This window comes from Anolis sagrei, chromosome 5 (assembly GCF_037176765.1).
Source record: "Anolis sagrei isolate rAnoSag1 chromosome 5, rAnoSag1.mat, whole genome shotgun sequence".
NCBI classification, from domain to species: Eukaryota; Metazoa; Chordata; class Lepidosauria; order Squamata; family Dactyloidae; genus Anolis; species Anolis sagrei.
In genome coordinates, this window is record NC_090025.1 from 107,030,576 (window position 1) to 107,102,664 (window position 72,089).

At 40.3% G+C, this 72,089-nt stretch overlaps 1 protein-coding gene across 1 annotated transcript; it reads right to left on the reverse strand.

The window, feature by feature from the left end:
* Window positions 1-3,695: 3,695 nt before the first annotated feature.
* Window positions 3,696-23,762, reverse strand: HS3ST1 (heparan sulfate-glucosamine 3-sulfotransferase 1). Its single transcript, XM_060777970.2, has 2 exons — window positions 23,586-23,762; window positions 3,696-4,964 (listed from the first exon to the last, which is right to left on the reverse strand). Exon 2 carries the CDS (start codon window positions 4,911-4,913, stop codon window positions 3,948-3,950), a length of 966 nt encoding a protein of 321 aa, XP_060633953.2. The 5' UTR covers window positions 4,914-4,964; window positions 23,586-23,762; the 3' UTR covers window positions 3,696-3,947.
* Between the last annotated feature and the right edge of the window lie 48,327 nt (window positions 23,763-72,089).

A 72,089-nucleotide genomic window follows, 5' to 3' on the forward strand; every position in this document is an offset into this window, starting at 1 on the left:
CTGGAGGGTTGCAGGTTGTGCAGGCCTGCTGTAAAGCAATGGACAGTTTCACTGTGACAATTTGTTCTGAATTCCATTTGCTCTCCACTTTCATGGGTTTCATACTTGCAGTTTTGGTTATTTGCTGGTATGAAATGCTGTCATTCTTCAAATTTGGGGTTACAATTGAACTTACATGGAAGCCCTATCCATAGGAAGTGAACGGAGGGGGTGTTTGGGAGACGTGTGTGCCATGTGTCTCTTTCCCTCCTGGCATCTCCCTTTCTTTGCTCAGCTGAATCAGAAGCTCAAGGCACACAGGAAAAATATGAGCCAGCCTTATGCACCACTTCATTTACTCTGCAGAGCTAGCATCTCTTATTTTTTGTATTCTTGCTCAAAAAAGGGAGAGGACTACCAGGTATGAGAGTAGCAGGTGGCTCACACTAAAAGGAAAGTGAATCTACCAGGTAACTAATGGTGCAGCTGTTGACTGGGCTGGTCCTTCCTCTCCGTCCTGTTTCCCACAGATCTTTGTTCTATCAAATATATCCCTTTCCTGGGTGAAAGAAGAGACTCACGGTATGTAGTTAAGAAGAGATTTCATTCTTCCATATTGCATTTTGCTTTGGTTTTGCTTTTGGCAACTCTAAATACACGACTTACATACTATGACAGTTAAAATGAAGGTCTGATTATAGAGGCTGATTAATTGGTTTTTGAATCTACATGAATCTTGTCTTCCATGTGATTTTTGTGTGTGTCAGAAGCAACTTGAGAAACTGCAAGTCGCTTCTGGTGTGTGAGAGAATTGGCCATCTGCATGGACATTGCCCAGGGGATGCCCAGATGTTTTACCATCCTATGGGGTGCTTATATCATGTCCCCGCATGAGAAGCTGGAGCTGACATTTGGGAGCTCACCCTGCCTTACGGACTCACACTGCCGACCTTCAGGTCAACAGTTCAGCCAGCACAACGGTTTCATGCATTGCGCCACCGTGTACCCTTTCCTTGTGATTTCCCAAAGTGATGTCAACTCTGACCTCAGGAGAAAGCGAATTGCAAATACTCATTGTAAGGCATGCAAGGCTGGGGGAAAAAAAAGAGCTATACATAGCTTTAAAAATAAATCTTCTGATTCTTTACTTTGGGATGGCAGCATCCATGAGATAAAGGTATGAAGCAAAATTCATTTCTAATGTGGACCACTCTCCGAAATGTTTTCCAAGAATACAAGAATTAATAATCTCTAATCTACTTGATATTAGAATGCATGTGACACCATCACTGATTAATCTCATCATTGTATATGTAAAAGGCCAGTCCAAATACTACATAGGGCCAAACATCCAAGGTGCAATTTCTTTTCCAGTACATAAATCAAGAAAATATATATATACAAATGCTCCAGTCATTATTTCCTCGTGTCCTTTTTTGTGATCACATTGATATTTTCATAGAACAAAAACAAATGTGAGAATTGGCTTAAATCTAAAGCATAATACAGAAGCTAGATTGCCAGAAAAAACATCACACTTGTCAACACATGTCCCTCTCTCTTTAAGCAAAGCAGCAGCATCCCAAAATAAACTACAGCAGGGAACCCACACAATGGCCATGTTAAGCTTATCCTACTTCTGGAGCATAGAAAATCTGTATTTCTCTAACGAATAGATTACTTATGTATGCTCTTCTGGGAAACCATTGACAGTGGTCTGGAGGCTTGTAACACACAAAGGCAGAGAAAGATGGTTAGGAATAAAAGATAAAGATACTTCATGGTTTTTCAAAAATCATATATTATAAATGAAAAATGGGAAAAGGCTCAAAGGATGGTCATCAGTCACAAATGAATATAAGGCAGAAATGTGCTAATGCTAAAAACATAGCTCATGAAATTGCAGTCTCTGTCAATGTAACTATTGGATTGTTGTAGGTTTTTCAGGCTGTATGGCCATGTTCTAGAAATATTCTCTCCTGACGTTTTGCCTGCATCTATGGCAGGCATCCTCAGAAGTTGTGAGGTCTGTTGGAAACTAGGAAAGTTGGGTTTATATATCTGTGGAAAGTCCAGGGTGGGAGAAAAAACTCATGTCTGTTGGATCTAGGTGTGAATATTTCATTTGGCCACCTTGATTAGCATTTGATGGCCTGACAGTTTTTAGGTTGCCCTGTTACTGCCTGGGAGAATCCTTTGCTGAGAGGTGATTAGGTGTTCCTGATTGTTTCTTCTCTGGAGTTCCACTGTGTTGGAGTTTTGTTTTTTATTTACAGTTATAATTTTAGAGATTTTTCAAAACTCTTTCTGGATTTTTTGCCTTGTTTGTAGAGGAGACCAGGTTTAAACCTTCTTAAAGCTCTTTAGAGGAGATGCTGGCACATGGCTTTCTCCCAGGATCAGCAGTATGCCAGGCAGCTTTCCAAGGCATTTTAAGGAGGTCCAGGGAAGGAAGAGTGATGACCTGTAGCTCTGTGGAGCTAACTATCCTCCCCGAACTACCTTAAAAATCCCGTTTTCTCTACTACCTGCAACCAGTTTGTGCTTGGGGTTTTACTTCCTTAGAGTTATTTTTACTTTCTACTCTAAAAGTAGGCTTCTCTTTTTGTTTGTTGGAAGTACTATTATTAATATTAATAGGCCCTGCTCACGATCCCACCTGCGTCGCAAGCACGGTTGGTGGGGACGAGGGACAGGGCCTTCTCTGTGGTAGCCCCCCGACTCTGGAACTCTCTCCCCAAAGACATCAGACAAGCCCCAACGCTGGCAGTCTTCAGGAAGAGCTTGAAGACGTGGCTGTTCCGGTGTGCCTTTCCAGAATAGGAAGCTCCTAGCATCATGTCCCAAATGCACTTTACTAGAGATTTAAGATTGTCTGCACACCGCACCTACCTCTAAAAACCTATACATTTCACCTGTCATGTCCAGCACTTTTAAATTTTATTCATTACATTTGGCCAGGCCTAGTTTCAAATGAGTTGTGGTGTTATTGTTTTTAATGTTTATTGTTATTGCTTTAATTTTTTTGTTTTGCTTTATGAGTTTTATTGTGGTATTTGTTATGCTGTGTTTTATTGAGGGCCTTGGCCTTTTGTAAGCCGCACCGAGTCCTTCGGGAGATGTTAGCAGGGTATAAATAAAGATAATAATAATAATAATAATAATAATAATAATAATAATAATAATTGTCCTTTAGAAATGTGTTCGGAAGGAGAGGAAGGAAAGGAGAAAAAAGAAGCTAAAAGTGTCAGAGTGACTCTCCAAGCCCTCAAATGTACTCACACCCCACCCACCATCACTCAGGTCCCCAACTTCCAGTCAGTTCCACTAAATAAAGAAGAATCAGGAAATTCAAAAATATTCAACTGTGATATCAAATAGGAGCCCTGCCATGTGGTCCTGTTTCAGATGGGAATCCGTAACGGCTTGGCCCTTGCTCTTTTGGGCTCTTGAACAAAACTGATAAGCCAAAAGGCTGAAGAGACTAGCTAAGAATGGATCTTTGCACTAGCCTAGTTTCTACAGCACTGGATTAGAGATGGTTATTTGCTAGTGTGGATGAGTCTCAGGATGATGCTAATTGAGATAATCATCTACAGGGTCATCAAAACCTTACAGCTGATGGAAAGGTAAAACCAAAGTTCCATTTTACTAAGACATGTATTTTGCATACACACATATACATCACATATTTAAAAGCATCAGTATCAAGACACTTTACTTCCATGAAATATTTTTATATAGAGACATAATATAGTATTAACAACTATGAAAAACATTACAAAAAGTTTTTAATTTAACAAATAGAAAAATATGACTAGCTTATATGGCAATTATGACTCTCATATTGTACAGAAGTAATTTGTGGAGTTTACAAATAAATTATCGTCTGAATGCCCTCCTTTTTAAAGTGTCCACTGAAATGTTTTAGTCGCTCAGATGCTTCTCTCCATAACTTGTCACCATCTTCAGTGCCAGTCAAATGTTCTGCCAACAAGTTCAAAGAATTTCTGATTTGGCTCACGAAAGTATCTGTGTAGTTTTTCAAGTAAAATGGGATCTACTATGGGGTGTGCTCTTCCTTTTGATTCATGTAAGCATCGATCCCTACCACTGTCCCTTAGGCAGTAAAAGCCTTTTGTTTTATTGAAGTAAAAGTTTGAAGCATTAATCTGAGGTGTCAGCTTTAAAAACTCTTCTACTTTGACGATTTCTGAGAAGGGATCTTTGATTAGCTTATCTCCATCCACAATGTGAATGTAATCCAGAGGGAAATACTTCAGCCAATTTTGCATGTGAACATAATACAAGCTCCTGTTTATTGCTTTATAATTCACATTGAGTTCACCATCTTTAACCAGGAATTCCTCTATAGAAGGATAGGGCTTGTGTTTTTGCACATGATTGAAGAACACTTGTGTGTAGTCTGACAACACCCTCTCTGTTGGGTCTCGTAAAATAAGGAGTAATCGGGTAAATTTATTCATCTTATAAACCCTTTCAGGCACTTTGGAAGAAGTGAAATATGCTGGTGTTTTTTCCACCGTTATCTGGTGGATGTCGGAGAATGGCATTTGGCTAATGTACCACTGTAAACCCTTGCCGTAATGTTCTTCCCAATCAAAGAAGTGGACTTCGCTTTCGGCTGCTGCTATATCAGGATGGAGGCTTAACATCTCAAGTAAGGCTCGTGTTCCACCTTTCCGAACCCCAATGATGATAGTTTGAGGAAGTTGCTGGAGTGTCTCATTGGGATGAATCCAATCCTTGAAGTCCCTTTTCTTAAATGATTCTTTTTGGGTCGTTGATTCCACCTTCGAGTTGGCAGTTGGTCTAGAAGGCACCACCTGAGGCTGAACAATAAGAAGTGCTGCTCCTAGAAGGAAAACTGCCATGGCAGAGATGCGGTCTTTTCTCAAGATATCAGCATACATTATATGAAGAGACCATCATCAGGAAATGGAAATCCTTACGAGAAATACTCACTGCAGGAAGAAAGAAACAAAATGTAAGAGGTTGGTTAGAACTGCTAGTTCAAAGAACCTGTCTGTACTCAATATAGTATATACTCGAGTATAAGTCTAGTTTTTCACCCCCTTTTTTAGGCTGAAAAAGTCCCCTTCAGCTTATACTTGGGTGAAAGCCCTGGTGGGAAGGCGCGAGGCTGAAAGAAAGGCTTCTTCCAGTCCCATTCCTTCCTGCCAGGACCCTCACCTCTCTGGACAGCAACCCAGCTCTCCTTCCTCTCCTCCTCTCTTGAGCAGTGTGCACTTTTTATTATTATTATTATTATTATTATTATTATTATTATTATTAATAATTATTAAACTTTATTTGTACCCTGCTAGCATCTCCCAAAGGACTCGATGCGGCTTACAAAGGCCAAGGCCTCAACACAACAACAGCAAAACAATAACAATACAATTCAAAGCATATTAAAAATTAAAAACATAAGCAATAACAAACATTACACCATTACACAATAAAACCAGGGCTGGTCCAATGATGGGTACAGGTTAAAAAGTGCTGGGTGTGGCAGGTGGTATGTTGGATTTCTGGGCAAGTGCAATGTGCAGAGAGTCTTAAACTCTAATAAAGTGCTTCTGGGACATAGTGCTGGGGGTTATCCTATTCCGGAAAGGCACATCGGAATAGCCAGGTCTTCAAGTTCTTCCTAAAGACTGCCACCGTGGGTGCTAGTCTAATGTCTTTGGGGAGGGTGTTCCAGAGTCGGGGGGGGGGGCAACTACAGAGAAGGTCCTGTCCCTCGTCCCCACCAAACGCACCTGCGACGCAGGTGGAATCGCGAGCAGGGCCTCTCCGGATGAACAAAGGGAGTGCGTGGGTTCGTAAACGGAGATGCGGTCACCCAGGTAGGCACTTTCCTCTTCTCCTTTCTTGTGCTTCCCATGCCTCCCTCTCTTCTCTCTGTGCAGCATGCGCCTTCCTCTCCTCATCTCTCACAGCTAATCTTTCCCACTTTTCCTTATTTATAGAAGGAGAGGGCTTGTGTTTTTGCACATGATTGAAGAACACTTGTGTGTAGTCTGACAACACCCTCTCTGTTGGGTCTCGTAAAATAAGGAGTAATGGGGTAAATTTATTCATCTTATAAACCCTTTCAGGCACTTTGGAAGATGTAAAATATGCTGGTGTTTTTCCCCCAAAATGTATAGTTAAAATAAATAATTGTGATTATTGGAAGGATATGAAAACACATTGACAATGAAGAAGGTTAGAATAATGATTTAATCTGAGTTGCATAAATTACAGTTTTATGTAAATATTCAAAAACATTTAGCCTACTGATGCCTCAATTAATGTAATTTTATTGGCATCTATTTTTATTTTGAAATTTACCAGTAGTTGCTGCATTTATCACCCTAAATTTTCCCAGTTTTTTTGTGGTAAAATTAGGTGCCTTGGCTTATATTCGGATCGGCTTATACTGGAGTACATACGTTAAGTGCTAAGAAATTTGGTTCTTAACTTTTTAAATATATATGAATATCCAACTACTCCCGCAAGATTTATTAGAATCATAGAATCATAGAGTTGGAAGAGACCTCATGGGCCATCCAGTCCAAACTCCTGCCAAGAAGCAGGAAAAAGTGAATTCAGCCACCCCCAACAGATGGCCATCCAGCCTCTGTTTAAAAGCCTCCAAAGAAGGAGCCACCACCACACTCCGGGGCAGAGAGTCCCACTGCTGAACTGCTCTCACAGTTAGGAAGTTCTTCCTAATGTTCAGGTGAAATCGCCTTTCCTGTTGTTTGAAGGCATTGTTCCATGATGGATGGTTCCATGAGATACAATTCATTTCAATTTTTTCTTGATAGTAAATTTTCCAAATTTCTTTTTGCCTAGCTTAAAAGTCTCCTTTATTCTACCACCCTGTACCCCATTTCCTAACAGATGCAAAGAGAATTAAAAGAAAATAATAGTTTAAAAGTGATAATAAAAGAAGTCATTGAGTCCTTTGTGCTTATAGTGCTAACTAAACATATTCTATATAAATGTCCATGAAATCATGTCAAACTATGGATGACTGCCAAGATCCACTCATGCATTATGGTTTCAAAGTCCTTCTAAAAATATATAGCATTATAGAATGACAGCTCAGCAGAAAAGTGGTTGCCATTGTGAAGGAAATGCAAAGTTGACTATTAAGAGAGGTATTATTGGAAATTGTAGGAAAGAGTTAAGCAAGCTTATTTTTTAGTTTATTATTGTTTCTGTCTTACATTTGTATTCATAAAAAAGCAGTTAGCCTACTATGCATTGCAGGCAGTTCAGTGAGAAACATTTTAAAGTTTTTTTTTTTAAAAAAAGGGATATAGATAGATCTGTTTATTGATTAGTCCACTGGCCATATCAACAATAAAAGACAAAAACACAAATAGACACCAATCACTATGCTAAAACTCCTGCAATAGCTAAAATTAATTAAAACATGATAAAACCTGATCAAATAATAAATCTGGGAAAACGGGATTAAATTAAAAGGATGAAAGCAGAGGGAGTGATGAGTGTAAAGGAGTCAGTCGGAGAACATAGATAAGTTCATTCTCATGATAAGAGATCCCATTTTTGTGAAATAAAGAGATTTCTCAGGTGCGGGATTTTTATGCTAAATTTGGCTACGCAGCAGACTAAGTGTAGATTCTCCCCAGAAAGAAAATAAGACAGTTTGATAATTGAACCCCAGTTAGTTGTTCTGACCAAAAACTGATCTAAATACTGAGATCTCACAATCAAATAAAATATGCACAATGTCCTCTATGGCCATGAAATGTTCTTTCATGGTAAGATATTTTTGAAATCGTCCTGTTCTTATCAAAGAATTAAGTTGCTTGAATCTATTATGGTAAAAGCTATACTCCATCCCTGCATGGGGTTCATCCTAAGGTACTTTTCTGTGCCAAATATTGCTTTGTTTTTGGCTAACTGGTTTAGAGATTTGAAGCCAGCCAGCAAAGCTATATCTGTTTGTGCACTGATATCCAGAACTCTTTGTGGTATATAGAAGAAGAAGGAAACGAGCCAACTGGATATCAGGATGTTTATTTTCTTTGCTCCTTGCTTCTTTAACCAATTCGTCAATAAGAGGATGTATAATCTTATCTTAGGTTTACTCTTGGCTCCTTGATGAAGGACTGTATATGAAAAGCATTATGTGTTTGGATTTGAAAAAGAAAACAATGTTTGATAAGGTCCTTCAATAAATGTTCCAAACTAAATGTGAAAGTTAAGGGATGAGATTAAGGAACATGAAGACCAGCACAGAAGATGATTAAATGAGTAGTTTTTATAAGGGTAACTGTTCTCCATGCAGTCATGCCACATGACCTTGGAGGTGTCTTCAGACAACGCCAGTTTTTTGTGTTAGAAATGGAGATGAGCACCACCCTCCAGTTGGACACGACTAGGGGAAAACTTTACCTTTACTTTTATAAGGGAAGAAGATACAAAGTGGATTATCCCAGGGTTTGTATTGGGATTGTTGCTATTTTATTTGTTTTGTATTCAGAGCTGATTCCCCACTGAGATATGAAGAATTATAGACAGTGCAACATGGAACAATATGGACCTTGTCTTTATTGGTTATATCAATAACATGGAACCCTGAACTGGGCATCAACCAACTTGCTGTTGTTCAATGAACTTGAAGCTTTGGACAACTGTTGGAATCCTTGAAATGAAGAGAACCACATGACCAGAAAGCCTCCTGGTGACAGCCTCCTCGCCACCAAAGGGTGCTGTCAAGGTCCTGACTGACCCCAGTATCAGGAACAGACCTACTGTTGCAACATACATTCAAGTTCCATAAAGAGACCCTCTTACTCAAGGGGCATTACTAATCTATGTCCTAGTTCCAGAATCCATGCTAACCGCCCAAAAGTTGTGACAAAGTAACACATGAGTACAATAACATGACAAACTACAACACAGGTAGGGTGGATAAAATGGTGCTAAGCAAGCAACTGCTGAAAGGTTGTTCGGGCAGTTGCTTATACGCTACAGTACTCAACTGGAGTGAAGATAGCATGGCCACTAGTTGGAGCCTTCCTAGCCAATGAAACTGAACCATTGGCTGCCAGTTTCCGCTTTGTTCTGAGGGAACAGGAAAAAAATATGAGCGACCTAAGAGGAAGATACACATTGGAGGGAAGAGCTGATAGCGGTCAGAATGCTCTAGACTATCCGGTCTTACAATCTTCCCTAACCAGTGAGTCATGTGGGCTTTTTCATAAATCACCTGAGGCTAGAGAAGAGTAAAGAGATGGTACTTGATAACCTGCATTATTTGGGTTTGTGAGCATGCAAACATTTGCTGTGAAGAATAACAGACTCGGAATGAGCAAAACAACTTCTAATCTTTTTACATCACAAGAACTTATTTATATGATTAACTGCAAAATGTAACGGTAACTACAAGCTTATCTACCTGAAGATTAGAAAGACTTCAGGTAGATAAGGTTATGAATGTGCTACGTATTTGGAATCTCCAGGATCATTCATGTCAGTAAATACTATTGACTGAGAAGGTAAGGTAGATAAGAGCTTGTGATCTTCCCAAAGTAGTTGAGATGGTTGGATGGGAAAAGCCTGTTTACTAGAGGTGAGGAAAGTAGGGGGGTGGACTTAATTGACCTTTGGTCTGATCCATCAGGGCTTTTAAGATACAGAAGTTTCCTTTCTCCCCATGAGAATGAACAGCCACCTATATAGAAAAACTGAAGGGGATAAATCAATATAGGGACATTATTATATCATTTCTCATGCTGAGAATGGAGCCCATTTCATGTTTACACAGATCCATCCTCGTCACAATTTTTGACCATGTTACATTGTGATGGAATGAACGCCAAAATTATTTGCTTTTTAAAATTTAAATTTTAAAATGAAGTGCTTGGGTTTAATCCAATGTGCCAATTTCAAAATGAACAGGACAAAATCTACATGTGCAAAAATACATAACTGGGTTATAAATAAACTTGCTCTTGTCAGTAATGCTCATTTAAGTCAGGGGTCTTTTCGATGTTGCTTGTGTCTGGCTCCTATCAGCCTAATACCTGTCCGAACGCATCCCCCCCCCCCCCATGATCCATTGCGGAGATTAAGATCCTCCGGGGAGGCCCTGCTCTCCGTCCCGTCATTGTCACAGGCACGATTGGTAGGGTCGAGAGACAGGGCCTTTTCGGTGATTGCCCCCTGGCTATGGAACTCCCTTCCTGGTGAGATCAGTTCGGCCCCCTCCCTCCTGTCCTTCAGAAGGATGGTAAAAACTTGGCTGTGGGACCAAGCTTTTGGGACAGGGCAATAAAGCAGCAATAGGAAAGAGTACTAGGCCAATTAGATTTGATGCTGATGACCAAGACGGTTTTAAACGGTGTATTTTAATATTTTGATAAATGTTTTTAATATTTATGTATTGTATACTCATATGAATTCTTGTCCCGGCATTGAATGTTTGCTGTATATATGCTGTGCTCCACCCTGAGTCCCCTTCGATGTGAGAAGGGGGGAATATAAATGTTTTAAATAAATAAATAAATAAATAAATAATAGTGAGCAGGGATCATGGAAGCTGTTGTCCAACAACAGGGAGCAAGTTCCTTATTTAATATTTGAGTGCATCTACACTGTCAAATTGATGCAGTTTGACACTACTTTATCTGTTATGGCTAGGTGCCCCCATTGGCACAATGGGTTAAACCCTTGTGCCAGCAGGACTGCTGCCCAAAAGATCAGTGGTTTGAATCTGGGGAGTGGGATAAGCTCCCATCTGTCAGCTCTAGCTTCTCAAGCAGATACATGAGAGAATCCTCCCACAGATGGTAAAATATCTGGATGTCCTCTAGGCAACGTCCTTGCAGATGGCAAATTCTCTCACATCAGAAGCAACTTGGCAGTTTCTCAAATCGCTCCTGACATGAAAAAGAAAAATCTGTCATGGCTCAAAACTATGGAATCATGGGAGACAGCTTTTGGTAAGGTACCATCACCATTGACAGAGAAGTCAAAAGACCTTGTTAAATTATAATATCCACATTTCCATTATGTTCTCAGGTATTTTTCTGGAGCTGGCCCTCCCACTCCTGTCTGCCCATTGCAGCCATTCTTTCACTGAGTTATCAGCTCAGTTCATCAGCTCAGCAAACATGGGTCAGGTGATCCTTAGAATCTCCTTTCCCAAAATTCTCTTCTCCTCCTCCTTTATCTCTCCTCCCTCCCTCATTATTAATTGCCTTTTCCCAAAAACGTTTCTCCCCACTACTCATTTTCCTTAGCAAGCATTGCCATGTCTCGCTCCTTCTCAGAGTTCTATTTGTCTGACTTATTTATCTGATGCCATGCAAGCACATTGGGAACTGATAGATGTGAAGTTAAATTTCATAACTATCACTATAACAGTTTACAGTGATTTGTGTATTAATGTGAGTTTGCAGGAAAAGGAGGGACAGGCAGAATGTCTAATTCAAGTGAATACACATAAGCCCCATGTATATTATACGACACTATAACCTAGTGCTGTGCTAACAAGGATAAATTTCTTTCAAAAATATGTAAAGGACAATAATTCTGTGAACTATATTCTGCTACAGTCCCATTGACACTGCGGTTTCAAATTTCATAGGATTTTCTTTGACAAAGAATACTGAGAAGTAGTTTTGTTTCCTTTAAAATACAGCCTATAGCATTGGCAGTGTCCCGTTCAAGTACTAACCAGAGCTAGCTCTGTTAAGCTTCCAGAATGAGAAGGACTCCAATGCCTTCTGGGCTGTTATCCAAAAACAGAAAAGAATTCAGTTGAAACAATGAAACTTTTCAACTCAATCTGTTTCAGACTGATGAAATTGTGCACGCTACTACCTGATTTTCAATTGCAGCTAAAATGGATCTTTATTATACAATAATGAAAACATTTAAAGAACACTTAGAATAATTGCTATGACTCAGATAGTCCAGAAATACATTTGTATTTCTGGACCATCTGAGTCACATGAAAGGATACAGCCGCTGCCATTTTGCTCAGGGGTTTATTAATTTATTTATTATTAAGGCCTTTGATCTTTGATATTGCTGTTTTTAAATTGTTTTAAATTGTGTTAGATTTTAACCTGTTCTTGTAAGCCGCTCCGAGCCCCAGGGGAGTGGCGGCATATAAGTTTGAATAATAAATAAATAAATAAAATTAATACTAGCTGTACCCACCACACATTGCTGTGGCCAGCCTTCCCCCCTCCTTCTTTCCCTCCTTCCTTCTTCTTTTCCTCCTTTCCTTTTTTCTTTCCTTCTTCCCTTCCTTCCTTTTCTACCTCTTTCCTTCCTTCCCATCCCCTTTTCTTTCTCCCCTTTTTCCTTTTCTACCTTTTTTCCTTCCTTCATTCATTCTCTTTCCTACTCTCCCTTGTTTGGTGTCAATTTGCCCAGTGGTTTTTGAGTTCTGTTAATCCCACAAATGAACATTACATTCATATATATATATATATATATATATGTGTGTGTGTGTGTGTGTGTGTGTGTGCTGACAGTTTTCTATGGTTTCGTAAATTTATAGTTTTATGTTTATTGTTGTTGTTCGTTTGGTAAGTTTCCATGAAAATTTCCCTTTAAAAGCACTTTCTAAATGTTTGTTTTAAATAAACATATTAAACGTTTTATTTATTTCTGCCTTAATGGCAAACCTTTGAAGAAATCCTTCTCTGTTTCTTGGGAGACTGTGGAAATCTTTCTGAGAGTGCATCTGCCCTGTGCAATTAAAGCAGTTTGATGTCCCTTTAACCTCCTTGGCTCATCACAATGAAATCATGAGATTTGTGGTTTATCAGATTTGTGTGAGGCTTGAGCACTCTTATGCACAGAATGCTAAAGACTTGTAAAGCTACTACACTTCCATATTCCACAGCATTGATCCATGGCAGTGAATGTCAAACTGCATTGGTTCTACAGAATAAATGCATCCAAAATCTTGGGAACAAACACTAGTCCAAGTGGACTCTGGGTCTAGTTTTAGGTCATACTGGATCTATACTGCCATATAATGAAGTTTGGAACTGCATTATATGGTCAGTATAGACTCATATAATGCAGTTTCAATGCAGTTAAACTGCATTATGAAGCTGACATGGCAGTATAGATGGGGCCTCAGTATTTTCCAGTTAACTGAATTCTATATGAATAAATGAGCAGCAAAAACAAAGTCTATGTCCAGAACAACTTTCTCAAATGTAGACCTATCAAAAGACCAGTGACTATATAGTCTGATAAAATAATATCCCCACAGTGTTCATTTTCAGAGCAATTCTCTCTGGAAGTGCTTTTTCTGTTGGTTGTACTGCAAGTTCTGTATCTCTGCTTGGCAGGATTCTGAAATCACAAAGCGTCCAATCTGTAAGTGTTCTCTTGAGTGTTTTAAAATTAGCAATTATACAGTACTTTTCTGAATAGAACATTGCACACCAAACAAAACCTGTTTTGATGTTCATTCTATTCTTAGTGGAGGTGATAACTTGCAAAAATCTGTGTTTCTTAATAGGGTAGTGCAGTTTACAAGAACTAGTGGTTAAATAAGAAAATATGAAAGGTAAAGGTAAAGGTTTTCCCCTGACATTAAGTCCAGTTGTGTCCGACTTTGGGGTTGGTGCTTATCTCCATTTCTAAGCCAAAGAGCCAGCATTGTCCATAGACACCTCCAAGATCATGTGGCCAGCATGACTGCATGGAGTGCCATTACCTTCCTGCCGGAGCAGTTCCTATTGATCTACTCACATTTGCATGTTTTCGAACTGCTAGGTTGGCAGAAGCAGGGGCTAACAGCGGGAGCTCACGACGCTTTCCTGATTCGAACCTGCAACCTTTCATTTTAGCAAGTTCAGCAGTTCAGCAGTTTAATCCACTGCGCTACTGGGGGCTCAGTGGTACTGAAAATATGGTACTGTGTTATTATCTGGGCAGTAGCCAAAAGTAGGTGATAGGCAGAGAAGAATAGTCCATTTTAGGGGGAGGGGGTGTTGAAGGAGTAAAACCATTTTCCCCTGTTTTCCTGTCAAGGAGCCGGCGTTGTCTGTAGACACCTCCAAGGTCATGTGGCCAACATGACTGCATGGAGTGCCATTACTTTTCCGCCAGAGCAATACCTATTGATCTACTCACATTTGCATGGTTTTGAACTGCTAGGTTGGCAGAAGCTGGGGCAAACAGCGGGAGTTCATGCTGCTTCCTGGATTCGAACCTGTGATCTTTCCATTTCGCAAGTTCACCATTTCAGCAGTTTAACCCACTGCACCACCGGGGGCTCAGTGGTACTGTTCTATTATCTGGGCAGGGGCCAAAAGGGGGTGATAGACAGAGAATAGTCCATTTTACAGGGGGGGGGGGGGTTGTTGAAGCAGTAAAATCCTTTCCCCTTGTTTTCCTGTTATTCCCTCCACGGGGGAAATGGTTTTCCTTCTTCAATTCCCCCTTCCCATAAAATGGATTATCTTTCTTTGTCTAACGCCTCCCCCACTTTGGCCTTCACCCGGATAATGGAACAGTACCAAAAATATAAATAACCAAATGTTGCTTATGGCTCTATAGCAAAGGTGGAGAACCATTTTCCAGCACAATATGAGCAAGCTCCCGTTTTTCGAGGGAAGTGTCCTAGGACACCTCCACTCTGGTTGTGGATGGGGCCTCCATGGGAAGTCTAGCGATGTCGTGTCCCATCCATTGCTGTACTGGTGGGAAGTGTCCTAGGATGGTCAAAATTCCCCTTGTGATGAAGTGGATCTAAGAGCTGGACACACAAAGCAGCAAGCATTCTCTTGGAGGTCATCTTCATCTTTCTTCCCCAGAGGCAAAACTGTGTTCTACAAAGCTGATTCTTGCCCTTCCCCAGGTACTACGCCTTTGCAGGGAGCAGGAGGTTCATGAAAAGGAAAGACTTCTGAAGCACTGTGCTGGGCAGAATCTTAGCAAATATATTCATTTGTTTCAATCAACAGTCTAGAACAAAAGCACCCAGGAAGTAATAATATTCAGGGTTTTTTTTCTCTCTCTTTCCCACACATTCAGCTTCCTAGAATTCTGACTCAACAGACTCAACATGACATTTTATAATCAATCATTTGTCACTTTATTATTTTAAATGGTAATTTATGCCATCATACGGATATCCATTATATTACATAACATTCTTCCATTATAGCCCTTCTACCCTAACTTCCAAAAACCAGAACAGGACCACCAGTGTTCAGAGTGACAAAAATAATAATATTTGAGAAAGAATTCAGAAAATCTTGTTTGGAGTTATTGAGAACAAAATTACAACAATTCTATGCAGCTGATCCGGGACTTAAAATTCAACTCAGCTGCTAATAAGTACAGCCTGTTATGCTATCGGAACAATTTGTCTGGATAAAATGGTGTGAAAGCTCAACTTGACTTTCCTGAAGTTATCTGATACTTTTTTCTTTCAACCGAGGAATGTTTTGATCTCTTGGAACGTTTGCACTCTAATATCCATTAATGAGTGCTCTGTTTTGAGTACCTAGTTTATTTAATCAGGATTTTAACTTTTAGTGGGCACTTTTGTATGGTTCAGAAAATGACCTAAAGATCAATCTTTCACACTCGTCTGAGATTATAAAAAAAACAGTCTACGATTCTCCAAGGCAGTCTGTTCCACAATCAAACAGCTTTTAGCATCAGGAATGTCTTCATAGTGCCGTGGTTCCCAACCTGTGGTCCATGGACCACCAGTGGTCCGCAAGAACTAAAACATGGTCCGCAGCCTTACCATTACTACACCGTTGCAACAAGAGCGACTGGTCTCGTGAAACCCTCTTATAGTGCCGAGGCTTATTAAATATAGTTTTCTGTGGGTGAGCAGATGGCAACTACTGGATGGCTTATGTTCTATAGCAGAAATTAGAACTGATGTGGTCTATCCAATGCAATTTTCTGAATCAGCACCTCAAATAAGCAAACCGAATCTAAATTTGACCAAAAACTGATTTGTAACCCTTTTGGTACTAATGTCGGAGAGTAGTCCCTTGTCAAGTGGTCCCTGGTCAAAAAAAGATTGGGAACCACTGTCCTAGTGTCTTGGAAACCAATGCCCTCCCTGCGGGATAACATGTAGGTCAAGAATAGGGTTCCACAGTCACCTACGTACCCACCACCAGTACACTGAACTTGAAAGACAATCTTACTTGGTCAACGAGGGATTGCCTAAGTAAGTCTTGGTGGACTTTCTTTCCTTGAAATTTGGATTCATTGGTTCATATTCTAATCTCTGAAGCAGCAGAAAACAAGCTTGCTCCATCTTATATAAGCCATCCCTTCAGATACTTAAAGATAGCTATTAGGTCACCTCCCAAGTCTTCTGCCTTCCAAGCTACACATACCCAGTTCCCTATGTCATAAGAGTAGGTTACCACACTTTTGGTCATCTTGTTTGCTCTTCTCTGGACACTTTCTAGACAGAAAATTAAGAATGCAACCCAAACATAAAACCAAATAAGCTACATAGGATATTTCTCCACTACCTAATAAGAAACTCCTAACTTGTCACAGAGTTGATGTAATAAACAAATGAATACATATTGCATATTTGAAGTTTAGAAGACTAGATTACAAGAGGTCATTTTAATGTTGTATAACAAAGCACAAAATCAAGCCGCCGCCACCATAATCATCATGAGAGTGAGGGTGTTATTTTCTGTGTCAGAAGCAACTTGAGAAAACTGCAAGTCGCTTCTGATGTGAAAGAATTGGCCGTTTGCAAGGACATTGACTAGGGGATGCCTGGATGTTTTACCATCTTGTGGGCGGCTTCTCTCATGTCCCCATATGGGAAGCTGGAGCTGACAGATGGAAGCTCACCCCAACCTTCAGATCAGCAATTCAGCTAGCACAAGGGTTTAACCCATTGCGCCACTATGGATCCATGTGAGAGTAAAGTAACAATTCAAGATAAGTTCTTTATTTTATTGAGATAGAAGGCACACTGTGTATTATTTGTGTGAACTATAAAAGATTTAAGTTCTTTCCTGGGAGCAAGCTACACTGAATCCTGGGGATGTATTCTGGTATTATCTCATGTTTATCTATTTGGAAGCCCATGGCTTTTAGTCCCCGTCTCCTAATAGAACAGAGACATAGAGAAGAAAAAGAGCCATAGAAAGCTGCCTTATACCAAGCTAGAGAATATTCCATCAGTATTGTCTGCACTGCCTTGTAGCAGGGTTTCAGAAACACATACTTCACAGCCTAGCCTAAGGCATGCCCTACCACTGGGATTATGACCCCTCCCATAGAGGCATGCTGTCTTTATGGAAGTGGGTTCAACATAAGGCCACCACATAAAAGAGTTGAGATGCCGGAGTTGAGGATTCTTTTGACTAGTCTGCTGATACCGACTTAACATTTTGCAAGCTTTCATCAATTAGGAGAGCACCTTTCATGTTTGAATAGAGATCAGTGACATTAAAGCATTTTCACGCCAGCTCACTTTTTATAACATCTGTATTTCTTTTAACTCACAAGTTGCTAAGTGTATCTGGAAAGGAAAGTTTTAAAAGAATTATACTTTAAGGCTCTTCTAAGGTAGAAAAATCAGCATATTAATGATGGTGGTGATGATGATAATAATGGGAAAACAATGTTGTAATTTCCCCTTTCTTCATAATGCTAGTTTGTGATATAATAATAATAATAATAATAATAATAATAATAATAATAATGTTTATTTGTAGCCACCCTCTCCCTGAAGGGACTCGGGGCAACTCACAAAAATCACTTCAAAGTGCCGCACATAATTCAAGACACATAAGCAAATAAAACAACAATATAAATCTAAAACAATGAAGACACATCCTCATCTGATAAAATTATAGAATTTCACAAAACACACTAGAACCTGCGAATAAAACTGGCTATCTACAATTAACAAACCAAAGTGCTGGAGTGAAACAATCACTGAGTTCTCAATCTAACCATAATTTATACAAGGTCAAAGGCTTGTCTAAAAAGCCATTTTTTTAAACTAGCCCTAAAGTCTTGAAGAGTGGGAGCCCATGACCAACAGAAGATACTGGAGAGATTTGGGTAGAATTGACAGTGCTTTAGGGGAGATGTAGTTCACCTACATCCAGAGAGCACTGTGAACCCAAACAACTATGGCCCTAGACCAAACTTGGCATGAATACTCAATATACCCAAATTTGAACATTCGTGGAGTTTGGGAAAAATAGACCTCGACATTTGGGAGTTGTAGTTACTGGGATTTATAGTTCATCTATAATCAAAGAGCCCCTTGTACCCAACCAACGATAAAATTGAGCCAAACTTCCCACAAAGAACCCCCATAACCAACAGAAAATACTGGAGGGATTTGGGAGAAATTGACAGTGATTTAGGAGAGATGTAGTTCATCTACATCCGGAGGGCACTGTGAACCCAAACAACAATGGATCTGGATGAAATGTGGCATGAATACTCAGTATACCAAAATGTGAACATTGGTGGAGTTTGGGAAAAATAGACCTCGTCATTTGGGAGTTGTAGGTACTGGGATTTATAGTTCACCTATAATCAAAGAGCCTCTTGTACCCAACCAACGATAGAATTGGGCCAATTCCTACACAGAACCCCCATGACCAACAGAAAATACTGGAGGATTTGGGATGAATTGGCAGTGATTTAGGAGAGATGTAGTTCATCTACACCCGGAGGGCACTGTGAACCCAAACAACAATGGATCTGGATGAAATGTGGCATGAATACTCAGTATACCAAAATGTGAACATTGGTGGAGTTTGGGAAAAATAGACCTCGTCATTTGGGAGTTGTAGGTACTGGGATTTATAGTTCACCTATAATCAAAGAGCCTCTTGTACCCAACCAACGATAGAATTGGGCCAATTCCTACACAGAACCCCCATGACCAACAGAAAATACTGGAGGATTTGGGATGAATTGGCAGTGATTTAGGGGAGATGTAGTTCATCTACATACGGAGGGCACTGTGAACCCAAACAACAATGGATCTTGAACAAACTTGGCACAAATACTCAATATGCCCAAATTTGAACTCTGGTGCCGTTTGGGAAAAATAGACATTGACAATCAGGAGTTGTAGTTGCTGGGATTTATAATTCACCTACAATCAAAGAGCATTCTGAACTACACCAACAATGGAATCGAATCAAACTTGGCACACAGAACTGGAAGGGTGTGATGGGCATTAAATTTGAGTTTTGGAAGAGTCGTTCACCTACATCCAGAGAGCACTGTGAATCCAAACAACGATGGATGTGGACCAAATTTGGCACAAATTCCTGATGCACTGAAATTTGAATACTGGTGATGTAATCCTCCAATTACGAAAAGGTGAAGCTCCCCTCCTGTTGTATTCCTACTAAAAAGATTGTGTTCCTTTATGCAATTCCCAAACTCCTATGTGCTTTGAGTGAAGGTGTAAGCATATAGACTTCCAAGCAAAAAAGAATTATGTTCAAATATATTTATAACAACACTTTGCAAAACAAACCAAGGAAGTGAACGAACCAAATTGGACTCTCAATGTGGAGGTTGGTATGGGGAAACATCTCAAAAATAAAATAAGTGTGGAGTCAGATACTTGTGGTTTAATACCTGACACTTAATTCCTAAATCAGAGCTTTGCACACATTTCATGTTGGTGACAGACTTTGTAGATTCACACCATTTAGCAACACAGTAATTCAGTTTTACTAGTAAATCTGAGATTAAACCAATCCCTTGTAGGAGATACAGAGACATAAATAACTTGCAATCAAAAAATGAATTGGGAATAAAATGAAAACCTTTCATTTACATTTCTAAAAATATATTATTTATTGCATATTTCACACAGAGGTGTGTTGTGTTCGGTTGACACATCAATACACATACAGGTCACATCACAGTTTGGAAAGCTCTCTTTAGTGATTCACAGACATCTCCAAACTTTCCTAGTGGACAACACTCCCTACGTTGAGAAAGCTGGATGTAAATGAGGAAAAGATCAATTTAAGCCAGTGATGAAGAAACAAGGATGAATCAGAACATGTCCACATCATATCACTTAAACTTGTGTGGCTCCATCCTACTGAACTCTGTGATTTGAAGGTAAATACTCACAATTCTATTCTAGAAACTCATACTGTAGTTCAGAGGAAGGTACAAAACCTGGGATGCCACAGGAAACAGCTGTAGCAATCCCAGTGGCATCAAACTGCTATACTTTTTATTTTATTTTTACTTCAAAACATAATACAATCATCTTGTCACATAATGTATTCCCAAATTGATATCCCCCACCCCTCCCATTACTCACAAACTTTTCTAAATACACAGCTCTGACACAATTCTATTACTTCTACTTATTCTAATTCCATCCTTTATATATAAATATTGTAATAGGTTTCTAATTGTTCACCCACAAAATTTCTTGGATGCTTGATGGCTTAAATACGTCATTGCTTTAACATATGAATCATAGAATCATAGAATCAAAGAGTTGGAAGAGACCTCATGGGCCATCCAGTCCAACCCCCTGCCAATAAGCAGGAATATTGCATTCAAATCACCCCTGACAAATGGCCATCCAGCCTCTGCTTAAAAGTTTCCAAAGAAGGAGCCTCCACCACACTCCGGGGCAGAGAGTTCCACTGCTGAACGGCTCTCACAGTCAGGAAGTTCTTCCTAATGTTCAGATGGAATCTCCTCTCTTGTAGTTTGAAGCCATTGTTCCGCGTCCTAGTCTCCAAGGAAGCAGAAAACAAGCTTGCTCCCTCCTCCCTGTGGCTTCCTCTCACATATTTATACATGGCTATCATATCTCCTCTCAGCCTTCTCTTCTTCAGGCTAAACATGCCCAGTTCCCTAAGCCGCTCCTCATAGGGCTTGTTCTCCAAACCCTTGATCACTTTAGTCGCCCTCCTCTGGACACACTCCAGCCTGTCAACATCTCTCCCGAAGCCAGTAAACACTTTCCATATGTTATCAGATATATGATGATAATGTTAGCAATAATAATAATAATAATAATAATAATAATAATTTTATTTCTTACCCATGGCTCTTTTTTCATTTCTCGCTGTGTTAATCTGAATTTAGAGGTTAACGTTCCCGAGAGAACTATCACACATATTCTGCTTCACCAATTTCTTTATTGACAAATCCTCTAGCTTTTTCCAGCTTCTAACTACAGGCGGTCCCAGAGTTACAAACAACCCATAGTTACAAACAGGGGTGAGATAACAGGAAGTGAGAGAAATCTATCCCTAGGAAGGGAAATTTACTCCTGAAAGAGTTATCATGGGGAAAAGGTGTCTCTGCTGAAGCTTTCTCACCAATCCTTGTTTCCACAACAAGCCACATTTTTCAAAATCCCATTCTTATAGGGTCAGAAAGTGAGGAGAAATCTTCTGAACAGGGACACAGGAGAGCAAAACACCACAGAAGTATTAACCATTCCCTATTCTATTTATTATTATTATTATTATTATTATTGTTAGACAACAAGAATGGTACACAGCAAGCAACATCACTATGCTGGTTTTTGTATTGAATCACACGTTGAACACTATTATTATAGTATTTTATATTATAATATAATGTGTTATTATTATATAATATAATATTATAGTATAATATAATATATATTAAAGTATAATATATATATTAATTTATTATACTATTGTCTTGTATTTTACGTTAAATGTGCTTTGATTTGTATTATGCTGTGAACTGCTTTGGATCCCATTAGGGAGAAAAGCAGGATGTAAATAAAATTATTATTATTATTATTATTATTAGTAGTAGTAGTAGTATTATCTGTACTTTGGCCATTATGGTACAGTTAAGAACAATTAAGAGCCAAATGCTTACCCAATTTTAACTGTGCTGACTATGTTAGTTTTTTTATTGTTGACCATGCTTTTAAAAGTACTTGTTTAATGATTAGTTGTTCTATGTTTTTATTTTGATATTTAATTTCATTTGATTAGTACAATGCTGTTATTACTCCGTATTATGTTTATTGATGTAATGTTTTGGTATATGCTGGGCAATTAATATTTGCCTTTGTATCATGCTGGCCACAAGACCTTGGAAGTGTCTATGGACAACACCGGCTCTTCGGAGATGAGACCCACCGTCCAGGTGGATCTCACCTTAATGTCAGGGGAAGCCTTAATGTCAGGGGAAACCTTTACCTTTATCTATGTGTAAACTGCCTTGAGTCCCCCGGGGGATATAGGGTGGTCTAAAAATTAAGTTGTATTATTATTATTATTATTATTATTATTATTACTATTACTATTATATTTATTTATGCCCTGCTTTATCTCCCCAAAGGGGACTCAAAGCAACTTGACGTAGAAGCACTAGTATACAATTTAAAATATACAAATATACAAACATTAAAATAGAATTAAACACAAATTTATGCTATCCAAGGCTAATCTATCTATCTCTGGTTGGAGTTACAGTTAAAACATGTCCCTGTTCTGACTTCCATACACATTCAACTTACGAATCAAGCTACAGAACCTGTCTTGTTGATAACTGGGAAACTGCCTGCATAGAGATGGATGCTGCTTATTATATTTTATCTGACTCCAAGCAGAAGCCTCATTGGGAGTTACAGTTGGAAGGACTGGGAGACCTGCATCAACTCAAACCAATTTAGGCCGGCTTCTCTGTGATTTTTCCACCTTTGCAGGGATATTCTGCTCCCCTAACTGATATATTTAGAGCAGTGTTACTCAACCTGGGGGGCTGGGACCCCCGGGGGGGGGGGGGGAATCATGAGGGGGTGTCAGAGGGGTACTCAGGAAACAAAGCATTTTCTGTTGGTCATGGGGGTTCTGTGTGAGAAGTTCAGAATGCTCTTTGATCGTATACATCTATACATCCCAGCAACTACAACTCCCAAATGTCAAGGTCTATTTTTTCCAAACTCCACCAGTGTTCACATTTGGGCATATTGAGTATCCATGCCAAGTTTGGTCCAGATCCATCATTGTTTGAGTCCACAGTGCTCTCTGAATGTAGGTGAACTACAACTCCCAAACTCAAGGTAAATACCCACCAAATCCTTCTAGTCTTTTCTGTTGGTTATGGGAGTCCTGTGTGTCACCTTTGGTTCAATTCCATCACTGGTGGAGTCCAGAATGCTCTTTGATTGTAGGTGAACTATACATCCCAGCATCTACAACTCCCAAATGACAAAATCAATCCCCTGCAACTCCACCAGTATTCAAATTTGTGCCAAATTGGGTCCAGTGAATGAAAATACATCCTGCATACCAGATATTTACATTAGAATTCATAACAACAGGAACCGTGGGAAGGTAACGGCGCTCCAGGCTGTCATGCCGGCCACATGACCTTGGGGGTGTCTACGGACAACGCCGGCTCTTTGGCTTAGCAATAGAGATGAGCCCCGCCCCCCTGAGTCGGACACGAGTGGACTTCATGTCAGGGGGAAACCTTTACCTATATGCACCCTCCCAATGCAGGGGGAACTGTATTGCCAGAGTTTGCTGCCTTCTCCTCCTCCTCCCTTGCCCTCCTCCCTGGCTCACCTTGGCAAGGGAAGTCCGCCTCCCGTCCGGCGCGGCACCGGGCTCCCACTCTCCGAGCCATCCATGCGGGAGATGCCCGCGAAGCCTGGGGTCGCCGTCTCCACGCCGCTCCTCAAGGGGAAGACACTCCACTGGCAAGTGCGGCGGTGCCAGGCAGGCAGGGCGAGCGAATCATCGCGGAAGGGGCGGCACAGCAGGCAAGGAGCGCCCGCCCGCTGCCTGCCCGCCTCCACGCGTCTCCTCCCCTTGCCCACGAAAGGCCGCCTCCCGTGCCTTGGCAAGCTGGCATTCTGAGTCCCAGATTGGCGACCAGAAGGGACCGGGCAAAGCTGCCCTTTCCCTTGCCTCTCTCTGGGAAGGAACAAGGCGGAGAGAGTCTTCCCCCAGGAAGGCGCACCTTCCCGGCTCCACCAGGTGGCACCAGCCTTGCTCTTGGCTTCCCCATTCCCCCAAAACAAGGCAGGAGGGAGCCCAGAAGGCAAGGCTGCTTGGAGAGCCTCTCTCTTGGTGAGACATTTCTTCATCACACTAGAGCAGTGGTTCTCAACCTTCCTAATGCCGTGACCCCTTAATCCAGTCCCTCATGTTGTGGTGACCCCCAACCATAATATTGTTTTCATTGTTGATATAGAAGCAAGGATGATAACTCTTCCTTATGCTAGTCAAAGTGTGTGTCCTCTCTCTATAGCTAGTTTTGGATAGCATAATGCATTTGGGGTATACCTTCACTCGTTTCATGTCCCAGCTTTTGGTGGGGACCCCAATCCATTTTTTGGGAGCCTCCCAAAATTGGGAGGGCAGATATCTGTTTTCGTGCTGGGGTATCAAAAGATCAGTTTTTTATTGGCCCATTATTGGGGGAGGGGGGCTTCCCAGTCTCCCCTTCCTGTCATTTTTGGCATTTCAGCTGTTTTACTCTAGAGGAGAGGTGCACAACTGCAGGCAGGTGAATGTTTTAATGAGTCTTCTTACCTGTTTCTTATTATAGAGGAGGCACTCGAATGCAGGTAGGCGTGCACTTTCTGGGCCTGCATGCCACATGCACTTTCCAAGGTAAGGAAGCAAGTTCTCCAACTCCAAAGGAAGTGCTCAGCTTGATAATGAGGTCCGAAGAGAACAGATAGTCAGAGATAGATTTGTTTCCCAGTCTGTACGAAGGTCACAGCGCCTTCAGCAGAAAGAGGCCCAAACAGAAAAGTCAAGGGGCGTTTCTAAGAATAGCTTCTTTGGTTTATGAGCATCCCTGCCGGGTGCTTCTTTAGGTCAAGCAACGTTCGGGACTGTGGCTGGTCTTGGCAGAATTCCTGTGTTCCATGGCCAGTAATTCCAGAGGCTTGTAGTTTCCAAGTTCATGGTTAGTAAAAGGCTAACAGACTCCTGGTTATTGTTTTGTGGCTTTTGAAGTTTTGCTCAAGTTCAGAGATCCTATTGACTACTGTGTTTTTCTGTGGCTTTTTTACTCTGCATTTACCTTTCTTTTGTAACCATTTTTTCATCAATAAACAAGGATTGCTTTTCCTACAGTCCAGAGTGGTGGATTTATGGTCTTGTTTCTTGAACTGGGATGCAACACTGCACACCATACATGAACTCTCTTCCCAAGGCAAGGAGGCAAGTTCTCATTCTTACTCTAATGGAGGTGCTTCCTTGCAGGCAGGCGTACACACTTTTTGGAACTGCATACCACACACACATTCTCTTTCCAAGCAGGGTGGCAAGTTTTCATTCTTACTCTAGAGGAGATGCTCAGCAGCAGGCAGGTGCATGTGCTTTCTGGGCCTGCACACCACACACACACTCTTTCCAAAGCAAGGAGGTATGGGGCACTACGTGCGCACTAAAAGCAGGCGAGGAGCCGGGATTGGCTCCCACTGCCTTTCATGTCTAGATGATTTTTGTACCAGGAGTGGATTTTCCTTTATGTGCTCCCAAAGGTAACAAAAGTAACAAAAGAATGGATGAAATGAAGGGAAAAAATTACCACACTGATAAAATAACTACTTACCATTTTAATAAAATGTATCAGGTAATAGGACGAACACAGTTTTTGACTATCTGGTGGAACATTATATAAATACTCTTGCAATTTGCTATTGAGCACTTTTTAAGCTTCCAGATTTCAGTGATCTTGCTTATTTTACCATGACTCAGAGATGACTTATTATTTTTTGTGTAAAACACCTAACATACTGCAGCCAACACGTGAACGCAGGCATGTAGCCGGGGGTGGGGGCTTGGGGGGCTTCAGCCCCCCCCCCCCCGAAATTCTGATGGTGGTCCGCGAGAAGGCCTTACTAGTGCATTATTTAAACTGCTATGTTTATTCATATCATAATCTGATCACTATACTCAATATATCCCATATGCATGGGGGTATTGGGGTAATGATACAAAAGATTTGCTAGGGTAGACCCCCTTTCACTCAGACTCAGCCCCCCCGAACCGAACTCAGCCCCCCCGAACCGAACTCAGCCCCCCCCCCCCGAAACAAAATCCTGGCTACGGGCCTGCGTGAACGTATCACTACACAGCTAATAATGATAATAATACATTGGTTACCTGCCTCTTCTTGTGATCAGATACTATGGCTCACTTACTGATTCCTGCAGGACAGCAGGGTGGAGACCAGTGTTGCTTAAACTATCTGATGTGGAGGCCTTCTGTAGACCACTACTTTGTGTACTGCTGGTGTCAATGATTGCCAGTAGAAGTGCCTAGAGCAGAGCTTTCCAAACATTTCATATTGGCAACACACTTTTTATATATGCATCATTTCACAACACAGTAATTAAATTTTACTAGCAAAACAGAGGTTAAGCCAAACCCTTATGAAAGAGCCAGACACATAAATATGTGCAAGAATTAAAAAAAATTATAACACTGATAAAATCACTACTTACCATTTTAATGAGATGTATGAGGTTGAAGGGATGAAGACAGCTTTTGAATATTTGGTGGAATATTAGATAAAGACACTCCTATCTCAAGTGTTTCGAAGCTACTAGGTTTCAGCAGTATTGCTTATTTTCTGCTTTGAGTCCCCCTAGGGGTGAGAAAGGTGGTATATAAATGCTGTAAATAATAATAAATACATGGACTCAGAGGTTTCTTGTTATGTTCACCTAATACACCTACAAATTGCAGCTGGCACAGTAACATGTCCTGATACACAGTTTAGAAAGCTCTGCTCTACAGACACCAGGACATGACCTGCTAGCTCACTAACCAATTCCTGCAGTACAACAGGGTTCAGATCAGCTCTACATAAACAATCTGTTGTGTAGGAGCAACAGTGTTTTTTCCCACAATGTGCCAGCAGCAGAGTTGAGCTCCTTGACTACAATTGTTTCTATATTTTCCTGGAAACTCTATTGACTGGCAGCTGAGAGCTCAAGGACTGGCACCTGTCCATACACCAATCATTTGGGTAGTGTTCGTGTTACTAGGTTCTTGTGGGTTTTTTCGGGCTATAGAGCCATGTTCTAGAGGCATTTCTCCTGACGTTTCGCCTGCATCTATGGCAAGCATCCTCAGAGGTGTGAGGTCTGTTGGAATTAGGACAAAATCTGGCTACCAGTATTAAAAAACTCTAAAATTATAACAGCTAAACAACAGAGAGGAAAAAACCAGGCACAGATTAACACCTCCCAGCAACAGATTTTCCCAGGCGCAGGCAGGCCTTCTAATGCTAATGAAGGTGATCAGCTGAACATTCACACCTAACTGCAGCAGGGAAGAGCTCCTTGCCCCACCCCAGCCATTCCACAGATATATATAAACCCATTGTCCTAATTCCAACAGACCTCTACCTCTGAGGATGCTTGCCATAGATGCAGGCGAAACGTCAGGAGAAATGCCTCTAGAACATGGCTCTATAGCCCGAAAAAACCCACAAGAACCTAGTGATTCCAGCCATGAAAGCCTTCGACAAAACAGTGTTCGTGTTGATGATTGCTGATAGAAGTACTTAGGACCTTATGTATCTGCAGTCTCCCTTAGAGTTGTGAGCTGATGAGTCCAATCCACTGCTCAATGGAAGATCTCCATCCAAAGTATCTCTAGCAGATGAAGGTCCAGACTCTTCTTGAAGAATCCACAGAAGGAGACCCCACCATCTCTCTAAGCAATTTGTGGCACTGCTGAACTACTTTTCATGTGGAGAAGTTGGGTTTTTCATTTGTCTATAGGTAACACAATAGTGAAATGACACCACTTTTATGTTGTTGTCCAGAAAAGGTGAAGAAAGATGCTGGAACTGGTTTTTTTTTGGGGGGGGGGGGGGAGTGGAGGAGACTCAGGACTCACCCCAGGTCATCATGAATTTTGCTTATATGAACTTATTGGAGTTCCCCAAGCAGAGCTTTAGGAAAACTAAGAGTTTCCTCCAGAAGGATTAAGTATCCTGTTCTTTTGGGGAAATGTCATACTCACCCTAAAATAACAATATGAACAATAACAAAAATTTAAATAACCACATGAACCATTACAAAAAAAGAAGAAAAATATACCTCCTCCCTTGTGTGCAGGTACAGCTGTACCAGGGGCTCCAATTTTGTTTGCTTTGCATTGAATGTTTGTTGTAGTCCTAAGTTTCAGGGACTCTGCAGATAGGTGGCTTCTTTTGGCTGCAATCATAGGGCAAGCCACCTGTCAATTATCGTTAGGTTCCTTGGTCCTGCCCCCTTTTTGGGTTTTGGAGGGAATAGGAGCCATTTTGGATCAGTCCACACAGAGAAGCCTTTCATGCAGGACATAAAACCAGGAGCTCCTGTAGAAAGCTTCGTCTTCTACAGCTTGGCCGGGGAGAAAAGGCTCTACAGCTTGGCCAGGGATATACAGTCCCATAGCTTTCCCAGAGAGATGCAGTCTCAGCACAGCTCTTTTGCTGAGGATTTTACAGCCTTACAGCTCCTTTGCTGAGGGAATCCGGTCCCACAGCACTTCAGCCAGCCATCACTGAAACCTGAACTCCTTCCTGGAAGTCTACACAGCTCTGCTTGGTAAGGGTCACTCGCAGAAGCCAGAAGCAGTTGGTACCGGGTGTAGACTGCCCAGATTAGAAGTTAAGGATTTCCCCATTAGTTAGAATACAGTTATGAAGATAGTGCCTGTTCCCTGTGGACAAGATTGAGAGAGCCAATAGACTATTAAGAAAGCCTTAAAGTACCTGTTTGATTTCAATAATAAAGAACTTTGTTGAACCTTTAAGCAATCTAAAGACTCTGTTTAAGGAAATCCAAAGGCCTTTAATCTGAGGCAGCCCCTGTGTCCTGTTGGGCACACAGAATTTATGTCCTGTCTACAGTCTTATGTACAGGCCCAGCATGCGACAGCACACTTGTAATAAGATTTCTTTATACAGCAATGCCTCCTACTATTCAAAATTTCCCTACAAATCTGTTGGATTTCTTGTATAAGTGCTGTTTGGAATGTACCTTAATTAACAATTGTTTTTGTGCTGATTGATTATGATTTCACGATGACTCGAGATGTAAAAGCTCTGGTAATTAAAAAATATCTCTCCCATTTCCTTCAATCTTTGTGTCATCCTCTCCCAGCTCCTCAAATTAGATAAAGTGGAGAAACTAGACAGTAGAATATTTTCCTTAAAAACTGGTAAAAAATACTCTAAAAATCCATAAAATTTACAAAATGTTCTCCAACAACTAACTCAACTCTCAAAATCAGTAAGACTAGAAATGAACTTGAAGAAAATGAAATGGATGAAAAATGAGCAGTGTGTCCAGAGCTGCATCATTATAAATGGAAATGAAATTGAGGAAATGACTGAATCTGTCTATCTTGGACAACAAGTATAGTTAAATAAATTGGCAAATGGAGTATGGGCAAGAAGATGAAAGGCGGCTTGGGTGGCTTTTAATCAAAACCGGATAGTGCAAAGCAGATATCTTCAACACTACAGTTCTACCAGCAGTGTTATATGTATCCGAAATATGGGCAACAACAAAATTAGAGGAGGAAAAACTGGCAGTGACTCAGAGAGCAATGGAAAGAAGGATGTGTGGCATGACAATAAGAGATAAAGTCAGCAACAAAGAGTTGCATCAAAGAACTGGGCTACAATGAGATCTATGAGACAAAAAGAAGATGGGCAAGGCATATAGCATAAACAAAAGACAACCAATGGACATGGCGACTAAGAAACTGGATACCAAGAGACCACAAGCAGCCGTTAGTCAGACCTTGCACTTGATGGGTGAACCAATGGTTAAGCTATTTGTCCAGGAATGGAAAAGAAAAGCACAAGATCATATATTTTGGTAAATGGTAGATTTGTGTGAAACCCAAAGGAGTGGATCAATGACAAATAGAATAGAATAGAACAAAAACTGGTAAAGTCACATAGTTCCAGTGAGTTCACATATTTCTTATCATTCAAGACTTTGTGTTTCCATTTGTAACAGATTAATATAGTGGCCTCCCAGCTCAGGATTCCTGGATGAGATGGTTATCTAAATCCATTTCAGTCTGTTGCTTTGGTGGGTGACCTTTCATAGGGACTAAAAAAGAGAAATGTACCTGTTGGTTGTGTGAAACCTCTCAGCAACTTTCAGGTTCATCAACCATAATATTCACTGGGTTATTTGCTGGTCAGATCAAGTTACCTCCCCATCACAACATGGCTTGCAGTTTGCATGTATTCTTGGATTCAACTCTGAGCCTCAAAGCTCATGTTTCTATAATGGCCAGCAGTGCATTTGTATAGTTAAATCTTTTGTGCCAGCTGTAGCCATTCCTAGTGACAGCTGATTTGACAACATTGAGACATGACTTAGTTACATGCTGTTGGGATTTCTTCAGTGCCCTGTACATGGGTCTGCTGATGTTACCGAAACTTCAGCTGTTCCAAAGAGCTGCAACCAGATTTTCCTGGGGATAGTTTTAGGGAACATATAACACTCTGACTACAAAAGCTCCATTAGCCACTGGTCTGTTTCTGGGCATAAGACAAAGTGCTGGTTATGATGTATAAAGTCCTCTATGGCTCAGATCCAGATTATTTGAAGGACCATATGAGGTGGCTCATGGTGTTGTCTTTGATGTATGTATTTTGGTATATGCATTTTAACAGTGTTGTGTTTTATCAGTCTGTTTTAACTGTTTTGTGCACTGCCATGAACTGCAAGGGGAATTGGGTAACAAATAATAATAATATCCTCCCTTAGGTAGATAAAGACATTTTTGGTTTTGACAGGGCTCTTAACAATGTGCTGTACTGTCTTCTTTTGTTATTTTTAATTTTTATTTTTTTTTAAAAAATTTGATAAAGGTAAAGGTTTTCCCTTGACATTAAGTCTAGTCATGTCCGACTAGACTTAACCCATGTCCGACTAGACCGGGTTGGTGCTCATTTCCATTCCTAAGCCAAAGAGCCAGCGTTGTCCACAGACACCTCCTAGATCATGTGACCAGCATGAATGCATGGAGCACCATTATCTTCCTGCAGAAGCAGTACCTATTGATCTACTCACATTTGCATGTTTTCGAACTGCTAGGTTGGCAGAAACTGGGGCTATCAATGGGAACTCACCCCGTCTGTGGATTCGAACCTCTGATCTTATAATCAGCAAGTTCTGCAGGTTAGCAGTTTAACCCACAGATAGTTTAATTACATTTTAAGTTTTCCTCGAACCAAATTTAACTTCTATAAATAGCTCTCAGGGTGAGGGGAAATAACACAACAGCAGCAGCAACAACCTGCCTCTCCTCATGGCTGAATGGACTGGTGATAACAATGAGGATAAAGCCTTCCAGGGTCACTTTGAGGTAAATGTGGCCATGCAGCTACCATTAGTTGCCTACCCTTAGTAATATAGAGCTGAAATCCTACCTGCACTTAGTTGATAACAAGGATTTCAATTGAAAATATGTTTCCTTTCTTTAGAGCAAATATATTTAGGACTGAGGTGTAAGTGAGAAACGTATGATAAATAAAACCTGACACATAGTTCAGGGTGTCACCTTCAGCACTTCTTACGTTTAGCTGTTATTTTTCTAAAGTTCACTTTGCTTTAGCTATCAGCTCTTTTAAACTGGCATATTCTTGAATTATTTTAGTTCTTTCCTATGATATTTTACACCCAAAGCATTTCTAATATTAAATACCAGGATAACAGTGTCAAGTTTGTGGTTCCTGTTATGTAGCTGTGTTAACTTTTATTGTAATTGGTTTTCCGAGTATAATTCAATATTTGTAATGTGAAACTTTACTTCTCTTGCTAATAAGTATAATCTTGGTTTAAATCTACTTTGACAAACAAAATATTTGAACTACAAATCTTTAGCAATATTTTTTTTTTGAAATTTAATCAAATTGCTGATAATTTTTTAAAACTCTGCACAAGTGCATTTTTTTTTTTTTGAAAAACCTGCTCTTAAATCTAAAACTGCTTTTTGAAGGTCAAATGTAGTCAAAACATAATGACTACAGAACAGGCGTTATCACAATTTAAAAAAAACACTTGAAAGAAATGTGTATCTTGTTGGTTACAGATGGAATAGAACACAACTCTATCAGTTTACATTGAGATAAACTATAGTGACAATTTCCCTTATGAGGTGGTTTTTATCACTAACTCCAGTTAGTATCAAATATCCTTTGGAAATTTCCCCAGAAACTGATTTGTGTATATCTATGTATTTCAGTTGGATTTGATCTGTGCAGTACTAATAATATCCCATATTTAGGGTACTAGATGTGAAAGAAAATGTGTGAGTGTTCATTCTGTAACCTTTAAATAATGTGACAATGTTAAATGTGGGCTAGACAAAGCTACTGTTAGGTGGATTGGGGATGGATGGATTGGCCGAACCCAAAGGGTGTTTTATCCTGGAGAGACATGACTAGTGGGATGCCACAGGGTTCTGTCCTGGGGCCAGGCATGTAGCCGGGGGGGGGGGGGCTTGAGAGGCTTCAGCCCCCCCCCCCGAAATTCTCATGGTGGTTCGCGAAAAGGCCTTACTGGTGCATTATTTAAATTGCTATGTTTATTCATATCATGATCTGATCACCATACTCAATATATCCTATATGTATGGGGGTATTGGGGTAATGATACAAAAGGTTTGCTAGGCTAGACCCTCTTTCACTCAGACTCAGCCCCCCCGAAACTCAGCCCCCTCCAAACCCCCACTGAAAAAAATTCAGCCCCCCCCCAAAAAAACCCGAAATCCTGGCTACAGGCCTGCCTGGGGCCAGTGTTATTCAGCATCTCTATCTCTATCATGGATGAGTTGGGTGATACAAGACATGCTTACCAAATGACCTTAGAGAGGAGCCATGGTGGTGCAATGAGTTAAATCCTCGTGCCAGCTGAACCGCTGACCTCAAGGTCAAAAGTTTGAATCTGTGGGATGGGGTGAGCTCCCATTTGTAAGCTCCAGCTTCCCATTCAGGGACATGAGAGAAGCCTCCCACAGGATGGCTCAACATCTGGGCGTCCCCTGGACAACATCTCTGTAGACAGTGAATTCTCTCACACCAGAAGATTAGAGAGCTGAGACAAAGCTAACAGAATGAACTTCATGCCCCAACTCTGGCAGTCTTTAGGAGGAGCCTGAAAACGTGGTTGTTCCAGTGTGCCTTCCCAGAATAAGGAATTTCTCAGCAATATGTCCTCTAAATGCACCTCATTACTGATCCAGGATTGTCTGTACGCCCATCCCTCTCTGAAACGTTATCCCATTTATATCTTATCTGTTTCATGCCCAGTATTATTATTTTTAAATTGTAATTATTACATTTGGCCCAACCATAGGTTTTAAACGTTCTTGTGTTATTGTTAATGTTTATTGCTTTTTTTGGTTTATGACGTTTATTTTAACTGTTTTGTATTGCTTGTTTGTTATTGCTTTTTTATTGATGTGCTGTGGGCCCGGCCTCATGTAAGCCGCACTGAGTCCCTTGGGGAGTAGCAGGGTATAAATAAAATTTTATCATTAATATGATATAGAATGTGGGATGTTTAGCTTGAAAATAGTACACGTGAAAAGGATCTAGAAGTCTTAGTAGACCACAAGCTGAACATAAGTCAACAGTGTGATGCGGCAGCTAAAAAAACCCAAGGCGATTCTAGGCTGCATCAATAGTTCATTGCCAAGACTGAGGGAAGTCATAGTCCCACTCTATTCTGCTTTGGTCAGATCTCACCTGGAATACTGTGCCGAGTTCTGGGAACTAAAATTCAGGAAGGATATTGACAAGCTTGAACATGTCCAGAGAAGTGTGACCAAAATGATCAAAGGTCTGGAAGCTAAGCCCTGTGAGGAGCAGATTCAGGGGCTGAGTATGTTTAGCTTGGAGAAAAATAGGTTGGGAGGGAAGAGCTATGCTTAAACATTTGAAAGAGTGCCACATTGAGGAGGGGGTAATTTTGTTTTCTGCTGCTCTAGAGACCAGGACACAGAGCAATGGATTCAAATTGGAGGAAAAGAGATTACACCTAAACATTCAGAACAACTTCCTGATAGTAAAAGTTGTTCAACAGTGGAATATGGTGGAGTCACCTTCTCTGGAATTTTTTAAGCAGAGGCTGGATGGCCTTCTGTTAGGGATGCTTTGATTGTGTTTTCCTTGCCTTGTAGTCTCTACCAATTCTGGGGCTTCCAGTTATCCACCTTGTTCCCAGTGGCACTGATATGTAAATGATGATGATTATTTATTTATTTATTTATTTATAGTCCACCCTTCTCACCCCGAAGGGGACTCAGGGCGGATCACAGTACACATACACGGCAAACATTCAATGCCGCTTTGTATAGACAATACACAGGCAGAACAGAAGGAGGTGGTTTGTTTTGACTCAGTGTCTAGCTGTTTTTGGTGCCATGTAAGGTTGGGCTCAAGTCCAGGGGGTGCTGTTGCTCTATCCTCTATGACAAAGAGCTGTCAGGACTTCCTCCTTCCTTTTGGTCGCCCAGCATTTTCTGATCTTTTTTCTTTATGGCATTGTAAAATACCTCCCCTGCTTTTAGCAGTACATAATATCTCTAATCACAGCTAAAGCTGTTTTCGAATTGCTTAGGTAAACAATGAGCTAGGCTGACAGTTGGCAGCTCATGCCAACCCGGGGCTTCGAACTTTCAACCTTTTGGTTGACAGATCTTATAATTGCTGATGATTTACCAGCTGTGCTAAACCTCTGGCTACTTTTCATCAGTCGCTCCATTATGCGGCTTTCTGGACATATACAATATTGAGAAACACTGATGCATTCCATAAAACATATTGAAAAATGTGCCCCTGATGCATGTAGGGCTCACATAATGCAAATATGTTGGTATATATGAGTAACTTTTAAAGAAAAAGAGTAACTTGATGTAAACACAACACAGTTAGACATGCATGAGTCGCCCTAGGGCTGAGAACGGCGGTCAACAAATGCAGCAAATAAAAATAAATAAATTGATTTTAATTAGGTTAAGCATGTCTAACTCTGCATTACGTTTAGGTCATTATTTGAAAACTGTAGCAAACCTTTCCAGTATAAGTCTGGAATTTTTCCAAGATTAAATAGAAGTCATGGAACATATTAGCTCTTGGAGTAATGATGGAAATAGGAAAAGCTATATCGATTCCTTGGCCACAGATCTCTTAAGGGAACAGCCGGATACTTTCCTATTCACTACCCGTCTCCATCTACAAAGGACATTTTGAATATTTCTTGATAATATTCATCCTATTAATAATCTCCTTTCAATTTTGTGTCTTGAGAATATTTGGGTCAGCAGTCAGAGAATGCACAACTAATTTTCTTTGCTGAAATGCTGGTGGTAGACTTTTCCCGAAAAGCCGGAGGAACAAATATTTTTTGGTCTGGCAAGCTACTTCTGAAACTGAGAATTTCAAAGATTGAAATATGGCATGGAAGGCTGCCTAAAATAACTCTTTAGATTCTGAACACAGCATGTAGTGAGAGCAATAATGGACACCGGCGTGTATTCCTGTACCGTGGTGCATCCAATAAAGAGAAGAGTAACCTGTGAAAATTCTGCTGAATGCTTTCCTTTCATTAATCATTTGAGGTACATCAAGGGGAGGAGGTGAATATATGAGAAGAGTTCCTGAATTTATTATGGTTGTGACACTGGAACATAGTGTTTTGTTAAAGGCTTTGTGTCTGCATTCACAGTGTAAGAATAACTCAAATGCTTGATTCATAAGTGAAAAGGTGGGATAAAGAGAAAATGCCATATGCAAATGGAATTGCACTAAATATATATATTTTTCTTTTTAATTGTATTGGCACTCTATTATTCAAAAAAGAAAAAATATATTACATAGACCCAATTAACAGACCCACAATGCTTAAAGAAATAATTTAATTACTGATTTGATTTGGGGAATGTTCTTGTTTAAGCAGAAAAAGATTACACTATGTAACACGATTTTTGTTCCCGGGTTATAAATGTCATTTCCTAATTGGTTCTGTCATAAAAACATGGAAAAGGTTTATTAAACTGCAAAAACTTTGTTTTTGTGGGACATCCTGCAGCACAGTTTGCTATAGTTTTTCAATGAATATCTAATAGAGTCTCAACCAATTCAACATAGTTTGTGGTAGCCACAAAAATGAAGTTTCTGGAATATAACAACTACTTATACGTAGTGTTACATAGTGTTATCAACCATTGCAATTTGCCTGTAAAAGTACACATTTCTTGAACTGTTCAAATTTGTTGTTTATTTGTTCAGTCGCTTCCGACTCTTCGTGACCTCCTGGACCAGCCCACACCAGAGCTCCCTGTCGGCTGAGCCCATCCCCAGCTCCTTCAAAGTCAAGCCAGTCACTTCAAGGATACCATCCATCCATCTTGCCCTTGGTCGGCCCCTCTTCCTTTTCCCCAGCATCATTGTCTTCTCTAAGCTTTTCTGTCTTCTCATTATGTGGCCAAATAGCTGTTCAAATAACTTAAATTAATTTGCTGAGAACTGCTGTTTCCTACAGTTTAACATGCTGCTCACTAGTATTTAATCCCATCCACCACTATCTCAATATTTTATGAATAGTTCTATGTCTTTGGTCTTTTTCTGTGGTTTTGGCTGGTCCATTTGTTTCATCTTACTTGCCCAAATGCATCCACCTCTATGTCCCACCTCGTAATCTAAGATCATTCGGGCCCTGCTCTCACTCCCATCAACAGCACAGATGCGCCTGGTGGGGACGAGAGACAGGGCCTCCTCGGCTGTAGCCCCCCACCTATTGAACACACTCCCAAATGAGGTAAGATCCGCTCCCTCCCTCCTGGCTTTTAGGAAAAAATTAAAATCATGGTTTTGGGACCAGGCCTTTGGGCAGTAGAAGTAAATGAATGCAGCATTTTGGAAAGACTATGACTGGAACGGCGATTCGACGGATGAGACTGTTTTATTGTTTTAATTATTGTTTTATTGCTAATGGATGCATTGAATATTTGCCATGACTTGTGTGTAAACCGCTTTGAGTCCCCCTAGGGGTGAGAAAAGCAGTATACAAATATTGTAAATAAATAAATAAATAAATAAATATTTGAATGCCATTCATGGGTGAAGGTGACAACGCTAATGTCTAAAGTTACATGTAGTGCTCAAAGCTTTTGGGAGCAGATTAGCAAGGGAATTCTTTTTCTCATTCCGTCTTCCAAGGCTATAACCCCAAGAAACCAACTAGGTGACTCTTAGCTAATATCTGTAATTCTGCATGGACGCCTGATCACATTATAAGAATACAGTTTGCATCCTAAACAATTATGAAAGTAGAGGTGCCCAGCAAATATGGACCTAGGCTTGTGGTGTATAATGATTGGAGATGGGAAGTCCTGGAGGAGAATTCTGCAGATACTTCAGACTTCCTTTACAAGATACAATCCAAAATTGGTTTATGCTTTCAAAAATGATATTATTAAATATTAAAGGAATGGTATTCCCCATAGTCATCTACAGATATGAGAGCTGGACGATAGGGAAGGCTGAGCGAAGGAAGATAGATGCTTTTGACCTGTGGTGTTGGAGGAAAGTTCTGAGAGTGCCTTGGACCGCGAGAAGATCCAACCAGTCCATACTTCAGGAAATAAAGCCAGATTGCTCATTGGAGGGAATGATGCTAGAGGCCAAGATTAAGTACTTTGGCCACATAATGAGAAGAAAGGAAAGCTCAGAGAAGACAATGATGCTGGGGAAAATGGAAGGAAAAAGGAAGAGGGGCCAACCAAGGGCAAGATGGATGGATGGTATTCTTGAAGTGACTGGATTGACCTTGAAGGAGCTGAGGATGGTGATGGCCGGCACTGGTGTGGGCTGGTCCATGGGGTCACGAAGAGTCAGAAGCGACTGAATGAATGAACAACAAACAACATCTTTACAAGATTTTCAAGATCAAATACATCAAAGTCAGGATTATACATAAAGTGGTATTTCCAATTCTTGTGTGAAAACTGGAGGGTGAAGAAGGAAAAAATATTAACTTATTTGACATGTGGCTCTGGAGGAGAATTCTGCAGATACTTCAGACTTCCAAAAAGACAAATAAATGGGCCGGAGAGTTCATCAAACCTGAACTATTACTGTAAGTCACAATGCTTAAATGGGGAAAAGTTGAAGGCAGAAGAAAAAAAATTAGACCATGTTGCAGATGGAATACCTATTGAAGTGAGCCATAGAACTAAGTTTGCAAGGCCCAAGCAGGTTGACAGGTGACTTGAAGATACACGCAGACATGAGACAAGAAGTATACTTTACCCATCTTAATAACTGATGTTTCCACTTTGTCTCTTTTTCTTTAGATCTGTGGGTGAAAGGATGTGAGTAATTGCTAAAGGTCCTGAAGTTATCACTGTAATTTAATTCTAAGACAGGCTTTTTTTACTTCACTATAATAAAAAAGTCTATTGTTAAACATATTCTACTTTGAGTGATGAACAGAGTGTAGCAATAGATGCTGTGATTTGGTTCACTTTGGAAGGAGATCTCGGGAGATTTGATGACATTTTGTAATACCTGCAATTATTAATAGACAAATTGGGCACTGTAGATACTGCTTTGACATTTCAAGATGACCAGGCTTCATTGCTCCCACGCCGGATTTAAGAGAATAGGACAACACTCTGACAATGCTTTAGGCTAAAAAAAAATCCAAGGCCCGGCTGTCTTTGTGTCTTATTCTCTGCACCTTTCTGCCTTGCCCAAAATAGTTCTGACATACAGACACCTTGTCTGCTCACCATGGCAACCCATGGTGTCATCCATGTGGACCGCTTCCTGTACCAAACCATACCACAATATTGTAGTTAAAATACTAGAAAAAAATCCACCAGGAACAAAAACAATAGCATATAGTGAATGCAGACAAACCCATATGATCATTGACTTGATTTGAAAGCATGCGCATTAGAAATTTCAAAAAGTAAATGAGCCTTGCGGGTATATAAATAATGGTACATCTAAGTTAAAAGTGGAATATATATATATATATATATATATATATATATATTTACTTCATTTATATACCGCTTTTCTCAGCCCTTGGGCGACTCAAAGCGGTTAACAATAGCAAAAATTCAGTGCTTGACATCATAAAAAACAGAAGTAGACACTCTGTTTCCGCAACCCATCGTGCACAGATCTTCTGATAGCCAAGCAAAGCAATAATGTGACCCACACGTTCTTGTGAAATGCCAATTATACTTGAAATTTCTCTCTGAGTGATACGACGATCATCCTGAATCAATCTGTCAACTTTTTGCTTGTGATACTCGGTGGTTGCTTTCACAGGACGTCCAACTCTTTGTTTGTCACGCAAGTCAGATGTTCCCACCTCAACATCTTTAAACTTACTCGCCCAATGACGCACAGTACTCACATCAACACAATGACCATAAACAGCTTGCATTCTCTGATGAATCTCCTTTGGGATGACACCTTCTGCTGTCAAGAATTCAATGACTGCATGTTGCTTAAGTCGCATTGACTGACTGTCTTCGCAAGGTTCCATACTTTGCACCTTAACAACACAACCGTTCAATACTAAGGCTTCCTGCCAAAATGGAACTGTAGAGGAGAGTCTACTGAACAAGCCAGTACCTGCCACATACCAGTACTGCCAGCTGTTGAGGAATTACGAAGGTGGAGGCATTATTTTTTATTCAACCCTCATATGTTCTGCAGGTTATCAGAATATATCCCATGAAGGACTCGAGGCTAGGTCTGGAAAATGTAGCGTCATTGTCAGGATACAACTAGTGCTGAAGTACTAAAAAACCCGCCTCTGAAACACAGTTTCAGACAATTACTCTATTGGGAGGTAAACACATCATTCCTCTGGGAACTCTCACTTTCTTTCCATTTGTTCTTATTTCTTTTGCCCTTCTGTAGCCCAGCGTTGATCCTGAATGGACATGGAGATGCACATTAGAGCATCTTAGCAGATTGATTAAGGGGAGGGGGGGGGGACCCTCTTGCATTTTCCAACAGCGATGACTAGCCATAGATACAGCTATACCTGGGTCTGTAATCACCAAAAACAGGGAGCAGTGTCCTAGTCTCAATCTGATTCCTGGGGTGTTTGCATAGACACCGTGCAATGAAACCATTTCATTTCGATCCATTTTCAAACTGGATTATAGTGTCTTTGTCAAACTGACTTGAGTAATCTCTCTTCTGAAGAAGAGAAGGCTGAGAGGGGATATGATAGCCATGTATAAATATGTGAGAGGAAGCCACAGGGAGGAGGGAGCAAGCTTGTTTTCTGCTTCCTGGAGACTAGGACGCGGAACAATGGCTTCAAACTACGAGAGAAGAGATTCCATCTGAACATGAGGAAGAACTTCCTGACTGTGAGAGCCGTTCAGCAGTGGAACTCTCTGCCCCGGAGTGTGGTGGAGGCTCCTTCTTTGGAAGCTTTTAAACAGAGGCTGGATGGACATCTGTCAGGGGTGATTTGAATGTAATATTCCTGCTTCTTGGCAGGGGGTTGGACTGGATGGCCCATGAGGTCTCTTCCAACTCTTTGATTCTATTATTCTATGATTCTCTTTGGAATTTATGTTTTAATTATTGTTTTAATATAGGCAATATAAGTATCATGTTACATCCTTATTCAAAGAAGCCTTAATGCTATATAAACAACTTATATTACCTACCTAAAATTACAATTGAAAAGAGAAATGAAGAAAAGATTTCCTCTGCCTTATCTAAAAGTAATAAAACAAAACAAAATCAAAATATGGTTAAAAAAGGAAAAAATCCCCTAACATATAATAATAATAATAATAATAATAATAATAATAATAATATTGACTTCCTAACTACCAACACAAATACATTTTGATGAAAAACAATTTATCTTCTTAATTTTGGAATATTTAAAGTCTCCATTTCAACTTTTAAACGATATAATTATTATACTGAGTTCAAATCCCACAAGTGTCTTCATGTTTTGCTGTTTTAAATAAGTGTCATATAAAATTCCAATTTTTAATTAAAAATTTCTGGAGTTTTCTCTATTTATTATCTTAGATAGTTAGTGTAACTGGTGTGGTACATGAGCAGCAACAATACGAAGCAATGAGAAATACAGAGCAGAAAATAAGTAGAGTTACATGTAAAGAGGATTTTGGTAAGCTTTGATACTGAGAAATGTACTCCCTCTCCCTAGGATTCTTACAAACTGTTCATTGCAATAGTAATTCCGAACAGCACTCAATAGGCATTCTGTGTTTGTTTTCCCATCGGAATGACTGATTTGAATATTCCTACTTGTTGCATGGCACGTAATACAGGGTAATGTGTTTTTGACAGAAGAATTAATCTCTCTCATTCTCTTTGTAAGCTTCAAACATTTTCTGTGTTTCCCTTGAGTAGTTTACATGCCATTGTTACCTTTTCTCTTTTTATCTTGAGGTCAAAACAATGATGTTATACATCATAACGACAATTCCTTTTTGTTTGTTTTCTGAAAATCTTTGCTCAGGGCATATGTCAAAAAGAAAAATCTCACAGTTGTCCCATATTAAGGAATGTGTGCGTTGAAGGTCATTTGATTATAAGCAACCACGTCAAACCTGAGCTGTACTTAGGCATTCAACAAAAACCACTACTTTGCTTCATGCTAAGATTTGAAAAATAAGGAAGAGGAGCAATGGAGACTGTGGGTGGATTCAAACAATGCAATGACTGAATTGATTAACCCTGACAGCTTTGGGTGGGGTGCATACATCTTTTACAAATAGTTAATTTACTTTTTGTCGAAGGCTTTCATGGCTGGAATCACTAGGTTCTTGTACGTTTTTTCGGGCTATAGGGCCATAGGTTCCCCATGCCTGTTCTAGAGGCATTTCTCCTGATGTTTCGCCTGCATCTATGGCAAGCATCCTCAGAGGTAGTGGTAGCCAGATTTGAACAAAATGAACAAAATCTGGCTACCAGTATTAAAAAACTCTAAAATTACAACAGCAAAACAGCAGAGAGGAAACAACCAGGCACATCTTAACACCTCTCAACAGAACATTTTCCCAGGCTAGACCAGGCCTTCAAATGCTAATGAAGGTGGTCAGCTGAAACATTCACACCTAGCTTCAGCAGAGAGCTCTTTACCCCACCCCAGTCATTCCACAGATATATAAACCCATTTTCCTATTTCCAACGGACCTCACTACCTCTGAGGATGCTTGCCATAGATGCAGGCGAAACGTCAGGAGAAATGCCTCTAGAACATGGCCCTATAGCCCGAAAAAACCTACAAGAACTTAGTTAATTTACTGCTCATGACCCAACCAGGACCTATTCTAGAAGGGGCATTTTCTGCATTATCTCCTGTTTATAATGCACTACAGCCTTAAACTCCTCAACTGGCCCATGTCACCTGGGTTAGAGTGTTGAAATAAAAGGCTATCATACCACCACAACCTCAGTTCTTAACCTATTTTGTAACAACGTCTATGGAGCCACTTATTTATTTATTTATTTATTTATTTATTTATTTATTTACTGTATTTGTATACCACCCCTCTCAGCCTTCCGGCAACTCGAGGCGATTTACAAGGCAAAATTCAATGCCACAAAAACACAGGTACAATATAAAAATGTTAACTCCAATAAAATCATCACAGCAACAATAAAACATAATTCAATAAATACTCATTAAAATATTGTCCAGTCCCATCGTGTAGTTGCTCCGTTTCTTATGTCTGTTACTCAGTATTTGCAAATGCTTGCTTGAATAGCCATGTCTTGAGTTTTTTCCGAAATGCTAGAAGCAAAGAAGCTGATCTGATCTCCCTAGGAAGGGCGTTCCATAGCTGAGGAGCCACCACTGAGAAGGCCCTGTCTCTCATCCCCGCCAGCCATGCTTGTGACGATGGCGGGACCAAGAGGCCCTGCTCCCAATGGTTCATAAGGGGAGATGCATTTGAACAGGTAAGTTGGGCCAGAACTATTTAGGGCTTTATAGACCAAAGCTCGGTAGCAAACTGGCAGCCAGTGGAGCTGGCGCAACAGCGGGGTTGTATGCTCGCTGAGAGCTGCTCCTGTTAGCAACCTGGCTGCCATCTGTTGGACCAGTTGAAGCTTCCAGATTGTCTTCAAAGGCAACCCCACTAAAGACTAACCCCATGTATATGAGAGAGAGAGAGGGACAGCCTAGAGGGGAAGTGATCTGCATCTACTTCTGCATCTACTACTACTGTTTGTTTTACTGTTTGTTTTGCTGTCTTTGACCCTGTTCAGAAGGTTGCATCTCACTTTCCATCCCTGTGATCACTGGATTTTTGAAAATCTTGGCTTGTTGTGGAAACAAGGATTTGTAAGAAAGCTTTAGTGGAGACACCTTTTCCCCATGGTAACTCTTTCACGAGTGATTTTCCCTTCCTAGGGATAGATTCTATCACTCCCTGTTGTCTCACTCCCTTTTGTAACTATAAATCATTTGCAAATCAGATGTTTGTAACTCAAGGGCTGCTTGTACGTCTATTATCTACAATAACCCAGATTGTGAAATAACTGAATGGTGTACTAAAACTATATTTTCAGTTCACTAAACTCTTTCTGGAGATACTGTTGAAGAGGTGACCCAAACAAGAGAAGCAAATGCAAGTGCTTTGCTTGGGTTTTAAAGATTGTTTTTAATGGTTTTGCTCCAATGGCTTCGAAAGAAGACTGGTATCAAAGAGAGTACTCTGTGCTTTCACAAATAAAAGTGGTCCAGAATTTTATACCCTTAGGACACTTTCAACAATATGTCAAATGGCAATAACAAATACACTGGGACACTTTGTCGTTTCATAAGAATCAAGTTGAGTGCTTTGAAAAACATGCCTAGTGGCCCAAGATGGTTTTGTATTATTTGAACAAAGATAAGAAAACCAAAAAAGTCCATCTTGGTACTGATGGAAATGAACGTTCAATAGTGGGGGTGGAATGATAGAGATGGCATAAAAATGATAAGTAAATGTAGGAATATATCTAGGTTACATACACATCTTGGGTATACTGCAAAACTAACAATAGGGAAGGGGAAGACTATTTTTTCCCTGAGATATCGTGGAACTCAAGAAATAAAACAGGCATGAGTGAATGTTTTATGTAAATATAAAGAATTTTCATCACAGGCTGGGCATTTTATTTGGTTGCTTATATTTCATTAATATGAGAAATATGTTTTCTGATTATTGGTTGCCTAGTCAACGTTAAACATTTCAAATCAAGCATTCAAGAGGAGAGACAAGTGAATCACTCAGCAAGTGCCAGATGGCAAACATCCTAAATGTTCCATCAATGAGGCCAACCAAGAAATGAGACTGCACAAAAAGATGGACTACTATTTTATTCATTTAAGAACAGCCCTACAGTACCTTATTTCTGAAGTGTTTTAAGAAAAAAGAATCCACTGATTGTCAGAAACATCCTTTCCAATTTTCAACAAAATGCTAAACATTTATATGGGATGGGGGAGGGGGGGAGTAGTAATCCAAAAGCTAAAAGTTATCATCTACAAATAAAACTGATATAAATTTAAAAAGAAGGAATTTTAATTGCAAGCCATCTGCAATCGTGAGGGTATTTTTTTTTCAACTTCATAGATCATTATTGAGGAGAGGGGCATATCCAGATCAGTGGATCTCAATCTGTGTGTCCCCAGGTATTTTGGCCTACAACCCCCGAAATCTACAACAAGAACTAAACACAATAGATTAAAACATTTCTTGGTTTCAATATTGGCAAATTAAAGAAAAATATAAGAAAGATAAAGAATTGGGATTTGAGCAAGAAAAAAATTGGGACAAAATAATGGAATCAGAAAGAAAATTGATAACAAAGATATATATAAAAATTATTAGAATGGGCAATGGAATCAAAAAAGGAAAAGAATTATATGAAAAGATGGAATGAAAATATAGGAAGAAACATCAGAAAAGAAGTATGGGAGGAAATTTGGAAGAAAAAGATAAAGTTCACATATGCATCAGACCTGAAAGAGAATTGGGTGAAAACATCATATAGATGGTATATGACCCCGAAAAAGCTGGGAAAAATCTACAACAAGACGAGCACAAACTCTTGAAAATGCAAAGTAAAAGAAGGTTCATATTTTCACATGTGGTGGACATGTGATAGTGCAAAAAGATATTGGAAGAAAGTACAAAAGGAGATCCAAAAAAATGCTAGAAATACGAATCCCCTGGAAACCAGAATTATTCTTATTAGGTATGTACAACACAAAATTAGAAAGGAATACAGATAAATTATTGTTTTCGATAATCATGGCTGTGAGAATTTGCTTCGCGAGAAGATGGAAACAAGAAGAAATACCTGACAAAGATGAATGGCTGACGAAAATATTAGAGATCAGAAACATGGACAGACTCACTTTTCTTATGTCAAAGAATAAAGAAATGAGAATGGAAGAAACGGATTGGAAAAAAAGTTACCGAATACTTGAAACAAACAAAAAAGACAAATTTGATCTAAAAATTGGAGAAAACAAAGAGAGAGATGGTAAAAAGGAAGGGAAAGATATAGAAGAGAAGGAGAAGGAGAGGAGGAGGAGAGAGAAGAAAGAAAAAGTAAAGAAGACCCTTAGAAGATACCAGGAAGTCAAAATATTTATTTTTTATTTTTTCTCCCCCCCCCCATTTTTCTTTCTTTTCTCTTTTCTTGTCCCTTTTTTTTCTACCTGTCATTCTTAAATCCCACACACAGTCCCTCCTCTCCTTTGCTTTGATTTACTTTTGTTGACCTTTTTTTGTCTTTCTTAAATGAACTTTGCACATTCTTATTTTTGTTTTGTACTGTTTTTAAATGAAAAAAATCAAATAAAGATCATTATTCTTTTAAAAAAAACAGAAATCCCAGTCACTTTACCAGCTGTTAGGATTTCTGAGAGTTGAAGGCCAAAACATCTGAGAACCCATAGGTTGAGAACCACTGTTCTAGAGTTTCTAGGCAGACACAAAAAGATCCACTCCATGGTTGCAACCATACATATCTCAAGGACTTGTTGGAACAGACTGTAATCTGAGTAGGTAGGCATGCAGGCAGACGGACAGGCTCAAATGGAAGAATTTGATCCTTCAGATACACTGGTCCACAGCCATTCATTAAATGTTGACGCCAACACATTGAATTGTACCTGGACATACCTTTGAAACCAAGGTATTTATTTCAGCAAAGGGAGTCACATGCTGCATGACATGGCTGCTGTATTTATTATCCAAAGTAACTTTGAAATATTCTTCAAAGTCTGCTCTATGTACAGCCGTTGCAGTGATCCACGTGTCACCCTGGTCAGATCTTCATTCACTTGGGCATACCTGGCATACTGATATCAGATAAGCAAAGGCACCCCAGATTCATGGCAGACTCTGGATAACCCCTAAGCTATAAACTTATATTTTCAGTTCTCTCAGACCAGAAGTGACTTGCAGTTTCTCAAGTCACTCCTGACATGAAAAAAAAAAATCTTAACACAAACCTTGAAAATAAACTGCCACTTAAAAAGGATACAACATGGACCATTTAACATATGGAATACTACTCAATTTATCTCCTTCTTGTCTGTTAGTGTACAGATATGATCATAACTTGTTCTTCTAAATTTGTCAAACTTAGCTAATTCATTTCTGTTTGCATAAGAGATTTGACGTTGCTCCCTACATGATTGAGGCACGATGCCAACTGAATTGCAAGAGAGATTGTTCTAGGGTAAAAGATCAAAGTGACTTTCAGAGAACTTTCTCTTTCGCAAATATGTTACCCTTCCAGACTTGTCATGGATGTTCATACGTCATATGCAGAAACCTCTCAATACTTCACTCATCTGTTATGCCACATTAGAGTGCAATCCAGGGATTTATTATATCCTCTTGCAAATTTAGCTCTCAGCTAGTGGCTCATTGCTAAGGTAAATATATGTCAGCATGACTCAACTCTTCAGTTGACTCATTAAGTGGTATTAGCATATACAATTCTTCAAGACTTCCAGTTGGGTGTCTCCCAGATGGTAATAGTTGCTTAATGTTTTACATTTAGACAATTCCACATAACTCCAAATTACTTTTAGATTTAGACCAGAGGTTCCCAAACTTACTTGGCCAACTGCCCCCTTTTCTGAAAAAAATATTACTCAATCCCTCCCCCCCTTGTAAATCCACTTTCTTTAAGCATACAAACAGAAAGATGCAGTAAGCCTAGGCCAAATTTCCAACAATTCTGAATCCTTGCTCCTGAGTTATAAGGACTGTTGAGAAATACGATGGAACTGATTAGACTGGGTGGTGTGAGTTGTATTTATTTATTTAAAACATTTATATTCTGCCCTTCTCACCCCAAAGGGGACTCAGGGCGGAGCATAGCATATATATGGCAAACATTCAATGCCAGGACAAGAATTCATTATATGCATACATAAACATTAAAAACATTTATCACAATATTAAAATACACTGTTTAAAACCATCTGAAATTAACTGTCGGGTTTCAGTTAATTTTAATGGTCTTTAAGGGATAACCCGCTTGGTTGTATACAAGAATAAAATGTAATATATGTTATTCTCTTTTCTGCCAATTAAAATAAAAGAAAAGGTGATGTGGTTGGTTCCCGGCAGAATATGAAGAAGAATATGATGAAGAAGAAGAAGAAGAAGAAGAAGAAGAAGAAGAAGAAGAAGAAGTTGTTTATTTTTCTACCCTGCCTCCATCTCCCCGAAGGGACTCGGTGCAGGTTACATGGCGCCAAGCCCAGGCAAAGTACAATTAAAAGCAAAAAATGCAAAAACAATAACAATTTAAACAGTATAAAACAGCAGACAGTAATAAACAAGTATCAAGCAACAACAGGCTAATTATGGGGGGGGGGGGGCACTGTGCAAGCTAATTCAAAGATAAGTGGTTCAATATGGTGGATAGAAACATATAATAGAATAGGAAATAGCATGGAACAGACCAGTTGAGCAGGATTAATTCAAATTAAAACTTTAAAAAATGTGTATAATGTAATATTCAAGGATGGGCTCAGATCATGATTCAATCTAATGCCCAAAGAAACATCCATGTCTTTAATTCCTTGTGGAATGTGGAAAGAGAGAGTGCCAGCCTAATCTCCTTGGGGAGGGAGTTCCAGAGATGAGAGGCCACCATTGAGAATGTCCTCTCTCTCGTCCCCACCAGCCACAACTGGAATGGGGGTGGTAGCAAGAGAAGGGCATCCCCGGAAGATCTTAGGGACCATGTGGGCTCGTAGGGGAGGATGTGGTCACACAGGTAGGCAGGTCCTGAACCATTTAAGCTTTATAAGTGATAACCCACATCTTGAATTGGGACTGGAAACTTATCGGCAGCCAGTGGAGCTGTTTAAACGGGGGGGAGGGGGGGGTTGACCGCTGCAATTTGCTCCAATTATCAATCTGGCTGCCGATCTTTGCACCAACTGTAGTTTTCGAACTGTCTTCAAGGGCAGCCCTACATAGAGTGCATTACAGTAGTCCAATCTTGAGGTAACTAAGGTGTGGACCACCATGGTCACGTCAGACTTCTCAAGGTACGGTCACAGCTGGTGCACAAGTTTTAGTTGTGCAAAGGCTCTCCTGGCCACCGCTGACACCTTAGCATCAAGCGTCAACGCCATGGCTCAATGTTATTGTGTATCCTGGGATTCATAGTTTGGTGAGATAGAAAAGGCTAAAGACTTTATAAAATTATAAATCACGTGATTCCGTAGCATTGAGCCATGGCAGTTAAACTGATGTCAAACTGCATTCATTCTACAATGTAGATGAACCCCTTAAAATAAATAGTGTTGGTTTGATTCCTCATCTCAGACTTCCTTACAACATATGTACATCATTCATATTTTATTTTCACTATTCTTCTGTAATCCATCATGATTAAAAGCAGAACAGAAATGATTAGCCATGGATATGGAGTATCTTGGTTCTCTTCTGGCATCACCAAGAAAGTGGTAATACTTCAAAACAGCCACAATTGTTGCATTTATTTTACATCTTAATTTTATGTCTCACTAGCAATCTGACCTCAGGTCCTGTACCTTTGCAATATGATTTGTTTGCTATTTTCATTTATGGAAATAAAGCAAATACAGTAAATCTGTCTTTGGTGTCCAGCAAGCCAAACTGTCCTTGGAACCTCTCCTTATTTTGGAAACGTGGGGAAGGGGGAGGGGGGTGCTTATAGTTTGGAATTTCCTGCCAAGAAAGACCTGAAAAGTAATTTCCCTTTCCTGTCTCCACTCTTCTGTCTATGATTCTGATTAATTTTAAAAATGCTGATTATCAGGTTGACTTTTCAATGCAGGAATTCACATGCTTATTATTTGTTTAAGAGATACGATTTCTTTATTACTTGTTTAAGATACTGTTATGACATTCTTTTCTTTTCTTAAAACAACTGCCATGGCTTACGACATTTTCATTCAAGCAAAACAGCAACCATCCATGCTATGGAAAACAGCAAAGAAGATAAAGAGTGTCCATTTGAACTGTAGATTGGAAAATATTTGTTTGGCTCAACAGTTGCATCAAAAAGTAGCAATGTCACATTCCCAAGTGTTTTTGTGAAAAAAAAGCTGAATCTTGTCTCACTCATTTGCACATTTGACAGGTATACAGGGGTGCATCTACACTGACTAGTTACCCAGAGCAGCCCTGCAGTGGATAAATGCCTCATGGGGCTGATCCAGCTTAATCCATGGCAAGGCTGCCTTAATATGGCCTTGCCCTCAGTTAATCTAAGTTGGGACTTTCCCCTTACTAAGGGGTTGTGAAGACAATTGGGATGTTTCCTAATCAGAATTGGCCACCACTGTTTTCACTGCCATCCCACAATGCCAGTCCCCTGTTGTTGTGTAACCCCTGTCCCTGTGTTATGGATGTCCCCACCTAACTTCTTCTTGGATGCTCTGACTGACATCAGCCAGAGAAGCTGCATGCTGCGTGAGACGAGAGGTGAGAGACGAAGATGAAGATCCACCCAGAGGAAAAGTGTTCTTGCCATACATCAAGGAACCACTGACCGCATAGGGAAGCTGATGAGGAAAAACAACATACAAACTATCTACAGACCCACCAAAAAAATCCAACAAATGCTATGTTCAGCAAAGGACAAGAGGGATCCTCTCACTTCTGCAGGAGTCTACCGTGTACCATGCAGCTGTGGACATGTCTACATAGGGACCACCAAACGCAACGTCCAAACACGAATCAAGGAACATGAAAGGCACTGCAGACTACTTCAACCAGAGAAATCAGCCATAGCAGAGCACCTGATGAACACAGAAATGCTGGACCACTCTCACAACCACCATGTCAGACTACACAGAGAAGCCATTGAAATACACAAACATGTGGACAATTTCAACAGAAAGGAGGAAACCATGAAAATGAACAAAATCTGGCTACCAGTATTAAAAAACTCTAAAATTGCAACAGCACAACAACAGAGAGGAAGCAGGCAGGGACATCTAATTACCTCTCAACAAAAGTTTGCTCCAGGCACAGTCAGCACATTGTATGCTAATCAAGGTGGTCAGTTGAAACATTCACACCTAGCTCCAGCAGACAAGAGTCCTTTGTCTCACCCTGGTCATTCCACAGATATATAAACCAATTTTCCTATTTCCAACAGACCTCACTACCTCTGAGGATGCTTGCCATAGATGCAGGCGAAACATCAGGAGAAATGCCTCTAGACCATGGCCATACAGCCTGAAAAAACCTACAACAACCCAGAGAGGAGAGAGAGTTACAAGCTTGGTAGATGAAGGAAATGCTGTTGATGCAACATACCTTGCTTTCAACAGAGCTCCCCATGAAGACAGTAAATTGTGTGCTAGACAATGTTACTCTTAGGTAAATTTGCAATTGGTTGACTGACCAAATTGAAAGAGCACTCACCAATTGTTCCTCTTCATCCTGGGAAGAGGTGACTAGTGAGGTGCCACTCAATTCTATCCTAATCTTAGTATTATTCAACATCTTTATCAATAACTTTACTGATGGAAATGATCAAATTTGCAGAAGATATCAAATTAAGGACCTCATCACATGGAGGTTCTTGATGCAGAGGGCAGTGGGGGAACTGCTGGGCAGTGGGGAAAATCATGGGGAAGTAGGACAAATCCATCACCAAACACCCTGCAACATGATTTTCTATCTAAACATGGGTAGTCTCCGATGTTCAGAATTCCCTGTTGTAGAACACTTCACTGATGAAGCCATCATGGAGTCAGAAGCAGCTATGCGTCATGTGATAAGATCCGGCAGGCTCCATGCCGCCTGCATTGGCAAAGTATTCTACAGTAGGGAATTTTCCAGATGTGATGTGGTTCTAAGAGGGATAGCCCAGAGTATAGGATCAAAATTCAAAATGACTGTAACAAACCAGGGAGTCGGGCAACAACTAACCAAATAAATTTCAACATGGAAAAATGTAAGGTAAAACATGAAATGCACAGATATGGGATGGGTGACATCTAACTTGACAACAGTATATGTGAAAGAGATATATAGGAGTCTTAGAAGATGACAAACTGAACTTGAGTTAACAGTGTGTTGCGGCAGCTAAAAAAGCCACTGCATTGCCAGTGGGCCACTCAGGAAAGGGGTTTTTTGGGGGGGGGGGGGATCGTGGTCTGGAGAGCCTGAAGATTGACCCTTGGGATTGCAGGGCCTAAACTTGGAAAGGTCTCAACCTTAGCTTTCAGGGTGTTTTATTAATCTGGAGCAATCTGGGAAATCCTAGTTTTCTCCAGATTAATTTGGTTTTACCTGTGGTGTCTCAGATTAAAGGCCTGTCTGGAAGGGAACTGAATGGACCTCTGCAAGGAGTATTTGAACTGTGTATTTCTACATGGCATGGGGTTGGATGGGATGGCTCTTGTAGTGTCTTCCAACTCTATAATTCTATGATATTTATCATATAGGCACAATCTGTTTGAAAACTAAAATTATATTTAGCTTCCTGGTTAGTGTGCAATTGGTGGCAAGCCTGAATTTGTTGATCTGCGAAAAGTGAAACACACCTAAAAATATGTTTATATGTGTGCATGTATGTGTTTCATCCAAAAATGGTGTCTTAATGCTTACAACCCTTCTGGTGAAGGGGGCACAAACTAAGGGGAAGAGGTGGAACATGGTATAATACTAATTATAAAGAAATAAAGCATGTATAAGTAGATAAAAGGTGTATGGTAGAGGTATACACAATATAAGCTATAATGGAAAGTTAAAAAAAATGATAAATATGCTTAAAGATTTTTTTTTATTTTTAACTCTTAGATTGTATATAATATGACATACTCTTCTAAGATGTTGTAAAAAGAGGGAAGAATGTATGCTTATACATTTTGTTTGATAAATTTATAAATAAAATTAATGCTTACAACAATATTCCCTCTTTCCACTAGAGAAAGGAACAGAAAAACATCAGAGGCAAGATTAAGTTGTCCCCACCCACATGAGTCAAGAAAATAGAACCTTTCCCTCAAGATAGGACTATTGTAAACTGAGATACAATAGGTTGATGTGAGTTTTCCAGATGTATGGCCATGTCCCAGAAGCATTCTGTCCTGATGTTTCTCCCACATCTATGGCAGGCATCCTCAGAGGTTGTGAGGACATGGAACATGGCCATACAGCCCAGAAAACTCACAGCAATTCAGTGATTCAGGTCGTGAAAGCCTTCAACAACACATTGAGATACAATACACTGCATTAATCACAAATAAATATGAAGTATTTATAATGAGTGAATCAATTTCTCTCCTGATCTTATGGAGACCCTGCTTTGGAACCAATCAAAGGAGATAATGGTAATGACAGTGCAAACAAATGTATGAATTTGACAAACCTGAGGGAATGAAGAACAAAGGTGGAACTCAAGGACAATAAAGCTTGCATTTGGATTGCCAGTTCTCTCACACCAGAAGTGACTTGCAGCTTCTCAAGTCACTCCTGACATGAAAAAAAAATAGATTGCAAAGCACAGATGATTTGTGACAGATGATATACAGAGGAGGTGTGGCTCCCAGATTGAGTTTCTTTACTTCAAAAAGTTCCCACCATGTTAGGTAAAGAACTGTTTGCCTAGGTCATTGAACCAATGACAACCAATTCAAAACTGATTTACTGAGGCCTGTTTGCACTTTAGTATCATTAACTATTGACGCAAGTGTACTCACAGTGACACTTAATGGTTCATATTTCAAAAATACTAAATGCAAACATTCAAATGTCTATACCCTTGTCTCAGCTCAGGGCCTAGCTTTCATTTAAAACAGGGTAAAGTAGTAAATGTCTGAGCAATCTGTTCGATGTCACATTACAGGTGAGGCTTCACATGACAAAATGCTTCAACAGTACCAGCAGCAATTCATATAACCAAGTTCTAACATGTCTAAGTTAGTAACTTTCTTTTTCAATTGGTAAGTTTCTATCAAGTCAGTCCTCCACATTTTCTGGCATCAGAGGTGCAGGATCCCACAAGAGTGATTTTTTTTTAAAAAAAGGTATATTTTTACATGGAAGAATACTTTTTTAGGAATCTCTAAGTCCTCCAGCATGATTCTGTGGTGAGCTTCTGGAGAGCGGATTGACTGCAAGAAGACCATATTAATCAAATCTGGAATAATCAAATCCTCAACTGCCAACCCTGCAAATGTGGAGGGCTGGCAATATATGAGATGTTATATGTAGAATCAGGCCACATCAATGCCCCTTCCCAAAAGTCTAAAGTGACAGACTTAGATATACTTTCGTATCCATCATTTGTGAGAACAAGATAAGTGACCACTAGGCTTGTTTGATTAAAAAAAGGTTTAAAACTCATTTCAAATGTAGGGGTTGCTGGTGGTTCGGATCTAAAGTCAATTCCGATTATCACAGGAAAAAATTAAAAACTTTGCAAAACTTCTGAGACTTCCAAATCCTTCGTTAATGGTTTCAAAGTGTTGTTTCCTGTTTCATTGGGTGGTCTTAATTTGAAAGTAGTTGTTTTACTCCAGAAAAGGGGCGGCGGGAAGCAAAGGGAAGGGAAGAAATCCATCCACTCTGATTAAAACTGTTTCTCTCGCTTAAGACTGAAGCGGGAGGAAAAGGAAAGGAAGGGAATCCATCCACACTGGTTTAAGCTGAGGCAGGAGGGGAAGGAAAGGAAGGAAATCCATCCACACCAGATTAAACTGACGCGGGAGGGAAAGGAAAGGAAGGGAATCCATCCACACTGGTTTAAACTGATGCGGGAGGGAAAGAAAAGGAATCCATCCATACTGGTTTAAACCACTTCTCTCACTTAAGACTGACATGGGAGGGAAAGGAAAGGAAAGGGAATCCATCCACACTGGTTAAAATCACTTCTTTTACAGGAGGGAAAGGAAAGGAAGGGAATACATCCACACTGGTTTAGAACGCTTCTCTGGCATAAACCGAGGCCAGGGAAGAGAAGCAGGGGGAAAGCGGAATAATTTTTATTATGGTCCAAAGACCCTTATTACACTGTAGCATACAAGTTATACAGGTAATGGGATTAAGAACATCCAGTTGGATAAAATTTACAAACAGTAAAAACTGCTTAAAATACATGTTGGCTAAAAACATAGATAAAAGACTACAAGAGTACCTGTGTGTTTTAGCCTGTGTCTAAAATTGGGAAATGTCTAATTCTGATTGCCTCAGAAAGAAACTTGGCAACCGCCAAAGTCACGTGGGGAAGGTTGTCACTAAGTAGAAACTTCACATATGAATGATGAACTGAATGTACAACCTATAAAGATGAATACCTACAGCCCCCTTCTGTGGCATACATGTGATCACTTAGTCAGCTAGCTATCTGGATGGATACACACAGCTGGTTTTCATACCTTAGGTGCAGGCATCTGATTTACAGTGAAGTGAAATGATTTATACCTGCTCAAGTTTCCTGAGGGCATCATTAGCCTAAGACTTAACAGTGTCTTCAAAGAAGACCAGATACTCTGCACTGTTGGGTCAGTCATTTGGCACAGCTCAAATAACAATTTTCATGGATCAATAGAAACAGGATTAGTCATTGGTGAACACACCCAGGCCTTCAACGTAGCTGCTAGCCTATCCTCTGGGCCTTCGGGGATAAACTGACGCACTTCTACATGGTGACTCGCATGGAATTTTACAGGCATTCTTTTCTGTTTGAAAATCTGTGTTTACCATTCTCTGCTCTTTCTATTGGAATTAAACAGTAAGCTTTTGGAGTAGTAAGCCTTCATTGCTAACATAGTTATTTAACAGAGTTATGTAAGGCTTGACTGTTATTTTTTTTCATGATACTCTCAAGAATAAGTTGAATTATTCATTGATGTGTCCAGAAACTGAAGGCTTAAAACTTTATTTCTTTACTTCAGGAGTGAACATATACTTGGTCTCAGCACGCAGGCAATGTTATTTGTTCCTCAGTGGCATACTCTTGTTTTATACTGGAAGAGAGATATTTTTGGCAGACGGTTCTCTCCCCCTGAACAATACGAGTGCGACTGTCCTTCAGTGGAAATAACAAATTGCACTCCATCCTCTGCTGCCTTCAAAATGAAGGACCCTTTTAATGAACTCCCAAGTGCACACTGAACTTTAGATACATTTAATATAACCATGAGTTATATCTGAATTGATAATGACTAAACAGGACTTGTAGTCTGGTTTGAGTGCCTGTTTGACAACCAAAATCCCCCAGGTGACATTGAGCAAGTCATGCTCTCAGCCTTTGAAGAAGGCAATTGTAAATTTCCTCTGAATATATCTTGCTAAGAAAATCCTAAAATAGGATTTTGGAGTCAACATGAAGATGCAAGCTAAGAAAAAAACTATTGTGATCAAGGTGACTATGTTGTTGTTCATTTGTTCAGTTGTTTCCAACTCTTCGTGACCTCATGGACCAGCCCACGCCAGAGCTCCTTGTCAGCCATCACCTCCCGCAGCTCCTTCAGAGTCAAGCCAGTCACTTCAAGGATGCCATCCATCCATCTTGCACTTGGTTGGCCCCTCTTCCTTTTTCCTTCCATTTTCCCCAGCATAATTGTCTTCTCTAAACTTTCCTGTCTCCTCATGATGTGGCCAAAGTACAAAGTACAAAGTACAAAGTGACTATATCAGGGTTAAAAATAAGCCATAGTAACCAACCTTTTGGGAACTTTACTTAACACTGACATGATCATAAGGTAAAGTAAAGGTAGTTCCCTGACATTAAGTACAGTCATGTCTGACTCTGGGGTGTGGTGCTCATCTCCATTTCTAAGCCGAAGAGCCAGCGTTGTCCGTAGACACCTCCAAGGTCATGTGGCCGGCATGACTGCACAGAGCGCCGTTACATGATCATAATGGCGATGATATCAGCTATTCATAATGACATGAATTATCAAGTATCAATTATCAATTATCAAGTTGAACGCCTTAAAAGAATGTTAATTAGATATCCATACAGCAAAGAGAACAAAAGTTAACAAAAGTATTCAGTATCCAGAGTATATAAATGCGTAAGAGAATATACGAGCAATAGTAGCTTTCTTTCTCCTTGCCTTGTCTATTCACCTGCTTCATTATTCATTGAGAGTCATTTCCAACTTAGCCCTTTTTCACATTGACTTTGATAAAAAAAATCTCATATATTCCTGTTCTCTCTCAGGGCATAATAGAAAGAGAAAGGAGCCCTCAGGGCCCTTCCACACAGCCATATAACCCGGAATATCAAGAAAGAAAATCCCACAATTTCTGCTTTGAACTGGGTTATCTGAGTCCATACTGCTATATATTTCAGTTCAAAGCAGATAAAGTGGATTTTATTCAGCTGTGTGGAAGGAACTCTCAAGAACTCAGTTCAGGAATACGATTTTCTACCCATCTTGTGAGTCACTCTTTACCTATCTTAAATTTCCTTCTTTGGAGTGATGGGCAATCTCAGAGGAAATCAGAGAAGAGTAGACATTCTCAGCCTCAATCTTTTCATACTCATGGCATTCCATCCATTCACCATTCATCCTCACATCTTAATCATACTAGATTTTAGCAAAGTGGCAATTTCTTGGTAGTAGGAGTCTCAAAGTTCTCATTTCATCCTTCCTGGTTCTGATGACTTCTATTTGATGATACATCTGATGTTCTGGCTACTGCTTCTGACTTCCAGTTAATGCTTACTCTAGTTGGGAGGATGACCTTGCCCGTGCCCTTCAGATCACTGAAAAAGTTTGTGTTCCTGCTGATAATTGAGCCTTATTGGGAATTGTAGGATATGGAACAGTCTGAATTAGGAAGCACAAGGAAGTTAAGGTGGCCACCAATAAATCTGAGCTGCCAGGTCTAATCAGTGAAGCATATGAAATGACAGGCAACATTGTGATTAATTATTCTTTTTTCCTAAGGTAATGGCAGCTTTGCTTTCCAAAATTGATCCACAACTACATTTGAAGATGTCTGCCCATCTTCTCCTTCTTGTAGAGCAATAACTCATAAAATGAACTGTGATTGTTACCTTAGGTTACTGTTACAGCTTTATAGTGATCTTTTTTTTTTTTTTTTTGGTTTCAGGAGTGACTTGAGAAACTGCAAGTTGCTTCTGGTGTGAGAAAATTGGCCATCTGCAAGGACATTGCCCAGGGGACGGCCAGATGTTTTGATGTTTTACCATCCTTGTGGGAGGCTTCTCTCATGTCCCCACATGTGGAGCTGGAGCTGACAGAGGGAGCTCATCTGTGCTTTCCCCAGATTTGAACCTGTGACCTGTTGGTCTTCAGTACTGCTGACACAAGGGTTTAACCCATTACACCATTGGGGGGTCCACAAGAGACCTGCAGACAATAGTGCCTTTAACCATCTTTACCACACAATGCCAGTTTTTAAGTTAAAACTTATGTATATTAAAATATACCTTTCAATAGCAGGGGTTGACATAAAAAAATCACACTGAACAGTCACATCAGCATTTCATACCTGCCATAAGCTTACTTGCTATTTCATCATTGCTCCCAAAATAGCAATTCATGTTTAAGCCAAGCTGAAAGACAGGCAAAGCTACAACTCTAGCAAAAAGATAAATATTCACATTGTGGTGATATTTGCACATGTTTGAGTTGAACTGCAGTTTTATCCAGCAGGATGTCTTGCTGCAAAAATAGCCAGGTACTGAGATCATTTTTGTTAGCAGTTATTTATGAGTCTTGAGACTATTTTTACAATGTAATAAGCTGTTAGATACATTCTTGGAAATTGCCTGCTATTAAGAGCAATGATACAGGAGACCATCTCATTACGGTTCTTCTCTGTTTTGTTCTCATCCACCAATCTTTCCCATCTGGTTTGTACAAATATAGAGAAAGAGAGCAAGTAAAAATATCCTTCGGTTATGTTCACTCTTCACTGCTATATTTTTCCTCATCACTAAGAACATTGCAATTCAAAACAACTCCACAGATTCATTTGAGAACTATTTTTTATCTTTTTTAATTCTTTAGAGAGTTGACCTGTAACTGCTCTGCAACTTGTTCAAAGTTAATATTTTGTTCTTACTTATTGTTCTATTTCTTTTCATCTAAATTGAATAAGTGCTAGGTTTTATAGGAGATGGAGTAGCTGCATTTAAAATAGCACACTTTGAATGATTCATCTTCCTTTCTGTAACACTATGTAACAAAATTTGAAAGATTTTCTGTTCTTGGTTTGAAACAGTTATTTCCTGTTTAATTGTGAAGTACTTTGAAAAAAATTGTTATACTCCAGAAACTTTGTTTTTGTGGCTGCCAAAAACTATGTTGAATTGGTTGAGACTCAATAATATGTTGTTGTTGTTCATTCGTTCAATCGTCTCCGACTCTTCGTGACCTCATGGACCAGCCCACGCCAGAGCTCCCTGTCGGCCGTTACCACCCCCAGCTCCCTCAAGGTCAGTCCAGTCACTTCAAGGATGCCATCCATCCATCTTGCCCTTGGTCGGCCCCTCTTCCTTTTGCCTTCCACTTTCCCCAGCATAATTGTCTTCTCTAGGCTTTCCCGTCTCCTCATGATGTGGCCAAAGTACTTCAACTTTGTCTCTAGTATCTTTCCCTCCAGTGAGCAGTCGGGCTTTATTTCCTGGAGGATGGACTGGTTGGATCTTCTCGCGGTCCAAGGCACTCTCAGAACTTTCCTCCAGCACCACAGCTCAAAAGCATCGATCTTCCTTCGCTCAGCCTTCCCTAAGGTCCAGCTCTCACATCCGTAGGTTACTACAGGGAATACCATGGCTTTAACTAGGCGGATCTTTGTTGCCAGTCCGATGTCTCTACTCTTCACTATTTTATCGAGACTGGACATTGCTCTCCTCCCAAGAAGTAAGCATCTTCTGATTTCTACTGGTCCATTTAGTTTTCTTGGCAAGGATACTGGAGTGGTTTGCCATTGCCTTCCCCAGGGATCACGCTTGGTCTGACCTCTCTGCCACAACCGTCCCGTCTTGGGTGGCCCTTCACGGTTTCGCTCATGACATCATTGAGGTGCTCCAGCTCCAGCGCCCCGACAAGGCGGTGATCCTTTGCTGGAGATAATATATTCACTGAAAAAAAAATAAAGCAAAATGTGCTGCAGGATGTCCAGCAAAAACAAAGTTTTTGAAGTTTAATAAACCTTTTCCATGTTTCTGTGATAGAACCAATTAGGAAATGATGTTTATAAGCTAGGTACAAAAGTTGTGTTATGTAGTGTAATGCAAAGAGGGAGCACTGTTCTTTAAAATGTTTGATCACACTATAGCACTTTACTAATGATCAGCCACACCATCACTCACAAAGAGCTTTATATATGCTGATGACCTTGGCCTAACAACACAAGCAAAAGACTTTGAAACAGTTGAAATCCAATTTACTAATGCCTTGAAAGATCTCTCCAGCTACTGCAAAGATAACCACCTGAAGCCTAACCCTGCCAAGACACAAGTGTGTGCTTTCCACCTATGCAACCATTAAGCCAACAGGAAATTGAAAGTTACCTGGGAAGGTCAAGAGCTTGAACATTGTTTCCATCCTAAATATCTCGGTATCACCTTAGATCAGTGGTTCTCAACCTTGGGTCCCCAGATGTTTTTGGCCTTCAACTCCCAGAAATCCTAACAGCTGGTAAACTAGCTGGAATTTCTGGGAGTTGTAGGTCAAAACACCTGGGGACCCACAGGTTGAGAACCATTGCCTTAGATCGAACACTAGCATATAGGAAACACTGCTTGAACACCAAGCAAAAAGTAGCTGCACGCAGTAACATCTTGCAGAAACTTACTGGCAGCACATGAGGTGCAGACCCAAAATTAGTAAGAACATCAGCCCTAGCCTTGTCTTACTCAATTGCCGAGTATGCCTGCCCTGTTTGGTATAGGTCTGCCCATGCAAAGCAGGTGAACATAGCATTGAATGAAACATGCAGAATAATCACAGGATGTCTTAAACCTACACCTGTTGATAAACTACAAGCTAGCTGGCATTGCTGCCCTTATGTGCGACAGGAAGTTGCAGCTAAATGTGAGAGAAATAAAGTTGAACACTGTGAAAGCCATCCACTTCATGGCTACCAGACTCCTCCCAATAGACTCAAATCAAGGAAAAGCTTTATGAGAACTACCACTCCTCTTGGCGTCCCCCCAGCAACAGTAAGGGTATCCCCCTGGGCAGCTAAACCAGGAAACCTCAACTGGATGCCCCCCCCCCCCCCACGAGGGTCTTCCTCCAGGGGCAAACCAAGAATGGGCAACTTGGAAGTCCCTGAACAGACTCAGAAGTGGAGTGGACAGAACAAAAGACAACCTGGCAAAATGGCACTACCTAAAAGAATCCCACCACACCTTATTTATTTATTTATTTGCTTCATTTGTATACCGCTCTTCTCAGCCCTCAGACGACTCAGAGCGGTTAACAACCAGTTTCAACAACACAATACAAAATCATTAATCAATTAAAACAGTAGTATCAATTAATTAACACCAAAATATAATTATGTGACTGTGGAACAGAATAGACAACTCCACATCTGTATGCTTGTTCACTATGCCCTGCCTCATGTATAGAGGAAGAATTGTTGAAGACTACAGACAATGCCATTGCTGTTGTCCACTTTTGGTCAAAAGATATTTAGCCGCCTGTGCTCCTTCTAGTTTTATCAGTTTTATACTAATTTATCCAATGCTTTTGCTTTTGTGCAGTTGTGTCAGAATCAAAGCCACTGAGAGGGGAAATCTTTCCTTCTGTATCTCAGCTCCTTCCCTCAGCCTACACACTGTACTTTCTGTTGAGTCAAGAGAACAACATTTACTGCTGTCACTGATTTTCCGAGACTGAAGGCAGATTGGCACCTACATGGGCCCCCTGCAGCCTCCAACTTCCTCTGAGACTTCCCCTTCCCACATGAATTGGCACAGCATACCTGTTACTATAGCAATGTGCCTGGTGCTCCCATTTGCTCTAACCAGGGTCTCGTACACATTTACCCGGCAGCAATACTCCTTCATAATGCCCCAGAAGGCTGTCCTGAAAGTGCTACCACTCAATCAAACTTTATTTATATCCTGCCGCATCTTCCCATGGGGACTCAGGGTGGCTTACAACATGAAATTATAAACAATAAATTAAACAACACAAATAAACAGTATAAACATTCAGCCATAAAATAAATAATCATGAAAGCCAATAAAACACATTACACAAACAACAACTATTCCACCACACAATTCTAGGTGCCACAACTGCTGTGTGCTGGATCACCAAATTGTGGCACCTAGAGTTGCCAGGGCTCAATGTGTTGCTTGGAGTGCAGGTTTTGGTGAATCACTTCTAAGTAACTGGCAAAGGTTCAAACTCTTCCATTTTCCTGGGGTCAGTTCCAGACAAGAGAACAATGCTGTACACAAATCTCCCATCAGTGTAGCTTGCTGCACTTCACAAAGGTTAATTAAATCCAAGTGTTTCAGTTTTCAAATATGCTTAATTTGCAACTGAAAAAACACTCAGTCTCTGTTATATGTTTGAATGACAAGCTGTGAGAAGCTCTTGTTTCTACATAATACATAAAGTTATTACATACATCACTGGACTGTAGCTGCATGACATCAATAGCATCTATCCTTAGGTTTCAGGTTTTGCTCCTGAAATGTCAGGGCGCTTCCAGGTAGTGCCAAAGCCTGTGCCAAAGTGGGTTTAAATAATCTGCTTTTGCATGGGTTCCAGTTCCCACCTACTAAAACCCTGGGCTTTCACTGGGGGTGGGGTGGGGGCGGCGGGGGCTGGCTATATGCCATTCTGAGACAAATCAGGATGGTATGAAGTCACTCCAAAGCCCCTATCTACCCCCTCAAACCTAGTTTAAAAGGTCCCTGGTTGCCATAACCTCTCTTGTTGTGTCCTCCTGGCATGAGAAAATGATGCCTGAAGAGATGGGAGGGGTGAGGAGGAACATCCCCCCCCCCCCCAGTCTTCTTGGACATCACTTTCTCACACCAGGAGGATGCAGCAAGAGGAATCATGGTGGTCAGGGACCTTTTAAAATAAGTTTTATGGGTAAATGGGAGGCTGGAGCCTCCATATATATATATATATATATATATATATATATCTTTTAAAGCAATTACTGCAAGGTTTATCAAATAATTTTTAAAAAACCTTAAATCACTGAATTAATGTGAGGGGAAGTGAGAGAGAGTGGAAGAAGAGGAGAATCCCACCCCTGCTATCGCTTCAGTGCTATCATGCCCGTACAGAAGCTGAATGGCTCCGTTGCACCAGATAAGTGATGGAAACCTGGCACCCATATGTGGGTAATGATGGGTTTTCCCATCAATAGCATGGGATGGGTTTATCACAGGGAGGTGGCAGACCAGTGTTGTACAACAGGATGTGTCACCAAAGGTGACAGTCCTGCTTCAGAGCTCGTTTGCCACCTTTGGGCAATAAAGAAACTATATCAACAGATGATAATTATCCACCATATTATATTTGTGATAAAAATTAAAGGGAAACAACTATTATTGTTTCTTAACACCTCATCAGATGAGGTGATTTGCCCGTCATATGCTGCTTGCTCTCCACTTTCGACATGGAGCTCATTACATGACATATGTGTACTTCTGGCTGGGCTCAGTTCTAAAAGGGGAGAGCAAGTGTTATATGCTGCCAGAGATAACGAGGCTTCCTGCGTTATCTGTGAAGCGATGAGGAGAAGCTGTGCGGTGATGCTCCCCCCCTCTCCATGGGATGGGGTCCCAGATTAGTCAAGCGATATGGGGTGTGGAGTGCCGGGTTATCCATGCCTCCTCGCCAGGACCCCATGGATTTGCCATGATGTGTAGTAAATCCTATCTGTAATCTGAAATCTCTTTTGCATTTAGGCCATGGATACAAGAAAGGTAATACAGAATCTGAGGATTGATACTTAGGTAATTTTCAATTGAATGGCAAGGATTTCTGACTCTCACTTCAAGCAACAGCACAGGTACTTTCCTGCCTACCCTATATTATATTGCTAAATGAAGAAAGCCAAGGCTAGGCAGAGGTGGAAGGACAATGAGTTCTAATCAGTCCTCCTACTCAAAAGGGCTTCCTGAACTGAGAATTGTTAAATTCTAAGTGTTGTGTCTTCTGTATCTGTCTCTGGTTGGCAGCTCTCATAGTTTCAGCAATAAAATGTGGATTAAATTGTATAAACTTGACATTTGCCCACTATTGCACAAGCACAATTACCTGGGAAGAATACTCAATGAGCAGTAACTTTCCTGCCCTCCCACACACACTTCCCATTATTTTGGTTGGGCATAATGCCTGGTCTGAAGTTCCCCAGAACTCAACACCTTCCTTGTTCCTTTGTGGCATTTCTAGGTGATTCCAGGTTATTCAGTTACTAACTGAATCCATTTAGTCAGTTTCAGATTATTTAGTTACTAACCCCATGGTGCTTGCATTAGCAAAAAATGAGTCATTAATATGTTTTAAAGGTATTTTAGATGAAGGTTCTTATTCATATCAGCATGACAATGAGTGCAGAAAATTGCTCACAGCTATAACCTCTGGCTTAATCCCGGTTGCTATACCTGTCAATAGGCTTGTTTATTCATTAAATAGTGTCAGAATAATAGCTTTCCTTTTAAAACCTTTGTACTAACTATGTCAGAGTGAAAGCTTGCAATTGACTTTTCATTTTAGGTGGTGATAGTAAGTTGGAACACATATGGTCCCTGTCGTCCCATTTGACATCCACATTGCAGGCAGACCACACCCCAATCTATTATCTGATAGATTCTATTGCTGTTGTAAAGATCATTTCCTCCCTTTCCCCTTCCTCACCATACAGCCTGTGAAGTGGACCTTGATCCAAGCTGACTGTATCTATAAGACATTTCAGAACCAAGAACCTCCCATAAATGTGTTTGCTTGGGGAAAGAGCCACCAGGAACAACTATTTATTTATTGTATCAGGAAAGAACCAATGTATTTGAGAAAACACAAAGTTTAAAAACTTGGTATTCTGTTAAATGTCCTTTGAGCAGTAGCTGGCCACTTCGAGTGCCTCTAGTGTTGCTATAAGAAGGTCCTCCATTGTGCATGTGGCAGGGCTCAGGTTGTATTGTAGTAGGTGGTCAGTGGGTTGCTCTTCTCCACACTCGCATATTGTGGACTCCACTTTGTAGCCCCATTTCTTCAGGTTGGCTCTGCATCTTGTGGTGCCAGAGCGCAGCCTGTTCAGCGCCTTTCACATCACCCAGACTTTTGTGTGCCAAGGAGGGAGTCTCTCATTTGGTATCAGCCATGGATTGAGGTGCTGGGTTTTAGCCTGCCACTTTTGGACTCTCGCTTGCTGAGGTGTTCCTGCGAGTAACTCTGTAGATCTTAGAAAACTATTTCTTAATTTAAGGCGTTGGCATGCTGGCTGATATCCAAACAGGGGATGGGCTGGAGATGTCACTGTCTTCGTCCTTTCATTATTGGCTGCTACTTCCTGGTGGATGTCATGTGGCGCAGTAACAGCTAGACAGTGTGATTTCTCCAGTGGTGTAGGGTGCAGACAGCCTGTGATAATGTGACATGTCTCATTAAGAGCCACATCCACTATTTTAGCATGGTGAGATGTGTTCCACACTGGGCATGCGTACTCAGCAGCAGAATAGCAAAGCGCAAGCGCAGATGTCTTCACTGTATCTGGTTGTGATCCCCAGGTTGTGCCAGTCAGCTTGCATATGATATTGTTTCTAGCACCCACTTTTTTCTTGATATTCAGATAGTGCTTCTTGTAGGTCAGAGAACAGTCCCAAATATTTGGGTGTGCTGCAATGCTCCAGTGGGATTCATTCCCAGATAATCCTCAGAGCTCGAGATGCTTGTCTGTTCTTAAGATGAAAAGCACATGTCTGTGTCTTAGATGGAACAACTTAAAAGAAGAAAACTCACCTGAAGTTATCCCAGTATTCCTAGATATTTTATGGTGGGTGATGAACGCAGTGGGGTGAAGAGCAGTGTATGTATTTGTGTAATAAAATGTTTCTGAAATAATATCTGGAGCCTATTTCTTTTCAAAAGCCCAGATTAATATAATAGAATCAATTCACAGATGTCTTCATCACCTAATGCCTAGACATGAGGCAGGAGAACCTTGACATGAAGCATAGAAATAATAAAAACCATAGAAACAGAGTTGGAAGATATCACAAGGGCCATCCAGTCCAACCTCCTGCCATACAAACCAATTTGTTCTAAACCTGCCCCACCTTACTTAGTGCATTTGTGAGTTAGCCTCTCTCACCTTGAGTTATCCTCTCTGTGATTAGTGAATCACAGCAAAAGAATCTCCTTGTGAAATAAGATGTGTAGTTACACCATGATGCATGCTCTGTGTCCCAAATGCAACTAGGTGGGCGTGTTATGTAGTTCAGCAATATTTCCAGAAAGGGCGTGGTAAAGTGGATTGTTTTCATCCAATTTCCAGTTTATGACTCAGTTACAATTTCTAAATTCAAATGTAGCTTTTCATCACTAAGGAATAAAATGTGATAACAGCTGCCCTGAAGTGTAGAAGCAGGGACACCCCCTTATTTTAAGCTTTAATTTTTAATTATACGTCATTGTTTTAATTATTATGCTTTGATTTTGTATATATGTTGGCACTGAATCTTGCCATTACTTGTTGTACACCGCTTTGGGTCCCCCTCAGGGTGAGAAAAGCAGTATATAAATGCAGTAAACAAATAAATAATTTTAGGTGGGTGGGAAGTAGAGCTCAGCCTGCATAGCCCTGTTTTGAGAATATTTTCTCCTGCTGTACTTTCGCTCTGGTGTAACCAAGGTGAGGCATTCACAATGCACAAATGTAGTGAGCTCAACTGAGGCCCCTAATACATTGCCATATAATCCAGATTATCAAAGCAGATAATAATCCACATGATCTTCTTTGAACTGATTTATATGAGTCTACACTGCAAGTTCAAAGCAGATAATCTGGATTTTTATATGGCAGTGTAGTATCATAGAATCATAGAGTTGGAAGAGACCTCATGGGCCATCCAGTCCAACTCCCTGCCAAGAAGCAGGAAAATTGCATTCAAAGCACCCCTGACAGATGGCCATCCAGCCTCTGTTTAAAAGCTTCCAAAGAGGGAGCCTCCACCACACTCCAGGGCAGAGAGTTTCACTGCTGAATGGCTCTCACAGTCAGGAAGTTCTTCATGTTCAGATGGAATCTCCTCTCTTGTAGTTTGAAGCCATTGTTCCGTGTCCTAGTCTCCAGGGAAGCAGAAAACAAGCTTGCTCCCTCCTCCCTGTGGCTTCCTCTCACATATTTATACATGGCTATCATATCTCCTTTCAGCCTTCTCTTCTTCAGGCTAAACATGCCCAGCTCTTTAAGCCGCTCCTCATAGGGCTTGTTCTCCAGACCTTTGATCATTTTAGTCGCCCTCCTCTGGACACATTCCAGCTTGTCAATATCTCTCTTGAATTGTGGTGCCCAGAATTGGACACAATATTCCAGGTGTGGTCTAACCAAGGCAGAATAGAGGGGTAGCATTACTTCCCTAGATCTAGAAACTATGCTCCTATTGATGCAGGACAAAATCCCATTGGTTTTTTTGCCGCCACATCACATTGTTGGCTCATGTTTAACTTGTTGTCCACGAGGACTCCAAGATCTTTTTCACTCATACTGCTCTCGAGCCAGCCGTCCCCCATTCTGTATCTTTGTATTTCGTTTTTTCTGCCTGGAATTGCTCGAACTAGTCCTGCTCCCTCTGCATAGTCCATGAACAGTACCACAGTTTATTATTAACCAACTTGATTTTTCTAATATGCCTGTCTCATATCCTGAATGCCTAAACAGGGATTTTTTTATCTCACTGCAAACTAACATCACCTCTAGTATAACAAATTTCCGTTTTCACCAGTGAGAGCATTTTGTTTGTTTAAGTACATCTCGATGATATCAAATCAAGTGTATATAGGACTCCAGGCTAAAATAATAACACTACAAAATTCAAAAAATTTATCACACAATTCAAGATTGTTTAGATATGGCCTGTCATTCCTCAAAGTAAAAGGAAGTGCTGCACGATCTCATAGACAAGAATGCAAAGTATTCACCTAAAAACCACTGTTTGTCTTTCCCAATATAAATAAATAAATAAAACAGATTGATACCAACTAGCATCAATGCAAAGAATAAAGTTTCTGAGCAAAATATGTTGTATCTAAAATACAAAAAGGGTGTAACAAGCTAAATTGAACTTCCATCACCAGATAAGTTTTCTGATAACAGATATTTTGCCATATAAGCTTTCATCGGCCATCATCAGATTCATTATGTTTGTTGGAAGGCATATGCTCTCCTGCTGCGTTCTGAACATTGCCCTTCTTGGTACCACATGTGAATCCATATATTCTTTTCCACAGATTCCCCTCATGTCTACATGGGCCAAATAAAATTAACTTACCTTGAACCCACTGTGAGCAATCCACAAGACATATAACTAGTTCTACAAGTGCTGTTTCCGATGGAACAAGAAGAACCACAAGTTATTCTGGAGCTTCTAGAAAACCTCAGAGTGTCCCAGTAATTTTGACATGTGGACAGCTGGATCAGGCTGGATCTAGAATGATCTAGTGTCCACATGTTAAAAAGAGCCATCACTGTTTTGCCACTAAAAGCAGCTCCAAGAAACTCCCTGGCAGAGCCTTACTGGTGACATTGCTTCTGGTTATTACATGGATGGGCTCCCTGCTGTGACTTTACTATATATTATGTGGCCAGCAAGACCTGCCTGTGACTGTTGTAACGATGGTAGTGGTGGCAGCCCTCAGGAGGACAGGGAACTAGTGCCAGTGCACTGGCCATCTGGACTCTAAAAGGGCTTTCAGTTGCTTCCATACTGATAGGTGTGGACTCCCCATGTACATCTGGGACAGCTCCAAAGCAGGTCACTCTGGAATATTTCAGCTAGTGCAGATGCAGCCTCAGAGAAACAAGGATAGGTAAATGACCAAGTTGGATGGAGTTCACACAATTTTCATGCATTTAATAGCAATTGATGATATCCTGGAATTATTTTATTTGGAAGTTATTTGAGATGAAATGTTCTGTCAATATGTCTTATAGGGGCCCTTTCACACTATGCATTTATTTATGTTATTTCTAACCCCCCCATATCAGCTCGAAGGCAACTCAGGGCGGAGAACAAGTTGGCACAATTCGATGCCATATATAAAATACATGCATTAGTAAAAATAGAAAAAAATCACAAAGCATTTAAAAGCATAATGACAATAGACACTAAAAAATGTAAAAACAATGTCTTCATGTTCAGTTCTCATCTGTTCCATCGTCTTAGCCGTTCCTAGGTCGTTTCCGATTCAAGTTTGTCTAAATTATGCTGGGGTTCCAAAAGCTTGCTCGAAGAGCCAAGTTTTCAGATTTTTTTGAAAAGTCAGAAGGGAGGGGGGCCGATCTAATATCCCTAGGTAAGGAGTTCCATAGCCAAGGGGTCACCACGGAGAAGGCCCTCTCTCTCATCCCCGTCAGACGTGCTTGTGATGCAGGCGGGATCGAGAGTAGGGTCTCCTCTGCCAATCTCAAGCTTCTGGTGGGTTCATAGGGAGAGATGCGTTCAGATACCTAAGCTGGGCTGGAACCGTTTAGGGCTTTATCGGCTAAAGCCAGCACTTTTAATTGTGCCCGGAAGCAAACTGGTGCCAGTTTGTACAATGATTATAGTACAATGATTCCACTTTAGCTGCCATCTTGTGGAATCCTGGCACTGACACTTTAGAGAAAGGCTGCAGTTTGAGAGCAGTACTTCCTACAATATTATGGACCCCAGAATTCCATTGGATGTTCCCATGACAGTTGAAGTGTTGTAATTGTGTCATGTAAAAGAGGACCCAGGAGAAACCTCAGCACGATTTCCGTTAGCTTAGTTTACTAATCAAGTACCTAAAATCATTTTTGGCAATACAAAGACTCCCAAGAGGATATCTGTTCTTCGCCTACAAAGAAAAAAGGATGATGAGGAGGAGGTAAAGGAGTAACAGGAGCAACAGTAATGGACTGAATGCTACACATTAGGGGTAATGTGTAGTTTATTCCTTGCTATCAGACTGGCAGTTTTGTGCATTTTTCTATTCAGTGAATGAAGAAATGCTCAATGTTATCTCTTACAAAGTAGACAGGTCAGCTCATATGTAAACACATACTTCTGTGCCATCAAGTTGTTTGTTGACAGTTAAAGTGGAATCACAGCCCTATAATTGGATAGTGTGAAAGGGTTCCAAGAAGAAGCAGTGACAGAACACGTCTTGTCTCAAATAGTGATCCAATGAATTTCATAGGGTTTTGTTTGGCAAGAACTATCTAGAGGTGTGTTTGCCAGTTCCTCCCTCTTAAACAGAGTTTGATAGCTGTTGGCAGTCTCCCAACTGAGAACAAACAAGACTTGACCTTATTTACCTTCCAAGATCAGAAGGATCTGATGCCTTTAAGGTATTTAAGCAGTATTCTACATTTTATAGGTGCTATTTAATATCCTTGATGAGGTTGACTGATATGTCTGAAAAGTTGTGGTTGGATTGCAGGGCTTGGCTGCAAACAAAGGATCTTCTGCTATTATTAGCATGGTGAAAGCCTACCTGGTTGAACCAGCCAGGCAAGCAAAGTTCCCATATGATATTCTGTCATAGTTTGATCTTCCCCTTCTAATAAAGAACGAGCTTTGAAAGAAAGCTAGGGATGAATGGATTTCCTCCTTCCTTATTTGATTAAGTACACACATTTTTCTGGATGCGTTGTTCTGCTGTTGGCCAGGCATCAACCATTGTCTTGGTAACAGATTACTGGTCAGAATGGTGGGTTGAGAGTGGATAAACTGTATGACTTTTGGAATACACATTTTTCTTTGCATGTTTGCAATAAAAATAGACATTGGAAAGATGGTTTCATATAGGGGGATATACTCCTTCAGACAATCCTTTTAGGACTTTGCTACACAAGGCTATAAAATGGGTCCTGGCATTTCAAATAATCTTGCTTTGAGCTGGAGTACACCAACTGATGTTTGCATCAATAAATGTTTTTAACTTACAGCAGATGCTGGGACTTTTCTTCTCCCAATCTGTGCATTCCTCCTCTTTATCCATGCCCTTTAAAAATATTGAAGAATTGTGCGACTCCAAGAGTTCAAAATCTTGCAAGATCTAAAGCTAATTGTGCTTGCCTTTGTCAAGTCCACAAGCACTGTCCCTATGAAGAAGTCTGCAAAACAGACTTGCAAACAGAGAGGAAATGCTTTCAATTAATACAAAAATAAGGATGCATTTTCGCAGTTGCAAGACTTTTCCTGTTTGGGGCATTCTGTAAACTTTGCCTAGCATTAAAAGAACAAGCTCAAGCTGGAACTTCTGTGAAATTGACTTGCAAACAGCTGGAACTTTTTCAAAATGGACATGGAACTTATAAACAGCAAAGAAATACTTAATCAGGAAGGGAAATGCCTATTAGTAACTGGATTTCAAATCCATACTATCAGCTGTGTGTGATAATATCCTGTGTAGCAGCAATTTTGTTAGTATGGATGTATTGTTGTATTCTGGCATTTAATGTTTGCCTTTTATGTTTGGAATCTGCCCTGAGTCCCTTCGGGAAGATAGAGAGGAATATAAATAAATAAATTATTATTATTATTATTATTATTATTATTATTATTATTATTATTAGAAACACAACAAGATGAGTCCACATCAGACACTGTGCTAGCTGTTGTATTGGATCACATGTTGGAACTTCCCAAGTGTCTAGGACTGTGTGATGTATCGGCGAATAATGCGTGCAGATCCCAGTAAGGTAGCCTTTTGCAACAGGCAGATGGTAATCTTGTCAGCACTGATTGTGTTTAAGTGCAGACCAAGGTCTTTAGGCACTGTACCCAGTGTGCCGATCACCACTGGGACCACCTTGGCTGGTTTGTGCCAGAGTCATCGTCATCGTCGTCGTCTTCTTCTTCTTCTTCTTCTTCTTCTTCTTCTTCTTCTTCTTCATGTGTTTCATTCATCTCCACTAAATTTGGAAAAAAATTCCTGTGATTCAGATCATGAGATTCAAGGAGCAGACCAGTTAATGGGACCATTTACCCACGAAATAATAATTTTGAACCCTAACTAAAAATTCCTGCAGTTAAAGCTCTATTATAGTGACCTATGGCCTAATCTGTACAAGGACCAAGTAGCAACAGTAGTTATTGGTGGTAGTTCAGAATAAATGTAGATATTAGAATATAAAATTTCATTATACGGACATTGTGCAATTGTTCAGATATCTCTTTATTTTGCATTCCCTTATTATCTATATGCTTTTCCTCTCCCTGTAACACTACTCCTAAAACCATTAACTTGCAAGGTTGGTGGTAGAGTAGGCCTAAGGGGTTCACAGTAGAAATTGAGTCTAAAAAGGCCCCCACCAGTCAAAAAGGTTTGGAACCACTGCTCTACATCACTGCTTCTTAAA

What these genes read in the sequence shown, in the direction of transcription:
- HS3ST1 (XM_060777970.2), bottom strand. Translation starts at nt 4,913, where the DNA reads ATGTATGCTGATATCTTGAGAAAAGACCGCATCTCTGCCATGGCAGTT.